Raw genomic sequence first — 72089 nt, 5'->3', positions numbered from 1 at the left:
CATTTGTTCTAGTCTTAGTTTTATTGTACTAAAAAAATCTAATTTCTATTGAAAAATATTATAGATTAACTTGTTTATAGATCGATATGGATATTGTGTGTGTCTGCATATTTTAAAACTACTAGTGTTAATATGTGTTGCTCGTATTTTCTCATGTTTTAAATTATGGTCTAATATGAATGAAAATTTTATTAATTATATAATGAAATTAAAAAAGAATGCAGTTGCCCCAAAGTTGTACTAATAAATTTCTTTTGAAATAAAGTATACTATTTTCTCAATAAGAAAAAAAAAAAAAATTAAAGTACGATGATGAGTAACAAAATAAGTCAACAAAATAAGTGATATGAAAGGGTATAAACATATAATAAATTTCAAACAAATAATGTCTCATTATTACAAATAGAATTAATTTCATAAACTTTTAAGGTAAACCATGAATTCTTTGTGCCTATTAATATAAAATATGCTATTAATTAAAAATGTTGTATTCACATGAAAATAAATGAGCCAATTTATTTATAAATATAACAAAATGTCACTATCTATTAGTAATAGATCGAGATAGATTTCTATCATTAATAGATAGTGACATTTTATTATATTTGAGCAATTTTATCATGCAAACCAATTATCTTAATGGAGGAGAATTTAAATGATAAAAACATTCGTAGATAATTAAAATAAAAACCGAATATGTTAAAAGAAAATTCAAATAAAAGAATCCTCCTTTTTCTAGGGAGTTATTTTCATAAATCACATTTTCTTAAAAAAAAAATCAAAATCAATTTGTTCATGATCATGCTTGTAAATGTGCTTATGTCATTGTTGGTATGTACTACAAATATAAATAATAAAATTTCAAAAAAGAGGGAGGAAAACCTGTCATAGGAAATGGAGCTATTGTGAGAGAACTTTTTTTTTTCCTGTTTAAATTTACATATTTTTATTTATCTTTAATGATGATAAGTATTTGTATTGAAATAAGTTCAGTACACAAATGTTTGAATTGAGGTTCTTAAGAAATTAGGAGTAGATTAGATTATGTTTGTTTCATGGTCTGAAAATTTGTGATTGAAAACAGAAAATTTTGAAGATAATAAAAACAATATTTTTATTTTTACTATATTGAAAAATAGAAAAAAAAAAGAAGATATATATGGTAAATTTTCAAAGTAATTAGAAAGATAGTGTAGTTTTGAAAATAATTAGAAAAATATTGTAGTCTTTGGTAACTTGACTTGGAGGGAATATGATAATATAATGGCAACACTCGACCTCTTTGTTTTTTTCTTTTCAAATGGTTGAATGTTCAACACTCGACTTTTTTTTTTTTTTTTTTTAATTTTATACTCTTTCTTTTTTTAATTGAAAAAATAGTTTTTTTTATTTTATTTTATGCTCTTTCTTTTCTTTTTCTTTTTTAATAGAAAAAAAACGTATTCTATAAAAATTTATCGTTTCATTTCTTAATAATAAAAAATTTACCGTTGTATTTCTTAATAATAAAAACAAATTTGTTGTTGTTCATAATTGAAAAATAATCAAATGTCCGTATCAATATAATAATTTAATGTTTCTCATTTATTTAAAAATAATAAAAAAAATCATTGTGTTCCACAAGGCGAACATCGTCGATTTCGAGTTGGTTATCGTCGTCGACCTTGAACTCTAGGTTGTTCTAGTTCCTCTTGATCCTCTAGTGGCTCTGGTATATCTGCAGCCACTGCAAAGTATATATATTCATTATGCTCTCCATTGTCGTGTCCATGTCCATGCATGTATGAAGACAATGGACCGACCTCTGAATCATAATATCTTGAACCAAATGCTGGCATCATCATCAGCGGACTAGCATAACCAGTCTGGCTCTACGTCTGCGTCATAGGAGGCAATTCATCCACATTATGGTCAGCCGCATCAGACTCATCTTCTTCTACTAGAGTAGTCCCCTACACCTAGGAACTAGTGGAGGAGCAATAGGTACATCATACATGTAATGTATCTCCTCCATGTAGTCCTCATTATTACTACATATAGTAAAGACCTAGTTTAGATCATTTACGACATCACAAAGCAATCTATGTGAATTATAAAACAATTAGACAATATTTAGAATAAATTTAAATTAAAAATAACTAGACAATATTTAATTATGTACCAGATGATCCACAGCCGCTCTTGGACGAATATTGTAGCACCTTATATTTTATTAGACCCATTGATTTAATCTTGAGTTGCTTCCCTATAAAATTGCCCAATTGGAACCCCATTACAATAAATTTTCCACAATAGTGTCATTGCACTACCAAATGTGCAACTTTTTCAGACCAATCAGCAGTTCTCGGGTCAATTTCATGTAGTAGGGGTTCAGTATTGCATTCTGATGGGACATACTATTGGAAACCAAATTGTCTAATTACCTTGTCAGAAATATGCCACTCATCAATGTGAAAACATATGAGAGAACTTATTATTCGCCATATGTCTTGACCTTTTGTATGAAAATTGGGCAAAGTTTCCATGATAACTTTGTAAGACTCCCAAATAATTTGAAACGTAAAATATTATATTAAAAATATTAAAGACAAGTACATTCAAAATATGTATAAAAAATTCAATTGGGTTCAGTATTCATGTACCTAATCAGGTTGGAGCAGATCAAACATGTATCTATATTGACTAACTGTAACTGACCTAGTGACACAAAATTGGTCTCTCCACCTATACTATTAAATTAATATTTTAGATTTTAAATTAACTAAATTAGTCATATAAAATTATTTGTTAAATTAAATTAAATTAACATACTGAGAACCGTAGGCTCGTCCAATTAATTGATGATTGACATGTCGGAGCTGGTGAACCATTATTGGAAATCGTTCCCCAGTTCATAATTGCACTTATCAGAGACCCAACAATTTAAAAAACGTCAGGTTTTATTGCTTTGCATAGCTATCTATACAACCATGCCAAACACGCTCCACCAAGTGCACGAGTATCATCCTGCTTCATGAAGGTTGGCTAACAATGATAGGAGCTCAAATGCACAAAGTGACTTGATTTGTCAGAAAATAGACTTCCACCCATTATCTGTAGTATGTATGCTCACGTAGATCTCATGATAGCTTCCTTGTCTGCATCATTATCAATCTCCCGAAATTGTATCCCTAACCATATTAAACTTAATCTTGATCCTCTAATTTTATCATCAGGTGGGGTCACACCAAGTTACATTTGACAAATATGGAGCCAATCATCATGCATTACTCCGATAATAGGCTCGCCGTCAACAGGTAACCCAAATAATACTTCTATATCCTGTAAGGTGATAGTGCACTCTCTAGTAGGCATATGAAATGTATGTGTCTCTGGCCTCCATCTCTCAATCAATGCAATGATGAGATGCCAATATTACTAAATGAATCCTAATCTGGCTACTCTATAAAATCCAAATGTATAAAGTAGTGGTAGTATTCTACAGTGGAGTGAGATAGTGCAATGAACAACCGTCTTTCGACGTCCACAATATATCTTGCCCGTGGTACGATCTTCCCATACAACTGATGATCAATGAATAGATAGATCGTGTAAAGCATAAGGATCAAATGGTCCTAGGTTTAAAATCATGCTCTAAAAGAAAAAGATTATTTATTTCTCGAGTAAAACATACAAATAACATAGAGCTTAATAAATTATAATAAAAATATTAATTACATGATAACAATATTAATTACGGGATTAAAAATATTAACAATAAAAATCCCTTACAGTTTGGGGTCTGTCTTTATAACGAATGACACTTCCTTCGATTGTGACCTAATAGGTTACAAAATCCACACCGTACTTGAGCATTTAGTTCTGTCCAGTCCATCTTATTATGGTATCGTGAACTCTTTGGTCTACCAGGTTTTCTCAACAATGATGGATCAACATGTAAGATAGGCATATTAGGATGTGTGATCTAGTTTCGTGCGGTATAGGTTGAAATTGAGGAGAGTAGTATGCAGTGTATGTTGATGGTTTATAGAAGTCATCAATGAAATCTTCGTAGTTCATGTTAAATCTTGAGCAAATTGCCATAAGATATGAGCATGGAAGGTCAAATGCTTGCCACTTGTTACTGTTCGGACCCATTTTCTCAATATTTAAATATTTCCTCCTTTAGTATTGAGACTATGACATTCGGTTTTCACATGAAACATACTTTCATATCGATCGTATGACTGTACTTCATATTTATTAGATCTTGTAGCCTATTTCAATTTTTTTTCATATGTGTACCTAAATATTTACTCACTTAGTATTACAAATATATTCGAAACAAATTATTGATTACTAAAAAAAAATATTACCAGATGTATTTATCTCGATGCTCCAAAGCAACTCTTATTTATTTTCTTCTTTTTTCAAAATAGTTTATGCATTTGAAAATTGTTATTTGAGCAAGAGCATTTATCGGTAACATTCAAGCTCATTTGAGGACTCCATTGATGCACTATAATAGATTTGTTGTCATCCACTCAAACTCATCAACTTCGATTTATTCCTTTGATGTTCTCAATGGCGTTATTAAAGTCCCAAATGTGGAATTGACATCTGGCATGATAAACATAGTTCTTTAATGTATTGAATTTGTATTTTTTGTTGAAGTTGCTGACAATATGTCATAAGTAGAATCGATGGTGACATTTTGGTCCTATCCAACCCTTTTCTGGGTTGTTCATTGCTAAGATAATGCTAGCATGTCGATCCAAAATTAAACATACCTCTTGGTGTGTAACAATTCTTCTCAAATGTTTCAAAAACCACCCCCAAGAGTCCACAAACTTCTCATCTATAATAACAAATGCAAGAAGAAGAAGATACCCATTTGAATCAACTGATGTAGCAATTAGTAACTTTCTTTGATATTTACCATACAAGTGGGTACCATCTATTTAAATAACCAGTTGATATCTATTAAAGGCTTCTTTATAAAGACTAAATGCCCAAAATATAGAAGTAAGGATGACGTCCTTCAATTGGCATTTCCTTTACTCTCCACTCCACATACATTCCAGAATTGGTCTGCTTAACCATATACAGCCACCTGGGCAACAATTTGTATGACTCGTCTCAATCATCAAACACTTTAACCAACGTCTTTCTTTTACCCTCTCACACCCTATGGTAAGGAACATGATATCCAAATTTTGTTTTTCTGTCGGACTGTAGTTGTACCATGCTGATGGACGGGTTTTATCTTACGGAATCACAAAACTCTAGGAAAATCATACAAGTGGGTACCATCTATTTAAATAACTAGCCGATATCTATTAAAGGCTTCTCTATAAAGACCAAATGCCCAAAATATAGAAGTAAGGATGACGTCCTTCAGTTGGCATTTTCTTTACTCTCCATTCCACATACATTCTAGAATTGGTCTGCTTAACCATATACAGCCACTTGGGCAACAATTTGTATGACTCGTCTCAATCATCAAACACTTTAGCCAACGTCTTTCTTTTACCCTCTCACACCCTATGGTAAGGAACATATATCCAAATTTTGTTTTTCTGTCGAACTGTAGTTGTACCATGCTGATGGACGGGTTTTATCTTACGGAATCACAAAACTCTAGGGAAATCATCAAAGAATCTAATTGCACGTGACTTTGAATAAGTTCTGAGTAAAAACATGTATGTTGCTCAACATACTTAGTGATTTCAAATAAGCCATACGAGTTTTTTTTTTGTTACACGAAGTCTCCATTTGAAACCTTCTTCCCACTTCTTATACCAAATTGCCCAATCGTCAGTGTTGATTCCATGAACTCATATGGTGAGTGACACTTAATAGCAAAACACTTGATGGCATGTTATAGATTTTCTTTGTCTTGACAAATCATCCCCTTATACAATTGGGTATTGTCAACATCCATAGGGCTACAATTCAATCGTGTTCTCAAATGTTATCTATTACATTCATATACAAATCAATGGATGTATTTGAAGGTAACTCATGTTCACGACCATCAAAGTCTAACTCCTCAAATTCATCGTCAGTTTCTGTTCTAAAATCCTTGTATTGATTGTTAACCACCATATCTTCATCATTACATACTGGTGCAACTGATTCCGATGAGGGTCAATACATTGAGTCAGATCTTCAAACTGACTAAAGGGTTATGCATTTAAGTTTATATCCAACCCTACCCTACTCACTAATAGCTCTAAAAAAGAGTTATAATTCCTAGCTTAATTTAAACTCGTTAATGGACTTTACATGTTAGTTATCCTATTTTGTAGGTATCAAGCAACCAAGAGGTAGAACCAAGCGTTTGGTGCCAAACAAGGATAATTTGAAGAAATTTGGAGTCAATTTGAGCATCCGGACTTTAAAGGATATGAAGTGACCATAACCCTAATAAGCCATGCGATTTTTTCTTTCTCGCTTAATTTCTTAATCAATCCATGAGCATAATGTAATTAGCTAAGTAAATTGTCTTTATAACGAGCTTAGTTAATTTAGGGATTAACGACATGTTGATTCTCATTAGGGAGTTTGTTTGATATGTTCCTACATTTGATTAGGCTTAAGGAATAGTTAATTCAAAGCATGTTTTCATAATTAACCGATGATTAGATTCATATGAAACCCTACAATCTCTAAACCAACAAAGGTGATCTTGTGTTTGATCTCTCTCTCTCTTGATCTATCTTACTTTTCTATATTTCGTTTTCCTGCCAATCAAATCTGAAACCCCGTTTTTCCTGCTTTCCACAGTTGAATTTAGCTTAAGAGAAGATTAAATCCTGGCCTCCTTGTGGCTCGATCCCATACTTGCCGCTTATGCTACTTGTTAGTATAAGAAGTAGGATTTGGTCATTTATAAATATATTTTTGTTTTGGTTTGGAGTCAAATTGACAACATCAATTTTCGATACCGAATAAATGGTGCTGTTTCCAGGGAAGCCAAGCCATCTAATGTCTGTTAGTTGAATTTGACTTGTAAACTTTAAAATCTCCAAAAATATTTTTTTCTTGTGTCTACTTGTTTTCTCATGGTAGACAATTTGAACATAGTGCGAAGCAAGCGACTCATTGAAGAGAACAAGAGGTAAAATAATTTTGTGAGCTTAAAAATCAAGTCTCATAAATAACCTCTCTTGTTCAAGATTTTCCTAGGCAATTACAGATTTCACGTGGTCCTGAGCATCATTATTATCCCCCCGGGAGATGCCTAGCCAAACTCCGTTATCGATGCATGCCTCTTCCTTCAGTTCAGGTACTTCTTTAGAAGAATTCTCGAGTTTCCAGCAGGATAGCTTCTATTCCGGATCCAAAGCTAGAACTGAATATCAAAATTTAAGTGACCCCGTTGCTCAGATTACTTAATCAATTGGGAGACTTGGATGGAACCATCTTCTGATCATATTGAATTAAGCAGTAAAATGACTAGCATCGATCGTCAAGTTGAGCAGCTGGTTCTTCAGAGCACTAGGCAAGGTAAGACTTTGAGTTCTTTAATGTATGAACTTGCTGATAGTTCTTTTCAGTGAATGAAAGATTCTATTGAGTCTCACCTGGAGACTCAAGCCTCCATGCTTGTTGAGGTTAGTCTTGTTCCTCAGCTTGCAAATTCCATGCTTACACTAGAGAACTGTACAGAGCATCTCATCGTTCATACCACTGAGGCTGAGTTCGTGGATGAATTTTATCCTTTCAACAGTGATGATAATGTTTATTCCTCGCCATGTAAAAAACAAGTCGATGCGCATAAGTATGAGCTTGTGCCTCATTTCGAGGAGTCTTGGGTAAAAGAGTTAGGCTACTAATCCTCGATCTGTTTTTTCTCCTGTAATTTCTTAGATTTTTCTATTATTGCTCATCTTTTCCTTATGAGTCAGAGTCAATTTTTGGTCTTTTCTTTACTTCGACTCTTTAAGGTCATTTGAGTCTTTTGATTTTTTTTTGTTTTTTTTTTTTACCTTTTTTTCCTAAAATTAAAAATTACAAATTCGACCTATCTAGCAAAAGGTGAAGAACCTTATAGTCTTACTTGGCTATATCGACTCATCTAAGAAGGGACCAGAGAAATACGAAAATTTATTTATACTTTGATAGAGGATGGGTCACATCGAGCAATCGACGTTAAAAATTTGCCCTTCCTGAAGGGAGTCAGGTGAACAAAATTACTTGCTTTCTTTTATTGTTTCCTCAGTTTAACTTTTTTTTTCTTTTGTAGGTTCCTCTCCTTAGCCCCTAAAAAAAGAGAGAAGAATCAAATTAAGTTGCCCTTCTACACACCTCAAAGACCATGCACGAAAACACCTACAAGGGAGGTTTTATGTTCCCTTGTCTTTATTTTCATTAGGCTTAGATTAGAGATACATTGGGGACAATGTATCATTTTAGGTTTAGGGTGGTGGTTATATGTGCATATCTGACATGTCCTTGAGCACTTGAGCTCAGACTTTGTGGTTGAGTTGCTGATATGATTTTTGTGATGCATGTATTGTGATAATAACTTTTTGTGGTAGGTTTTAGATAACTCTCTATTTGCTCTATTTAGGATTCACAAAATGTATACATGATTTTGGGAAAAATTAAAAAAAAAATCTTGATTTCCCTGATATTTTGAACACATAGTCGTCTTATTTGTGGTTTTGAATGCTTAAGATTGGGTTATTTTGTCCATATGCTTGTTGTCACCCCGAAAGGTCTAGATGATAGTTGTTAAGTAACTGAAGCTCAGCTTAGTAATGCATGCTTAAGTTTTTGCCAAACTCTTGTTTTGTAAAGTAAAGATATGTTGTAAACTAAATAAAAGGTAAGCATGTTACAAAATAAAAGTAACTTTGTAAGATATTTTTTGAAGGGGATTACTCCTCTTTCTTAGGAGTGTCATTAACTTGGGGAAATTATGACACTCGTAGTTTCCCTCCGAGCTAAAGTACCCTGAAGAAATGAGTAAGCTTCGGCACCTTTAAAGAATACGTTGCTCGTAGTTGGATGTCTTTCATGTAACACGTGTAGACAAGTCAAAACGAAAGTGGCATAGTCTGGATGAGGGTCCATCCTTTGTGTAAACTAAGGAAAAAAAAAAAGAGGAAAAAAAAGTAGAATAAAAGTTTGGTTTCCTTAAATTTTACATTGCCACCTTGGGTCTAGGAAGCTTAATACTTGATCCTCCAAAACAAAGTAGGAGGGAAACGAGTTGAGGAACAAATAAAATCTTCCGTAGCTAGTAAATACCTAAATAGGATTGGCTAAGCATACACACACTTAGGGGATAGAGAATTAGTTTTAAATTTCTTAATTTAGTGCATGAATTTGAATGACCCTATCTTTGTGAAGAGTTTGTTATCTTTAGCATTAAGATTCGAGTCACTCATTTGCATCACATGATTCATGTCTATATTTTTTTACCTTGCTCGGGATGAGCAAGAATTAAGTTGGGAGGTGTTTAATAGCTCTAAAAAAGATTATAATTCCTACCTTAATTTAGGCTCATTAATGGATTTTACATGTTAATTATCCTTTTTGTAGGTATCGAGCAACCAAGAGGTAGGACCGAGTATTTGGTTCCAAACGGGGATAATTTAAAGCAATTTGGAGTCAATTTGAGCATTCAGACTTCAAAGGAGAAGAAATGACCATAATGTTCCTGAGATGAGCATTGCAACGCTCATCAATTCTTCAGCCCAATGCTAGCCCAACGTTGAAAGGCAAATTGCTGATGTGCAGTGCAGCGTTGCAATGCCCTATCTCTAGTGTTGTAGTGTTATGAGTTTTGATGAAGATTCTAGCGAACGTGCGCGCCTCTTGTGAAACCAAGTGTCAAGTCAATGCCGTGCTTCTACCTCAACGCTCGAGCCATCCACGTAGCAGTGTTGCAACGCTATCCTTAGCGTTGCGACATTACGACTGAAGTATAAATAGTTCTTTCCAAATTAGGTAAAAAGGAGAAGAGAGTTAGGCCGATTTAGAGAGCATCTGCTCGGTTTTGGCCAAGCCAAAACTCATGAGATTTCCTTTTATTTTAAGTTGTAATTGTTTATTTTAGCATTGTGAATCAATTTGATGAACGATTAAAGGCCACGATGTCGGTTTTTTAGGTTTGTAATATTTTCTTGAATTCTTTGAGGTTTGGTATGAATCTTTCTTGGACTTTTTTTGTTTCTTTATGATTTCCTTTCTTTTATTCAATTTCGTGAACAAGCATATAGGATTGATGAATTGATGACACAAATTTTTTGTATGTTTGTCTTTGCTATGTGTATTTTTTATGTCCATAATTGTATTGAAAGCATGCTCAATTCAGTAGCAATAGATTTTGATTTGAATTATGGCATGATTCATAGGTTATCTAGGATCACCTAATTGATTAAAAAACCTAAAGATAGGAAATGCATTAAAGATAGAATTGACCATTCTCGCTTAATGTCTTAATCAATCCATGAATGTAAAGCAAGTAGCAAGTAGCAAGTAAATTGTCTTTGTTACGAGCTTAGTTAATATAGGGATTAATAACATGTTGATTCTCATTAGGGAGTTTGTATGGGTTGTCCCTACATTCGATTAGGCTTAAGAAATACTTAATTTCAAGCCTATTTTCATAATTAATCGATGATTAGATTCATATAAAACCCTACGATCTCTAAACCGATGAAGGTAATCTTGAGTTCGATCTCTCTCTCTCAATCTAGCTTAATTTTCCACATTTTAGTTTCCACATTTAGTTTTCCTGCCAATCAAAACGAAAACCTCATTTTTACTGCTTTCCACAGTTGAATTTAGGATTAAATCCTGGCCTCCCTATGGTTCGAACTCGTACTTACCACTTATGCTACTTGTTAGTATAAGAAGTAAGTTTTGGTGATTTATAAATATATTTTTGTTTCATTTTGGAGTCGAATTAATGACATTGATTTCCAATACCGAATAATCACATTAACATATAAATGATATCAAATCTCTCTTCATTTAGATTCTTCCTATCTTCATCTGACATCTCTTTCGACCTCTTAAATTTGCAAAAAAAATTATGTCAAACTTTATGACACCCTCGAAACTTTTTGGCTCCATTGATCTCATGACACCTGAACTAAAACCTCTTATAACACTTATTGAGAATTTATGCGAGATATAAATAAATGTGGAATAAACTAAATTATATCTCAAACTCCCACTTCATAAGTTAGAGCTAAATAAGTAATTGATCATAAAATAGCAAATAAACAGGATAAGGGAAAAAGAGAACGACACCAAAAATATTATGATTCACCCAAACTCGGAACTACGTCTAGTCTTTTGCAAATGCAGGTTTACTATGATGGAGATTGCAAAGGACCCTTGAATTGGCTTACAAATCTCTCCATAAATAGCCCAACACGAACTATTTGATTCCAAGTATCTAATATCTTGAAATAAATAATAAGAGAAATCCTAAACCCAATAAAAATACACACTGCCCACACATCAAAATGGTGAAGAATAAAAAGAGATACGTGCTCTCAGCTTTTTTCTTCTTCACTTGAAGAGGGAGCTCATAGCCCTTCTACAATTTTTTCTTCTTCCATAAACACACAAATATATAGTTAACTTTCTGCCTTAAAAATGTTGTGTTGTTTCCCTAATGTGCCAAGCCCAATAATCCTTGAAGACAAAATTTAGCCGCACACAAGTATATTTTTTGGGCTAACTAGATAAATAGCAAAATTTAAGTTTTCATTTGGATAAATAGCAAAAAACTTTTTTAAAATTGTAAAATTAGAAAATAGAATATAAAATTGAAAAATAATGATTAACAATTGTCAAAACTACCCCTAATGGAATTCTAAAGGTCTGAGAGTTTCAAAATCGTTTGAAAACAACAAATACGCTCTATCTATAACTATCACACACTAAACAATGTATTCTGACAAAGTGTCTAATCCACCCTCACACCTCACACAGTAATCAATAAATTTCAAAAACTCACATTCATTTAAACCAAAATCCCAACCAAACATTTTGTCCTATAAATCATTCAATGCAAATGTAGGTGTGAGGGTTCTCGAAAACTTCAAAAATCGTTCGATGAAAGAAAGATCTTCTCTTAAAAAATCGTTCAAGAGAAGAAATACCTTCTCGGTAGCTTCAAACGCTTGACCTTCGACATTGAAGCCCCTTCTCGATAGATTTAAGCAGCAACTTCAAAGGACTTTTGCACGACATTGAATATTTCTCCACAAGTATTGAATCTTAACACTTGCTTCTAGTCCTTTTAAGCCCTTATTTTACTGATTCATACACTTTCGACATTGAAGCCCTTTCTTTACTGATTCGAGTGAGGGAGGAAGGTCAAGTTTGGAATCTGCTTAAATTTTCTAATTTCATACAACATTGCGATTCTCAAACTTTCTTCTTATCCATGCATTGCAATCTGGTCTAACTCTTGTTTGCACGTTGAAGAGATGAAAAAAAAAAATGTTGAATGAAACAGTTTATATATAATATATAAATATTCCATTATATTTTTAGAAATAAACAAAGATTTAATATTGGTTTTTTAGATATCAGAACATGGTTTTATTGTTAATATTTAGATTCAAATCTTTTGGGATATAAAATAACACCATCTTCTTAGAGCTTGTAGATAGAACGATTAATGAAAATGATATAAAATCTCGTCCTTTGGTTGTTTTTATAAAACTGATAAGTCTATGATTAATCAATCATTTCAAGTTATAAAAAAAGAGAAAGTCGAAGGAAGAAGCAGAGCTAGCAAAAGATTAAGAGCAGCTAGAATAACTAGTGGAAAAAAACAACAACCAAAGGGTCCATAGTTCTCAACAATGATGACGAGGTATGTTTTTATTTTTATTTTCAAGTAGTTGTGAACATCAAATTTTGATCATGTATGTAAAGCAGGGGAAAATTGAGAGAATGGCAGGGGGATCAGACATAAAACGTGCAACTTCAATAACTAGACAAAACCAAAAAAGTAAGGGATAAAAGACGTAATAAAAGAAGAAGACCAATAGGAACTACATGAGGGAAAGGTATGATAATGTAGATTTTGTGGAATCATCTATTAATTACAGTGTATTTATTAAAGTATTTACATAGTATAATTAATAAATAATGAAACAAGATGAATAAGATAGTAATGAGTATGAAGAGGATGAAAGAGACATGTGAAAACGTGCAAGATGAAAGTAAAGACAATGAAGAAGACAAGTCACAAAGTCATGGGGAAACAACACTATTGGGAAAAAGATCATCTAGTGGACTATCAGACAAGAGGATGGAAACAAAGAAAGAAAAAAAGGTAATCATCTATGGAATAGATCTATATGATGTATTTTTACTTAAATATTTATTGATAGTTGTAAATATTAGGTAATAACTATGTCAGATAAAGGAAAAAACATTATAATGAATAATTAATACTAATTGAACGAATATTCTAATCGATCATGATACAAATAAAGTAAAATAGTCTCATAAATAGACAAAGAGCCATTAAATTTAAAGGGTAAAAGTGGAAAGAAATGTGAAGGAAACTAAGCCAAACTAGAGTCGAAAATTTTTCTTTAAAGTGGATATTAATGAAATATAGGATTTGAAATAAGTCATTTTCTATTGTTTCTTTTAAGTTATGTTTAGATGTTGCTAAGATTTTTTCCCTTTGAATTATCCTTAAGAAAATGTTTTTTTTTTTTTTTTTTTTTTTTGCATTGATTTATTAGGAGCATTTGAGGTACAATCTTGAAGGTTATTTCTTCATGATAATAATTATTACCTTACAAAATGAAACTTTATTGGCAACATTTAAAGCATTCTATTTGTGTAGAGCTAAAAATGGAATACATCAAACATGAAAATATGAAATTGAACTTATAGAAAAATAAAGGGATTAATCACATTAAATCATACACATTGGAATCCATTGAATTTATTTAAGAATTTGAAAAAGAAAAAAGAACTATGCGAGAAAAGATCACTTTAGTAAAAATGTGGAGATTTTTGTACGGATCATAATCTTCATTGTTATCCAATTACAACGAGGTCAAATCTTCGACCTCCACAAAAGCTACGAGGAATGAAAGAGAATTTAAAAAAAAAAAAAAAAAACTCTTTTTATCTAAAGGAATGAGATATGCTATAACTTAACTCATAAATGTTCTATTTATAGGGATCAAGTTAAAACAACCCTAATTAAATTATATATAGACTATTTGAATCACATTCAAATTTTTAGTTCTCCTAATATATGTTTTTCTATTAGAATCTATTCAAATTTTATTTCAATTAAATTGTTTCCTAATTGTTTGTATGTGCTATGAAGGGGATTTTATAGACCTACAAGTTATAAACTCCAAGGATTCATAATTAATTAGGATAATTTGTGTTCATGGATCTAATCATTACAATTTGTTTATGAGTCAACCATAATTAAGTTCCTCTTAGGCCAGTAAGAGGGTGGAGTCTCATTGTTTATCTACTCACCCTATATGAGGAATAAGTGATTATCATCTTCTAATATTATGTTTCCAGCTTCATATTTGGTCAAATCCTCAAAATGGTTTGTTTTTTTAATTAGATACAATGGCCACTCTCACATAAATTTTTTTTAAAAAATGAGCCCTTACGGGCATAATTTCATAATTCAATCAAAATTAACATTTTGTTACGCATATGATTATCCTGCGAAATATGAATCTTCTCAATTAACGAATTTATAAAGATAATTAAATATTTCATTGTTCAAGCTTCCCATTATATAGGATACCACCATCTACAACTCTCCAACTCTTCGCATGAATGATTCAGATAAAATCATTTATAATAATTACAAAATGGGTCGTATTTATAGTATTAACAGCTTAAGACACCAAATCTTATCCATATACTATGGACCGTTAGATTATTTATTGAACAAGATTCATCCATATATCAACTCATATTGTTCGAGATTACACTAATAACCATAAATTTTTATTGTAATAAATAATATAATATTACAAATAAAATTACTTAAAAATTTGGACTATTTTCAAATATAGGAAAATAAACCAAAATATTTATAAATACAACAAATTTTTCACTGTCTAATTGCAATAAACTCGATAGACTACTATCAATGTCTATCAGATAGACACAGATAGTAATCTATCGCGGTCTATAATGGATAAACTGTGATATTTTACTATTATTTTAAATATTTTTACAAGTTTTGTCATTTAAAATAATTTTCCTTTCTTTTAATATATTCGATTTTTATTTTAATTATCTAAGGAATGTTTTCATCATTTAAAATTTTAATTAATTGCATATTTTATTTAAGTTATTCTATTTTAATAGCCACAAAAAAAAATCATGGTTTACATATAAGGTTTATGAAATTAATTTTATTTGTAATAATGTCATTAATTGTTTGAAATTTACTATATGTTTATTCCCTTTCATACGACTTTTTTTGTTGTCTTATTTTGTTACTCATGATACTTTAATTTTTTTTTTTATTGAGAAAATAATATACTTTATTTCAAAATAAATTTACTAGTACAACTTTGGCTCAACTGCATTTTTTTATTTCATTATATAATTAATAAAATTTTCATTCATATTAAACCATAGTTTAAAACATGAAAAAAATACGTGCAACACACAAATTTTTTCATTCATATTAAACTATAGTTTAAAACATGAAAAAATACGTGCAACACTCAAATTAACTCTAATAGTTTTAAAAAATACGCACACACAACTTCCCTATCGATCAATGAACAAGTTAATCTATTACTTTTTTTATTCAATAAAACTTAGATTTTTTAGTACATAAAACTGAACCCAAAATGTCTCTAATTTGTTCCAAATTGGAATTTAATCATTAATATTTTAACTTATTTAAATTCAAATCCTTAACACATCATTAAGTATTATAAAAAATTCAATTATGCATCGACACTTTTATGATTCCATTTCGTATAAAAAAATTTATTTAAGGTCACATAGCTTTGGAATAAGAGCATTTGAAATATTGACCTCTTGATTGAATGTATATATCTTATCCATTTGACTTATCTTTAGGTTTAGATTCAAATGATATGTACTAGTTACATGGAATGGAGCGTGAAGCCATATATGTTGCAACATTTATTACCAATGGCATCATTTATTCAGTAAAATATTCGACATTCCAAACAGTCATATAACATTAAAAAGAGAGAAAAAAATAAAAAAGTGGTGACACATAGTTATTGATGTGAAGAAAAAGGAAGCTTAGTTGGAGAGGCCATAAAACTTGATAAGGTGGTTCTCGTTCTTCAAATCAGTGAATACAAGGGTCCCATAGGTTCTGCTTACCGTTCCCTCAAGAGCCGTTAATTGAAGGTCGTAGTTGGTTCCCGCCACAATTTGTAGTTTTCCATTAATCACTTTTTGGAATTTCAGTTGAGTTTTGGCTTGTTTATTGTGTTCATTCACTGCGAACTTCCCTAGACTCTGGATGTGTGGATCATCAATATTCTTTATTGGTTCATAGCTACCAACCAAATCTAACCGTGACCTTATCGTTGCGACCGACGACAACAATACAACAAAAAAGAGAAGAGAAGCCATGAAAAATGGAGACTTAACCATGGTGATCAAGTTTAAACCCAATGAATATTTGATGGGTTATTTTTAGAGGAGAAGGTTGGTGGGTATTTATAGGAATAGATAAATGCATATAAATGAAAAGAGGTTACAAGTTTGCTCTAAAAAAAGGTTGCAAATATGAGGATAAATGCACATGAATGGGAGAAAGTTACCAACCATGGATTGATTAATTTGGCAATAAAATTAATAATAAGATTTAATTAAGGTAAAGTAGACTAAAAATAAAAAATTCTAGAATGATTTTCGCCGTTTCATAAAATCTTTGAAAATTTTTACACATAAAAAAAATGTCAAATTTATTTACAAAAATGGTAAAAAAAAAATACATTGATAAACTTCTATGGCGTATATCACTTCTATTTGTTTTTATCGCTAATAGAATACCCATCTCTATTCGTCTTTATAAAAAAAATGATAATTTTTTTTAAAATCCTCGTTTTTTTTAGGAGTTATTGTCATAATATCACATATTCTAGAAAAATAAAAATAATTTCTCAATTTGTTCATGATCATGCGTGTCTATCCACTATTGAATAAATGTACAAATGTCATTGTCCGTATGTAGTACCATGCATGATTTTACTCTCCATCCAACTAATTCATGTGACATAAAAAAAATAAATAAAAAAAATAATAATACTTATATATATATATTTAGGAAATGGAGTTATTGGTAGAAAACTTTCCTTTTCTGTTTAAATTTACTTATTTTTATTAATACTTAATGATGGAAAGTATTTGTATTGAAATAAGTTCAATACACAAATGTTTGAATGGAGGTTCCCAAGAAATTAGGGGTAGATTAGATTATTTAAAATTAGGTTAAAAAAAATCTTTCTAAGACAAAAATAATTTAAAGTTATCAATAGTGAGTTGTGATTTATTTGATGGAAACCTCTTTTCGGTTTTTTCTTTAAAATATTGTATCCCCTGTTTTCTAAATTTTGGTAACTGAATTAAAAAACAATGGAACAATCTCATTTTGTTTTTCAATGATAGGTCATTTTTTGGGATTGTTATTCAAGAAAGTTTTTGAAAATAAGTGTACCAAATTTTCCTTAAAGAATGTACCAAACATATTTTCAAGAATTTTATTGTATTTTCTATTTTCAAAAACATAAAAACAAAAACGGATCACGAACCAAATAGGACATTATATTTTTAGCCTTATTTTATTGAATAAATATCCATACTGATTCAAAATCACTTTAAGCATAACACATTGATATAGTAGTTTATACTTGAAATGCATTTTCAATGAGTATTGATATGGTATTAAAACATCAGTCTTATAATTTATATGAATTTTGAAAGAGGGTTGATAATCTACTGGTATACTAATGATGCATTTGAAATTGCATATTTGAATGAGTGTTGATGTACCACTAATGCACTAATAATATACTAGAAATGCATTGTCCATATATACTTATATACTATTGATACACCAATATCATACTTGAAATGAATTTTGAATAAGTGTTGATATATTATTGATACACCAATATTATACTTGAAATTATATTTAGAATGAGAATGTTGATATATTGTTGGTGTGCTAATGTCGTTATATTTTAAATAAATTTTAAATGAATGTTAACATACTACTAATATATAAATGAGATACTTCAAATATATTTAGAATGGGTATAAATACAATTGAAATACCAATAATGATATACTTCAAATGAATATGGAATGATTGCTAATAAACTACCCTTACAGAAATGCTTGAAATTGCATTATTTTGGATGAGTGATATATTACTAATATAATAATGAAATTATTATGAATATTATACTAAAATAGATGTCCATTGCTTAGTGTCCCAAAGACCATGTGTCACTATTCATGTTATCCATATGACATGTAGTTATTCATGCTTGATGTCGTCTACATCCTACTTGCCACTTTGCCTATAAATAGTGACATTTGGTGGATTTTAAGAACACACTTACATTGGTGAGAATTCCACTTCCACTAATTTTCATATTATCCAATTACATGATTCTGGTTATTTTATGTTTTAGTTATTTTATTTTATAATTTTAGTTTTTATTTATTTATTATTATTATATAATAAAATTATATTATATTTTTTATATTTGTATTCTCGTTGTGCTCCTCAATTTTTATAATAGAAATATGTTTAAAATGAAATGCATTTTTAATGAGTAGTATAATATAGTGTTGATACACCAATGTAATACTTAAATAAATTTTGAACTAAGTGTTGGTGAACTACTTGTATACAAATATAATTATTAAATTGCATTTCAAATGAGTGGGAAGGAAATGAAATATTCACCCCACAAGTGAAAAAAAAAAAATGATTTCTATATAAATTAGAAATTGAGTTGATACCAACTTTGGGAGTTCTTGTAACGACCCGACCCTTTAGGACTTAAGTTAGGCCGTTACTAAACACATGCATACATGAAACTTAAAATGACACCCTTTTATAGGAAAATAAATGATCAATAAATAAGGTAAATTCAAAAGACCTCCATTAAATTCATATATTAAAAACAAATGATAGGGTACCCATAAATCATAAGGGATAATAAATAGGTCTAAAAACAAATCTTAACAGTAAATTTCAAACATCAAGACTGAAAGTTGAAAAACGTGAAAAGAAATCTAAATATCATGAGTAGAAGTTTAAAACTAGTCTCAATGGCTCGATCACGAATTCCGCTTGTCATTCGCCGGCGCGTCCCTTCTCTTACCTGAAACATAAACATGAGTAAGGGTGAGTATAAAATACTCAGTAAGTAACCCCACTACCGGGTTCAGGATAAGCATTTATGTCCAATAAATGCAACATGAACTAAAACTCTCTACTAGTGGGCCTAAAGATTTCCCTTACATGGCTCACTCTTTTTTCCTTTCCCTTAAAGTGCACCTCTTTCGTACACCACAGGTCTTCTTTATGAATATACGGATGTGTACCTCTTTTGTATACATGGTTATGCATACACCTCTTTCGTATACACATAACCCACTGAATGTGTACCTCTTACGTACACATGGTTATGTGTACACCTCTTTCGTATACATATAACCTACTAAGTTGTGTACCTCTTACGTACACCCCAGATCCTCTCTATGAATGTAGGGATGTATACCTCTCTCGTACACATGGTCATGTATACACCTCTTTTGTATACACATAACCCACTAGGTGTGTACCTCTCACGTATGCCCCAATACCCTCTAGGTATGTATCACTTTTATACACACAGCCCTAGTACATTTCTTTCATGTACTAGTACTCTCAGACGTGCATCACTTTCATGCAGTCAACTAATCTGGAAAGGAAAAGAGGTCGCATCTAACTTCACATTACATATAACTTTAACTTACTTATGAGTCCTCTAAAATCTCCTCATCAAAATCATATTAATTGACCTCAACGTACGTAATTAATCTAGTGTTAATGGAACTACTCTAGTACATCACTTTCATATACTAAACTATGTAAACAATCAAGTATTTGAGATTTCATAATATATCGTACAGTCTATACATTCTCATAATAAATCACATAACTATATAAATCAGCAAATGTCTAATCCTCATCTAACTTTAAGACATTCCAGTAGGAGTACCACTTAACTCATAATTTAGGGATCATGCTCAATCGTTCTTTTGATATACCTCATAAAATTCTAAATCATGCTCATACATTAACATGCTTCAGACATATTATCATATGCTCATATATCTTTTCTAAACAGTTCATTCAATCTCAGAACAATCAGAATTATCCTTGTAAATAGTCTTAAAATCCTCAAAATAAATCGTAAATTTATCGTCCGGTACAAAGGCGGTTCCAGTAGTAAGATTACTTACCTCAAAAGTAAATCCAAATTAGTTCAAGTAAGCTTATCCCCCTCCTGCCAAGCATAGCCTTGAAGCGATACCTATAATAAATCCAATATTTAAATTAATCCCTTGAGTCCTTTCCAATTAACCAATTTACTTAAGGTCTCCAGTTTTAACTTTACTGAAATTGTGTCTTAGTCCAAGTTTAATTTTCAAAATTCACAAAGACTTACCAACCTTAGCAAGTTTTCTGCCGAAATTGGTCTTAAACTTCAAACTTGATTGGTCCCCTCAAAATCCTTCCATATCTTGAATCAAAAATCCCAATATTATGGGTTAATCAAATTAGACCAAAATCTTAGTGGGTAACCATAAATTTATGTCAAAATTTGATAGACATTCAAGCTACTTTTAAGAAAACCCATAAAAATACCTATTAACTTACCCAAGAATCTAAAGAATCCGATGAGAGCAGTGACGAAAGAAAACCCACTCGACAGACCCGTGGCGGCAGCTCGACAACGACAGCAGCTGTGGCACGTAGGTCTGCAAGGCTGGACAGATGAGCGGCGCCTGGGTCGAGGTTGGGCGACGCGTGACTATGAGATGGGCGACGCGCGGCTGAAGAGCGGTGGCTCCTCCGGATCTGACAGCTTCATATTCGAACGGGGAGAACACGGGGGGAGGGGGTCTCGGTTTCATGCGTGAAGAAGGGGAAGAAAGGAGTTTTTAATTTAAAATAAATAAATAAGGAAAATGATTATTTTAATGAGAGAAATATTTCATTATATTTTATCCTTCCCTTCGATACACATATATTAAAGCTCTTCCCTTTTTCTCTTTAAATTTCAAAACCAAAATCAAACCAACTTCCCAAAATTTTAAAATTTAAAAAAAAATGGCATTAACTAAAAATTAACTTTATATTAAATTAATATGACATAAATCCAAACTTTTCCTTTTAACAAAACTGAATTTCGAAATGAGCAGAATGTCCTCGGATTTTACGAAAATATAAAAAAATTGAATTATAAAAAAATCGGGACGTTACATCTTGAACGTGAGTTATTAGACATGTTTAGTTTTCTTTTAACACATTTTTATTATGGTTGAGATTTGTGCCCTAAAGTCTCATAATTAATGAGTTATTTAATAATTTTATTTGTAATAATAAATTATCTATTACAGTAAAAACTCAGGGTTATTAAGTATAATCTTGAACAGTATGTGGTTGACATATGGCTAAATCATGTTCAATAAATAAATTAAATATTCTATAGTATATAGACAAGGTTTGGTGCTTTATCCTGCTGATCACACCAAGTGTATGGTTCATTTTGTAAATGGAATTATTCTATATAATGGGATTATACTCTTTATGATTTTGTTAATCAAAGAGATTAATATTTCATATAAAACGATCATATTCAACTCGATCTAAATTTTAAATGAGTAATGAACTCTTACTTGAGAGTGTTCATCCTTTGATCTGCATGGGTGAGAATGGTCCTAGTAGCTAATTTAATAAGCCTAACATTTTGGGGACTTGATCAAATAGGGAGTTGGGAATGTAATTTCACGAGATGAAATTTACTCCTTCCCACATAAGGTAAGAAGATGAGTAGTTTTCTTAAATGTTGATTTCAGGATTTGAACAATAGGGTCAAACCCTCTTATTGGCATGAGAGATACTTGGTTTATAATCAGATCATAAGCATATTATTCATTAAAGAATAAGTGGTACTTAAGGTGTAATATTTAATTACCAGAGTAAAGTAAACATTTAAACCAACTATAATTACGAACAACTCATAAAGGATCAACTTGCTTGTATTGATTATATCCATGGACACAACTTGTTCTACGGTACATAAAAGTGTTATTGTAACGACCCGAACTTTTTAACTCACATTATTAGGCATTACTACATGTTTGTATAAGCTTGAAATAAACATTTTTCAAATTGAGCAATAGAATCTAATCTTTTTCATAAAATATAGAATTTCAACCAGATAAATGTTCATAAACCGCAAAAGAAAGTCTTTACTTAGGTACCCCTAAAACAAGTTAAAATAAATTAAGTAAATGACTAATTAAAAACAATCAAAGAATTTAAATGTTTGTTTTAAACTAAAACATGAAAGACATGAAAGAAAACATATGTGGAAGCGTCAGTCTAGTCCTCTAGACTCGGTCATGGATTCTTCTTATCATTCGTCGTCTTGTCCTTCCATTACTAGGCCCACTAGGTGAACTTGTTAGTCTTCTTATCCGGGCATAAGTGTACATAACATAACATAGCCACAAACATGAGCATAGACAAACTCGAAGGTCCACAAATCATAACATAGATAGTGATCCTGAGGGAATACAAACCATAGCATAAGTAGTGATCCTGAAGGAATACAAATTATGGAATAGGTGGTGACCTTGAGGAACACCGAATCATTCATAAGTATTGAACTCGAAGGTTCACAAGCCTAAGATATACTCAACCTGATAGGGAAGCTAACAGTCACCATCTACTCTAGCATGCATTAGACAACCAATAGGCCGCATTCCATAAATCATAATCATAATATCATAGCCATCATATCCAACATGTAAAATGCAAAAATAAGATCTTGTATCATGTTCATAATAACATAGCTCATAGATTACCAGAATGTCCACATCGTCCTTGCATCATTGAAACATAGTAAATCATTCCATAACATTCAATAGCATGTTTTCTCGATATATGCTCAATCTTCACATCAACAATTTAGTCAAGGCACTTGCCTCATAGGCAAACCGGTAGTAAGATACTTATTTTAAAATTAGAGCCCAAATAAGTTCAAGAAAGCTTATTTCCCCTTTTCCTAATAAGATCTTGAATCAGACTCTAAAATTATAAATCGAGTTTAATTCAAACTTTGGGCCAAATTCCAATTCACAAAATTAACCAAAAAGTTTCAAATAAATGCTTACCCAAAGTATGGCTTGATCTAAAATCACCTTAAAGCTTCAAAATCAACACGACTCAATAACTCTAGCACCAAAATCAAACCTTAATTTTGACGGACGATGGCTTGAACCTTCGACGCAATCTTCAAAATCACAATTAAATCAATAATTAAGTTGATACTTAGTGGGTAACCAAAAATTATTAATAAAGGCTCTAAAACTCACCAAAATCTTGCCTATACCTATCTCGAACCAATTGGACAGCTTAAACTCCTTCCAAAAACTCCAATCCAACCTTAAGACACCAAGACCAAAATATTTTAGGCCAAGAACTTGTTAGGTATTCAAGAATTTCAAAAAAGGCCTATCAAAATACCAAGATCTTACCACAAACAAATATATTCCAGTAAGAGGAAGTGATGGTGGTGTCGACTGACGATCGGAGGAAAGCAGTGGAGTCAACGATGACCAACCAGATATGTGGCATCTGGGCTTGAGGTGGTGGTTCAAGAAACTAAAGCCACGGATCTACAGCGTTGCACTTGGAGGTGCATTCTGGGAGTTGGCGAATGAACGGGCCGAGCAACAGTGGCACTGGAGATTCTCGGTGATGACTGCTGACGTGGGTCAGACGATTTCCGGCAAAAGAGAGAGAGAGCTTCTGTGGTGGGCATGCTTGTAGTGTGAGGAAGAAGAAGATGAATCTTTTTTCTTTTGGCATGCTTCATGAGAGTAATATATATATATATATATATATTACCTTTTCCTCAACCACATCAACTAAAATCACTCAATTATTTATATCTATATATATTTCTCTTTTTCCAAATTCTCATAAATCCACCATTAAAACAAATCCAAAATCCAAAATTCCCATATCTTGTTGAAGGTTTACTAGTTTCATCGGATAGTTTACTCAACACAATCTTACTCCGGGGTTTATGCTCCCTTATGTGGTCCTTTTCTAAAAAGGTAGCATTTGTCGACACAAACACTTTATTATCCTTAGGATCGTAGAAATAACCACCTCTCGTTCTTTTAGGGTAACCTACAAATAGACACAATTTTGAACAAGGTTCCAAATTCTTAGGATTTGCCTCAAGCACATGTGTTGGGCAACCCCAGATGCTAAAACGACATAAACTACATTTACAATCATTTCATAATTCCAAAGGTGTTCCAGTAATACTTTCGAAAGACGGTTCAAAATGTAAGCTGTAGTTTGTACTGCATCACCCTAAAATGAGTTCGATAGAGAAACATAACTCATCATAGACTAAACCATGTCCAACAAGGTTCAATTTCTTTTTTCTGATACACCATTCTGCTGAGGTGTACCGGGTGCTGAGAGTTGGGATACAATTCCATGTTCTATCAAATAGTCTTGAAATTTTATATCCAAATACTCTCCCCGATCAGATCGAAATGTTTTAATAGTTTTATTTAATGAGTTTTCAACTTCAACCTTGTACTCCTTGAACTTTTCAAGGGCTTCAAACTTATGTTGCATTAAATAAACATACCCATATCTAGAATAATCATTAGTAAAAGTGATGAAATATTCAAACCTTCCTCTTGCCTTAATATTCATTGGACCACAGAGGTCTAAATGTACAAGTTCTAAGAGTTCTTTGGCCCTGTGACCTTTTTTAGTAAAAGATCTTTTAGTCATTTTGCCTTCAAGGTATGACTCACACACAGGTAAAGAATTTTCTTCTAACTCGCTTGGAAGTCCATTTTTAACCAGTCTCTCAATCCTATTGAGATTTATGTGTCTTAATCTCATATGCCAAAGATAGGCATTTTCCTTAGGAGAAATTTTAAGTCTTTTATTATGAGTTACCGTAGTTTTAAACAGTTTAGTATTTAGGAGGTTTTTAATTGCTAACGGTCTTAGCACATATAAATTTCTTCGAGATTAGCACAACAAATATATACTCCATTCTTGTAAACAAACACTTTATTTACAAAAAAAATTTAAAGAGTAATGTTGTTCTAGAAGATATTTTGCAGAAATCAGGTTCCTTTTCAAGCCTGGAACTACATATACATATCTGTTGGGTTGTATGTCCTAAAACTCGCAGTTTGTAATGTTAAACATATTCTATTATCAATAAAGATGTTATTGACATTTATTCAATAAAACTGTTGTTGAATATGTGAATTGCACTTGTAAAGTCTAAATCCAATAAACTAAAGATTCATGGTTATTATATGAATACATAAACTTTATGTGGATACATAAGAGTGGATCAAGTTCAGTAAATAGCCAAAATCGTCTATAGTATACGAATAAGACTGGGTACCTTAATCTAGTAACACTTTCGGATGTGGCCCACTCTGTAGTTGTTACAATTTGTTGTAAAGTGCTACAACGAAGTGATCTTGATTCATTCATGTATTTACATGAGGAGTGGGGTGTCCTATACAATGAGTTTGCATAAGATCGGACCAAGAATTAAGTCACTCTTACTTTATAATGTTGTTTACTGTTTAAGACTGACTATTTCAAAGCGATGACCTAGGTAACTTGACCTTAATCCTCGGCTGACTATGAACTCCTGCTTATTTAGGATTATCCTTAAATTTTCATGAGTGAGGGTTGGCTCAACAGTGCCGGCTCAATAAACCTCACATTTCAGGGATAAGACTAGGTAGATAGCTGGCGACATGAGTGCAAGAAGAAATTCACTCCTACCCGTTTTTGGAGATAGTAGAGAGGTTGTTCCCTTAAGTGCTGAATCCAGGTCTTGAACAAGGGGACTCACCCTCTAATTGCCCGAGAGGGACTCGATTTAGTGATTCAATCGCAAACCAATTGTTCATTAGAGGATCAATGGAACTTAAGGAGTAAGATGTAATCTCGAGGGTAAAACAACTTTTGACCCAGTCATTTTTACGAATAACCTGTGAAGGGTTGACTTACTAATCATGGTTATATCGAGTGGACATAATATATCTACAATGATGGGAGTGTAATAGGTCCATGAGGTCCATGATTTGTAGGTCCACGAGGTCCCCCTACTAGCTCATATCAGAATAAACCTTAGAACAGTTTGACGAGCGAATTTGAAGTGTTCAAATTTGATTTTTGGAGCAAAGTGGTAAATATATACGATATATTTAACCTAATGTTTAATTGTGAATTAAACATAAAGAGAGAGAAAATATGAGATATTTAAATAAGATTTAAATATCAATATTATGAATAGTGATTCACATTCATTGGGATTATTGTTGGATTTAATATTAAATTAAGTTAATTAAATTATTTAATTAATCATTTAATATTAATTTAATTTTTAAAATTTATTATTAGAATTAATTTTGAAATTAAATGGAATTGGCCAAAATTGCATTAAAAGTCAAATTGTTGACTATGTTAAAAATGAATGAAAGTCAAATTGTTGACTTTTGACTTTTGAAAGCCAAAAAGGTCAAATTTTTTGACTTTGGACTTTGAGAGTTAAACTTTGACCAAGTTAGTGGAAAGATTCAACATTTGTGAGTGAGAAATGTCAACTTTTGCATTGCTAAGTGTTGTCTTCCTTTCAAGACACTTACCCCACTAAATTCCACTTTGAGTTAGTGGATTTTTTAGTGTCAAATTTCATAAAACTCAAAGTTGCATGTTTGCATGAAATGGTCTTTAAAAGGGAGTGTTTAATGATTCTTAAGAACTATTAGTCATAGTGGAATTTGATGAGATTATGTGATAATCTCATAACATTTTTCTCTCAAAGTATTAGCTTTTTTTCTCTCCAAATTAGTCACTCACCGGATCCCACCATCCCGTTCTAAGATTGAAGAATAATCGGGAAGACTCTCATGATGGTCTACGAACTGTTCGTGAGGAGATTGGAACTAATTTGGAGAAGATTCAAAGTCTACAAAGGTTGTATTCTTTTTCCACTTTTACTTGTTCTATAGCATACTTATCTTTGTAAACTATCAAGCACAGATATTTCATGTGAGGCAAAGAATCCGTATCAGACACGTATCGGATACCGATACTTCTAGATATTTTCCAGATATGTATCTGACACGCGATTTGACGTATCTATTTCTACGCATACTTTTTTTTTTAAAAAAAAAGACAAGCAACTCATCTAATCTTTTCCAATCTAAAACTAGGCAACCTATTTAAAAAGTTCACTGCTCGTGTCCAAAACTAAAAGGAAAAAAAATAACGCACCAAACCCTAGACTAGAATCATCTAATCTCCATCTTCACATTTGAGTCCCCACAAAGTCCACCAAAATATAAACCATTTGGATATCTTCAACAATTCAATGAAGAAATTCTTCGTTTATCTTCATACTTCTCTCTCTAATCTTTTTCTTTTTCTTCTTTCCAATATGAAACTTTTCTATTGCATTTTATTAACTATTGTACTTCAACATCTTCGATGTTGCTTTTTTTGTATTGTATTGCAATGTTTGTATTCTATTTTGTGCTATTTTTGTTAACTTGTATGCTAAATTTATCTATATCCTAGATTTTTTTAAAAGAAAAAGAAAATTTATCTTCAAAGTATCAGTATCCTCGTTTTTTAGAAATATATATATAAAAAATTATGCATCCTTAGATGTATTCGTATCTTAGTTTTTTAGAAATTGAAGAATAGTTGTATCCAATCGTATCCGTATCGTGTAGTCGTATCTATATCTGTGCTTCATAGTTTGTAATTAACCTAATTATGGTACTTTAGATTCGTTTTTCTTCCACTACGCATGTGTCCGTTCCATCAATTGGTATCAGAGGATGCTTCAAGTACTCAATTTTTGGTTAATTTTGGCATATGGTGGGTATTGGTTCATGAGATAAATAGTTGTGGATTAAAATGGATAATTTCGGTTTTGACATCTATTTTTCCTCTTGGATTATAATAATTATTGTAATTGCCCTATGTTTTATTGGCTTTAACGTGCCTGATGCGTTATTTTATGATGTGGAATTATGGATGAAATGCAATGATGAAATTGCGTTGAGCATTCAAGTTTTCTCAATGGAATCCAAGTGTAAACCCCACTGAGTTCCTGATAAGTCCAGGGTCGAACTTCGGAACTTGGGAAAATAGGTAGCGGTGGTAATTTTTAGAAACTTTGCGGTAACCGGTAACTCAAATAGTTGTTTAGTTTTATTGATTGTGGTAATGAAAAATAAATAAATGCGGTGGATTTGAGGAAAGTTTAGTTGTGTGATAAATGCACTGAGAACGGGTTGAGAAGGTTTTTAGTTAGCGTTACTTGGGAATGCATCAGACTATGCGATCATGCTACAACCATGCACGGCAAGTCATTTTCCAATGCAAATGCAGTGCTTCTAAGTCTAGGACACATGTGTTGAATGCAAAAGTATCCATAGAGCTTATTCCTAAGTCTCTACTCTTTTCCTATGCGATGATGCAAGATGCACAAAGGCAAGGTGACCGTACATAATCATATCCTATCTCTAGGATGCATGTGACACGTTAGTAGCAAACAGTGTTTATTCCTAAGCTCCTACCTCTTGATTATACGTTCAAATTTGACTCTCCCGAGCCTAGATTCTAACCTGACTTTTCCAAGCCTAGATCCTGTCCTTAAACTACCCTCTCGGGTATCTCTAATGGACGAATGAAGCAACATAATACAAGATAATCGCATAGAATGAAGATCCCCAGTTATGCTAGTTAAGTGCTTCTCAACCCATTCAACAGATTTAGCTACTCATGCGTAAATAACAGAGAGTGAATAGATATAGAGAAGTAGATTCCATTTCTATAAATGAGTTTGAGTACAAAATAACAATGGAAGATAAAGGTAAAGAGCCTAGTAGCAATCCCTTGTTGACTGAGGCTTTTACACTAGCAATCTCTATTCGGTTCAAAAGATATTTCTGCTTCCGCAGGAGTTGGCCCTCTCTCTGATCTTGAAGCTTTCGACGCTCTCCCAAGCTTACCGGAACGATCTATCAGTACAACTTCCTTCTCTTGCTTTCACCTTAGAATAAAAGAAAATCTAAGAACAAGGCTAAACTATCTAAGGAAAAATTCTCTAACTCTCCGAACTCCTTTTCTGAAGGATGCCGTTGGTATTTATAGCGCTTCGGGGTGAAGGGCGGTTTCTCTCTTATGATTGCACAGATGGGATGGCTTTAATTCCCTGACTGATACGTCGAATATTTGTCACCGAAAAGCTGAATGTACTCGTTATTGTTAGCAGCTGTCAACTTAATTCGAACCGTCATCAGCTTTCTGTCTCATCGTGATTAATTATGCCTTTCACCTAGATGCACCCACCAAGTTGCGCTGACTCTATACGGCAATCCTTCTTGAGCAGATGTTTTCGAACACAAATCACTGCAAACCCTTGTGGTAATGCTGCGCTTGTCCGTTGATTTCTTTTGATCGCTCTTTTCGCCTTGCGTCAATGCATATTCTGCATAAAAATACAAAAATCAACTGTTTCTATGCGATGAATGCATGCGATCGCAATGTTATGAATTTAATGCTTTTTGGACACGATCTAATTATATTTTATCAATGCAAGCCAACATTATTTAAGAACTTAGCACTATGATAACGTGCATTTTTGCCCGTTATCAGTGCCTTGAAGGGTCTGTAAATTTTCTAGAGTAATTAGAGTCGAAATTAGGCTATAATTGTTTGGTTCTGGCAAAGAGGACAGCTCCAATTTGGTGAAAAATTGATCACAAACCCGAATAAAGCTTAATGACCTGGTTCACGACCCGACCCGAAAGACGCTCGACCCTCGAGGAGTGGCTGACGCGTATGGCTGTCTCAAACCCGCTCTAGACTCGGAGACCCACCTATTGACCCAACCCCGTGGATACCCAAGCACGCTCCCAGCTCCGCCCTCGCTCGGCCAATGTTCGCTCCAGTTGACGCCCCAACGCGCATGACCTAAGTGCGCCAGCCCAGTTCAATCTAGCCTAGCTTCTTTGCTATGACCCATGACCTGTGCCCTCGTCCAACCCGTCGACCCGAGCTCAACCCGCGTGCCTAGTGGTGGCTCAGCCGGTCCAGATGGTCTGGACCGGTCTGGTTCGATTTGTTTGACATGTTTTGACCGATTTTGGGCGGGTTTTGGGAGGTTTTGTAGTTTTGAAGGCCGATTCAAGCCTATTTCAAGCGGTTTAGGCTAGTTCAAAGTGTTTAGAGGTGATTCGGGGTTGGTTTCTACTTATTATTGTAATAAGTGTAGCTTTTAGCTAGCTTAGGATGGCAAAATTATAGTGTGTTTATTTAATTATGCATTATGAATGTAGGAATTAAATAATTTATCTATTGTATGTATATTGTATGCCATGTAGATTTAAAATCTCACCATAGGATAAGCATGTAGCATGCATTGTAACTATATTATAAGTGTTATAATGTATAGTATGCATGTGTAAGATTCCATGGCTTTTAATATAAGTTGTTATATTAATGTATGGAATGAATGTTTATATAATTGTTATATAAAAGCATGTTACGGATGCAAAGTATGTCTATTATTTTATAAGTTGTTATAAAATTGGATTGGACATTAAAATCCATAACAAAGATAAAAACATGCTCACGTAGGTTAACCATCTGTTTTAATAGTTAAAATAGGTCGACATCTTGTAAAATACGGTTACAAACTCAACCAGTATATAATCCTGTCTAAGGCTGAGGGTACTTAAGTTGACGGTTTATGGAATACCTCCTACCTGGAGATTATGGTCGAATAATTGAGCGTTGTTAATCGATTTTATAAGCACACATGAGCGGTGTAAGGTGTTAAAATTGATTTTTCACCTAGACATCGTAGGTTAAATCCAATTATAATCGTTATACTTGGATAAACCACATAGATTTAGGTTGTTTAATTAGCCAGAAAATTCCTAAGTAAATATTTATCCAAAAAAAAAATAGAACACTTTGGGGGAGATTAATAACATATAGGATATGTTGTCCTTAGCTTTCACGTCCCAAAAAGTTCACACCATAAGATCCATGCAATGCTTCGTGTCACCCTAGAATTGACCTCCATTTGAAAAGTGTTTCCATGGGTCAATATAAAGGTGAATAGGGGAAGCAGTTCATAGTAAGTGGGTGAAGAATTGTGTCAACGTGTCTTACGGTCTCTTCCATTAGTTTGGACCATGAGATTCCTATGTTGCGCCTGCTTATCCCCTCGAAGGGTTGTAACATAGGATTAGAAATAACTCAAACTCCATAATTGGATGATTTCTTAGGTCATTTCCCAACTTTGACTCTCCAATTCGGTGGCATCGTTCGGGCCCCTAATCTCTGAGATCTGAAAATGGAAGGTTACACTTACAAAATTACTAAGTGTTAGTAAGTTCTTGAACGAAGACGGTGGTTAAATGACAATCGGAATATGAGTTATTCTAGAGATAGTATTTAGTCAGTCAAGAATGTCTTGCTTTAGTGAAGGAGTATTTGACTGCCGCTAGGTAGCACTTATTCTTACTCAATATAGTATCGTTGCAAATAAAATAATGAAATTTGGGTACATTATTACTTTGCTAAAATTTGACTGGGTTTAGAAGCAATTCACAATTAGAATTTGTTTATACTTTCAGCATGTTAAAATTTTGAAATTTACTCGCTTCCGACTCTTTTAACGGTAAATCAATATGGGAATCGAATATACTAGCCGTTGATGATTTAAACTACGTTTTAACAGAGGAGCGAAAAAAGGAAAGAGAGGGATGGGGTTTCTCTCGCTTTTGGCATAGCGGGCCCCCAGCGGGAGGCCCGCACGACGGGCNATGGGGTTTCTCTCGCTTTTGGCATAGCGGGCCCCCAGCGGGAGGCCCGCACGACGGGCTATTAGCTCAGTGGTAGAGCGCACCCTTGATAATTGTGTCGTTGTGCCTGGGCTGTGAGGGCTCTCAGCCACATGGATAGTTCATATCGTATTATCATACCGTTTTCTCGTTTGAGTTCTTTACAAGTACGTACAATTACAGCTCTGATCACTTCTGATCTTTCTAAAGGTGTATTTGGGACGGCTTTCTTGATTACAGCAACAATAACGTCACCAATATGAGTATATCGTCGATTACTAGCTCGAGGTGGATTTATTCAATCACATAGTTTGGGCTCCTAGAATATAGCGCCCTTGGGGCTTTCTATTTGATTGTATCGAAAGGCCCAATGAATTGGAATTTCCCTATTGAGCTAGGTCATTTCGAGGCAAGCAGATCATTTATGATGAAGAGGATGAGCTTCAAGAGAATGATTCGGAGTTCTTGCAGAGTGGAACCGTGCAGTACCAGACACGATCTCGATCTTCCAAAGAACAAGGCTTTTTTCGAATAAGCCAATTCCCTGCAGATCCACTCTTTTTCCTATTCAAAGATCAGCCTTTTGTCTCTGTGTTTTCACATCGAGAATTCTTTGCAGTACAAGTAGCTAAGAGGGCTTCTTACTTCCCAAACTGATCTTCCTACATCTATAATATAAACTGGGCTAGCTCTTCCCCAGGAGCTGACCCGAGAACTCTAATAGCTCTATCTTAGTGAGTGTTGGCTAAGAAGCTCTTTTCGGCAACAGAATAGTACTCCTATTCATTCCTATTCTTTCCTCGCTGCTTTTCGATAGCGTAATTTCGTACCACACGGAGCGGGAAAGACTCTCTCTTGCGCTATTTTATCCTAACCCTAACCTATTATGCTTCTTCCACCCAATTTTTCTACAGACCAGAAAGCACAACAAAGTAAAATATGATTTACTTGTCATTGAGACATGCTTGGTGGAAAATGATAAGTTAGCATGGATATTGGATTCAAGAGTAGCTAATCACGACTGTATTTTTACTCAAGAAACTAGTTCTTGGAGACAACTTACAGAAGGCGAAGCAACCTTTAAGGTAGGGACCGGGGAGGTCATTTCGGCTAAAGCAGCGGGAGATATAAAGTTATTTATTGGAGATAAATACATTTTACTTGAAATTTTTTATTACATTCCCTTTATGAAAAGGAATTTAATTTCTATCTCATGTTTGCTAGAACAAAATTACAAAGTTTCTTTTGAATATAATGAAATGTTCATTATCTCAAAAGGTAATACAGTTTATTCTGCAGATCTAGAGAATAACTTATACATGTTAAAACTAACTGAGGTAAAAGTCGTTTTGAATATTGAGATGTTTAAAATAGTTGAAACTCATCATAAGAAAAGAAAATTTTCTCCAAATACCTATCTTTGGAACCTAAGACTAGGTCACTTTAATCATAATAGGATTGGGAGATTGGTTAAGAGTAGACTTCTAAACCAGTTAGAAAATAGCTTTTTACCGCCATGTGAATCTTGTCTTGAGGGTAAGATGACCAAAAGATCTTAGCGCCAAAGAACCTTTAGAGCTAGTACATCCAGACCTTTGTGGTCCAATGAATGTTAAAGCTGAAGGAAATTGGACACGAGGATTTCCATGAGCAGTGGAAGGATCTTTCCAAATTTCAATCATATATGAACATTACAATTACAATCACGAACGGAAACATACAGTTATGCGCAAAACAGAAATCACAGCATGTTTTACAATAGATCAAGGACAATAATCAACAAACCTTTGTAGACTCATCTTCAGGATCCTTGATCACGAACGCTCGATCACAGCAACACAACAAAACACGAACGTTCGTCCAACATGACTGCTACACTGCACGATCACAGCAAACTCGAACAAAGCAATCGCCAAGGTCACGAACACCCCGAACACCGCGAATGGCCTCCACAAAACCTCGACTGTGTCGAGTTGAGTATGACACCATCAAGAAGGTTACCTTGGTATTATCGGTGTGAGATTCTAGAGGGTAGGTTCTGTGTGGACTTGGTTAGAGGCAGAAAATCGAAGGAAGAACAATCATATAAATGATTAAGCAAATGGGAAATGAAGCAGCCTATCGTATAAGTCGATGCCCAATCATTTAGGAAAAGCTATGTGATCGCCTAACAAAAGCTATGCGATCGTTTAGCTCATCGTCTAGTTGAGTGTCTATCGTGTAAGAACACTCCACGATCATGTAGCTAACTCCAAGCTGTCGTTTAGTAAATCTGATTTACTTGACAACTATTCATGAGTACTTTCCGAGAATGGAAATCTTAAACTCATAAAATGCAAAAAAAATTTCTTACTAAAATTAGGAAAACATTTTTCCTTTTATCTCACGGTTATCATGAAAACACCAATAACTTCCCACTCAATTGGTTATTAGAGAAAAAAAAAGATAATATCCAATAATTAATATTATTATAAATATAAATGATAACTAACTTATCATACTATATTTATAACCTATAATTTTCATATTTCATCTCATGAAACATACAAACCATAGCTCTTTTTCTATTCCATGGCACTTAATGTAAATCTCATTCACATTAATCCTACACTTGATGTATCTCATACACCAAACCGATCGTATCATATATAATCAAATTACCTTTTGTCAATTTGAACTTTTCAAATCAACATCAAGAACTGATCCTCAGCTTAAAAATCTATTGAGCTACCAAGGGGACCTTATGAAACTGTAGCTCGAAGCTCCAACGGTACGTGAATAACTAACTAAACTCTTTAGTCACGAGATCCACCATCCGTTAACTATCAGGCATTCCACTAAAGATCGACAATTGAACACTTCTTACCACAGATATATTATGTGTCCATCTTAACCAATCAACAGTGCGACAACCCTTAACAGATCGCTCATAAGTACAGCTCGGCCAATAACTGTTATGCCCTTGTAGTTACATCTAACCCCTTAAGTACCATTGATCCCTCTAATGAACATAATTCATAGTCCTACTATGACTGAGTCCTCTCTTCCAAAGAGAAGCTGTGGCCACTATGTTGAAGCCCCAAAATCAGCCCTTAAGAGAGTAATCTATTTACTTACCCCTGCTTGGGGAAAGGAATGAATTCCATTTTATGTATTGAGTTCCCAGCTCCCAAACCAGACAAGTCCCCAAAAAGGTAGGTATGTTGAGTTGGCAATCTGGCCACTCTCACCCATACTAATCAAAGGACCGCCTTCAAAGGTAAGAGTTTCTAAAACACTCAGGATTAAGGTCGTGTCACCTATAGTTGTTTAGGTGAGATGTAAGTCTCCAATATCAACAATGTTATATACAGAGTCTAGTCATCTCGTGGTCCGGTCTTATACAAACTCTTTATATAGGATAGCCTCGCTCGCATGTCTCCACATGAATGGTCAAGATCTACCATTTGTAGTAGTTTACAACACTTGCAAACCTCTACAAAGCGAGCCGCATCCGTAATGTCACAAGGATCAGGTATCCCACCTTAATCCTTATATTACAAACCTATTTAGATTATCAATTAAGGCATGATCCACTTGTATATCTCATATACATGCTTAAGTTTACATAAGATAACCATGGAACTTTGTTTATTGGATATGAGTAAAAGTCAGAATGAAATAACATTTATTTTATTCATAAACAATGTGTATAATTATAAACAACGAGACTCTGGGAGAATTAAGATACCAATCAGAACAAAAGCGAGATGAAGGTATGAATCATCAAGCTTCATCGATGATTATTCAAGGTATGGCTACATTTACCTAATGCATCATAAGTGCGATACAATTGAAAAGTTCAAGGAATATAAGGCAGGGGTTGAGAACCAATTAGGTAAAAGGATCAAAACACTTCGATCAAGTCGAGGTGGTGAGTACATGGACTTAAAATTCTAGGAATATTTGATAGAACATGGAATTCAGTCACAACTCACAGCACCTAGCACACCTCAACAAAATGGTATTGCAGAAAGGAGAAATAGAACCCTATTAGGCATGGTTCATTCTATGATGAGTTATGCTTAGTTGCCAAGTTCTTTTTGGGGTCACGCAGTAGGAACTGCGATGTATATATTGAACATGGTTCCCTCGAAAGTGTTTCAAAAACATCTTACAAGTTATGTAGAGGACATAAATGTAGTTTACGTCACTTCTGGATTTAGGGATGCTCAACTCATGTGTTGGTGTAAAATCCAAAGAAGCTGGAATGTCGTTCAAAGGTATGTCTATTTGTAGGCTATCCCAAAGAGACAAAAGGCGGTTTCTTTTATGATCCTCAGGAAGATAAAGTATTTGTGTCGACAAATGCAACATTCTTGAAGGAAGACCACATTAAAAATCATCAACCTCGCAGTAAGCTAGTATTAAGTGAGATAACTAGAGAAACTACAGATAGATCAACAAGAGTTGTTGATCGAGCAAGTCCTTCAACAAGAGTTGTTGATGGAACTGGTATTTCACATTCTTCTCAAGAGTTGAGAATGCCTCGACGTAGTGGAAGGATTGTGGAACAGCCTGGCCGGTACGTGGGTTTAATTGAAACCCAGGTCATCATACTTGATGATGACTTAGAGGATCCATTGACTTTTAAACAAGCAAAGGGTTATGTAGATAAAGACTAGTGGATAAAAGCCATGCACCTCGAAATGGAGTCAATGTACTTCAATTCAGTCTGGGATCTTGTAGATCAAACAGAAGGGGGTAAAACCCATTGGTTGTAAATGAATCTACAAGAGAAAACGAGACCAAGCTAGTAAGGTATAGATCTACAAAGTTAGACTTGTAGCAAAAGGGTTTTCCCAAAGAGAGGGAATGGACTATGAAGAAACCTTCTCTCCAGTTGTCATGAACAAATCTATTAGGATACTCTTATCCATTGCCAGTTTTTAGGATTATGAAATCTGCCAAATGGATGTCAAGACAACTTTATTGAATGGCTATCTTGAAGAGAGTATCTATATGTCTCAACCAGAGGGTTTTATTGCACAAGGTCAGGAGCAAAAGTTTTGAAAGCTTAATAGATCCATTTATGGGCTAAAACAAGTATCTTGATCCTGCGATCAAATCTTATGGCTTTGAACAGAATGTTGATGAACCTTGTGTTTACAAGAAGATTGTCAACAAAACTGTAGCTTTTCTGATTTTATATGTTGATGATATCCTTTAATTAGGAATGAAGTAGATTTTCTAGCTGACATTAAGACATGGCTAGCCATGCAATTCCAAATGAAGGATTTAGGAGAAGTACAGTATGTTCTTGGGATCCTAATCATTCGAGACCGCTAGAACATAACGATAGCCTTGTCTCATACATCTTATTTAGACAAGTTGTTGTCTCGACATAAAATACAAGATTCTAAGAAATGGATATTGACGTTTATTCAATAAAACTGTTGTTGAATATGTGAATTGCACTTGTAAAGTCTAAATCCAATAAACTAAAGATCCATGGCTATTATATGAATACATAAACTTTATATGGAAACATAAGAGTATATCAAGCTCAGTAAATAGCCAAAATGACCTATAGTATATGAATAAGGTTGGGTACATTATTCTGGTAACATTATCGGATGCGGCTCACTCTGTAGTTGTTACAACTTTTTTGTAAAGTGCTACAAACGAAGTGATCTTATTCATTCATGTATTGACATGAAGAGTGGGAACGTCCTATGCAAGAGTTTGCATAAGATTGGATCAAGAATTAATTCATTCTTACTTTATAACGTTGTTTACTTTTTAAGACGGACTATTTCAAAGCGATGACCTAGGTAACTTGACCTTAATCCTGAGTAACTGTAAACTTCTGTTTATTTGAGATTATCCTTAGATTTGCATAGGTGAGGGTTGCTCAATAGTGCCCAAGTCTCCCATCTCAGAGGTAAGACCAAGTAGATAGTTAGGGACATAGGGTGCAAGACAGAATTCACTCCTACCCACTTTTAGAGATAGTAGAGAGGTTATTCCCTTAATTGTTGACTTTTAGTATTGAACAAGGGGCCTTACCCTCTCATTGGCTCGAGAAGGACTCGATTTAATGATTGGATCACAAACCAATTGTTCATTAGAGGATCAGTGGAACTTAAGGAGCAAGACGTAATCTCGGGGGAAAAACAGCTTTTGACCCGGCCATTATTACGAACAACTGAAGGGTTGACTTACTAATCATGGTTATATCGAGTGCACATAATATAACTACAGTGAGGGGAGTGCAACTACTGGGCTTTTAGTGGAGTGACCAATTAGTTAACGAATGGTAGTTAATTAGATTAAAGAGTTTAGCCAGTTAATCACGGATCATTGGAGCCCATGATCTATAGATCCATGAGGTCCCCATACTAGCTCATATCGGACTAAAGCTTAGAACAATGTGACGAACGAATTTGAAGTGTTCAAATTCGATTTTTAGAGCAAAGTGATAAATATATACGATATATTTAATCTAATGTTTAATTGTGAATTAAACATAAAGAGAGAGAAAATAGAAGATATTTAAATAAGATTTAATTATTAAGATTGTGAATAGTGATTCATATTCATTGGGATTAATGTTGGATTTAATATTAAATTAAATTAACTAAATTGTTTAACTAATTATTTAATGTTAATTTAATTTTTAAAATTTATTAACAGAATTAATTTTGAAATTAAATGGAATGGTCAAATTTATATTAAAAGTCAAATTGTTGACTAGGTTAAAAATGCAATGAAAGTCAAATTGTTGACTTTTGACTTTTGAAAGTGAAAAAAAATCAAATTTGTTGACTTTGGACTTTGAGAGTCAAACTTTGACCAAGTTATTGGAAAGATCTAACATATGTGAGTGGGAAATGTCAAATTTTGGATTGTTAAGTATTGTCTTTCTTTGAAGACACTTGCCCTACTAAATCCCACTTTGAGTTAGTGGATATTTTAGCATCAAATTTTCATCAAACTCAAAGTTACATATTTATGTAATGGTCTTTAAAAGCGATTGTTTAATGATTTTTAAGAACTCTTGGCCATATTGGAATATGATGAGATTATGTGATAATCTCATAACATTTTTCTCTCAAAGTTTTAAAATTTTTCCTCTCCAAATTTCTCACCGAATCTCACCATCCCGATCTAAGCCTGAAAAATAGTCAGGAAGACTCTCGTGGTGGTCTACGAACCATTCGTGAGGAGATTGGAGCTAATTTGGAGAAGATTCAAAGTCTACAAATGTTGTATTATTTTCCTCCTTTTATTTATGTCAATTGCATGCTTATCTTTGTAATTAACCTAATTAGAGTACTTTAGATTCGTTTTTATTTCGCTGTGCATGTGTTCGTTCCATCAAATAAAATATAATATTTCTATAAGCAGAGTCGAAGCTTTCCCACTACCATAAGCGACGTGTCCAGTTCCAACACACATCGCCATCTCCTCAGCCGCCAGTTGCCGCTAGAAACTAATTCCCTAAAATGAAGAACAAACATTGTTATTGGCGCTTGAATCTATTAACCAAGTTGAATCATCATTCTCCACTAAACAAGTCTCCAAAATAATATTTATCTTGCTTGGTCTTCTTCTATTCTGCCAAATATTTGGGACAATTTCTCTTCTAGTGACCCTTATGATTTCAATGGAAACAGATTCTCTTTACAGCATTGGCCTTCTTGCCCTTCTAAGCAGTAGTTGGTGGGTAGCTTTCCTCTTTCCACCTTTCTTCTTCTTCCACTTCTTGGTGCTGGAAGAAGAAGGCACAGACTTAGTTCCAAAGGTCGAACCACTGTAGAACTTCTTAAAGGATGAAGCAACATTTGCCTCACCCTTCTATTCCTTTGATTTCATCAAGGATTTGAATGTCTATAGCTCGTTGAGCAAGGTGGTCAGGTTATATTCAATCCTATTCATCACAGCATTGCTACAGAACTGCAAAAAACTTTCAAATAAAGATTCTAATATGAAGCTAACCTGAATGGCTTCATCTATGACTGAACCATTCATCTTTGCCACGTTGAAGTGGACCATCATGTTGAGAACATGTTCTCTAACAGATGCCTCTTCTTGCATACGAGCATTGAAGATATTTTTCAGAGTGTCATGCCTGAGTTATGCGGACGGTTGTCCGAACATTCTCCGCAGGAACTCTATAATCTCATGGTCAGTGATCATGGACTTGTGCTTCTTGGTCAAGACTTTAGAAAGGTTTTCCAAGATATACGCCCGGGCCTTCTCATTTGCCTGTATCCAATGCTCATATGCCTCCTGAACATTTCAAGGAGCATTTTGAGCAGGAATAGAAGGACAATCCTCCATAAGGAAAAATCTCAAGTCATCAATGATTAATATTATGTTGATTGTGTTTTTCCATGTTGTGTAATTTTCGCCGATAAGTTTGTCGGCGATGAGTAAGTTTAGTGTTGCGGAATCATAATGAATTTGCTTGAACATACAAAATTATTTATATTAGAATTCAAGCATTACCCATTTGAAAAACCAATCAAATTTAGGAAAATAATTTAATGCAACCTATGTGACATCTATTTTGCAATGATATTGCAATGAGGCAAGGGTAAAAGCCACCGTAGGGTGATTAGGTACCTCTTCACTAAAATGAGACCATCTTAACCAATATACATAACAACTTCTTGTTACTGTAAATATCAGTCACCATTGCTCGGTCCAAAAACTATTAACTTGCTTAACATTTTCTTGTAACTGTAACCTCTCATTTAGATTCTAGAGTTCCGCCCTAATGAGCCAAACATAGAAAAAAAATCGATTGGAGAAAAAACTAAAGCAATCCTATCCATTTCTAGAGTTTGAGTAAAGAGTCATGCAAATGCCATCCGTAGGAGAACACAAACAAAGGTGCCTCGAGGCCGAGCATGAAAATTTACTACTAACTAATGAGAGAGACCGTGGGATGTGTTAACACACGTCTTACTCTCACTTACTATAAACACTCTCTCCATTCACCTTGGTATTGACCTATACAAACACCACCCATAGGGAGACACAAGCAAAGGTGCCTCGAGGCCAAGTATAGATCTCACAGTGTGAATTTACAAGGAAAAACATGAAAAAGAAAAATGAAGTATCATATACCCTATTTTCCTCCCACTGAGTGTTTTACGTAGGGTTAATTTAACTTAGAAAAATATGGCTATTTTTACTAAGTGATTGTTTGAATTTGCCCAACAGTAACATTACTTTGGATAGTTAAACAACTTTGATTAACGTTCATTAAACACTTTAATAAACCTTAATCAATAATTGCATGCTTGTAGCAAATCTATCACCTTTTCAGGCCAGTTCTCAAGTAGGGGTGTTCCATTTCTGTCAACTTAAATATCTCAGTCTAGACAGAACTAGGCTTAGACAAAAGGTCTCATATAGATACATTTGCTATAAATTTAATCTTTTAATTAAAACCAATTTAATCTTATTAAACTTATTTCTAATCTTATTAGAAATGTGATCTTAGATCTATATGAATCATGTTTTAAAACTATTTTTTAAAAAAATTATTTTAACTTAAGGTTTGCATGCAATTCTGAATTATTAAGTTTAATTCATTTCATTTAATTATAACTTTCATAAAAGAAATTAAATAAATTAAAACTAATTGTTGTATGTTAAAGCAATTTAGGCAAATTATAACAATGATAAAACAACCTAGTGACATGTTTCATGTAATTCCATTTCATTACTTAACATACATAACATTTATATACTAAAGTAATGAAATAATGATTAACATACAACCATCCATACATTCAATATATATGATAATACTTATAATATAAATGATGTATGGTTATGTTATTAATGCATGCAAACATATATTACAATATTTATGTTATATGATGCATGAGCATGCTATAAAATTAAATCATGTAACTATATATTATAACATTTATAATATAAATTATGCATGAATAATGCATAACCTATGGTGGGATTTTATTATATGACATACATTATGACATATAAATATATAAAAAAAAATCATACATCATATGCATAATTTAAAACAATTATTTGACCGAGACTGGACTCCTAAACAATTAATTAAATTAATATAACACTTATATGAATTTAATTAATTAAAAACAACTAACTATTACAAAAATAATAGCCAACCGGGTACAAGCGAACAGGGTCTTGAACCGCACGAACTGGGCCGTCTAGAACCCGAACCAGCCATGAACGGCTTGAACTAAGCGAACCGGGCATGGACTAGTCGAGCCACGAATTGAATCGTGTGCGAGCTGATTCATTCTTTCAGTCTCAGAGTGTTGCAACGTTGTGACCTAGCGTTGCAACGTTACGGAAAGAACATTCCATTCTGCCCTTCGCAGTATTGCAATGCTACTGTACAATAGTTATTGTACAGTTGCAAATTCCTTCAAATTTTCCCGATTTTAGCCTCATTTTCTCCAGACAAACATGAAATGATCATGAACGACTCAAGACTTTCAAAATATAGACTCTATCGCAATTAATACTAAAAAACAGAGGGCCCTTGCAAACCAAAATTTGTAAAATTAAAGTGATAGATCTAAGATATAATCCCGTAAACATCCAATATTTGCAAACATTCATAATCATTCATCATATGATACATACAAAATGCAACCCACCAATAGATCTGTAAAATCAATTCTAGAACAATAAAAATTGGGACAAAAAACCACCGCTCTGATACCAATTGAAGAAACTGTGAAGTTCCATAGCGGAAGCGGGGATCAGCCTAATTTTTATTTTTATAAAAAAATTATAGAATATACAATTATGCATTAATGAAGAATTTATAACATGCACCTTTGAAAAAGAAAAGAGAAAGGATTGGGAGAAATACGTACCCTTGAAAAAATCAATTTCTTCACGAAATTCCTCCTTAAATAGTCACGCTCCAAAATGGCTACCACAACAAGTGAGACCTCTCTATTCTCTTTTGGGATGAAAATTTCTCAGGAGTGTGTGGGCTCTGAGACTTTGGAAGAGGGAGAGAGTTTGAGAGAGAGAGAGAAGAGTTCTGTTGTAGGGAGTCTTTTGTATGTTTTTCTGGAGAGAAAAAACTGAGATCTTTTGTGAAGAAGATGAAGATCACCTAAAAAACAAAACCACTCCCACTCCCATATTTGATGAGAGAAAATTAAAGGGAGGGAATTAACTCCCTCCCTTTAATATTGAAATTTAGAATTAAATTAATAAATTTAATTTAATAAATAATATATATATATATAAAATTATATGTTACATCAAATATAACACATAATGTATAGTTTATATTGTATCAAATTCAATATATCTATAGTTTTATTTCTCTCATACGTGTATGGTATTTAATATAAATCACATTTATAATAAATTTAATTATGTGAATCTCATTCATATAATTAATATTTGAATATGTTCAAATATTTATTTTCTCTCAATTAAACTTTATGTTATAATGTATCAAATACACTATATTAATTATATCATATATAATTAAGTTAAAGTAATTATATCACATATAATTAATTCTCTCAATTAATTTGAATAATTCAAACTAATCCAAAATTAATTCTCAATAATCTCAGTTGAGTTATAGAAGGGACCTTATAGACCTATAGATTGAAGCTCCAATGGTACTTTTATAATTAACTAAACTTCTTCAATCAAATTATTCAACATCCATTAACTACCGATCACTCCGCTAAAGACCGGCAGCTGCACTCTTCGCACTACAGATATATTTCTGTGACCATTGGATATAACCAGTCAATAGTGCGATGACCCTTTACAAATTGTTCGTAAGTACAATTGGCTAAAATTACCGTTTTGTCCCTGTAGTTACATCTAACTCCTTAAGTACCATTGATCCTTCTAATGAACAATAAGTCATAGTCCAACTATGACCATACCCTTCTAATGAACAATAAGTCATAGTTTAACTATAACCATACCTTTCTCGGGTCAATAGAAGGTGTGGCGCCACATTGTTCAAACCCTGGAATCAGCCTTTAAAATAACAATTTATCTATTTACCCAAATGTCAGGGAATGAGTGAATTTCGTTTTGTGTAGCTGTGTTCCTAACACCCCAATCAGACGAATCCCAAAAATGGTAGACTTATTGAGTCGGCGATCTGGCCAATCTCACCCATACTATCAAAGGGCTGCCTTCATAGGCAGGAGTTCACAAATTCACTTAGGATTCGGGTCATGTCACTTATGGTTATCCTGATAAAATGTAAGTTTCTATTATGAATAGTGTTATATAATGAGACTAGTCATTTCGTGGTTTGGTCTTATACAAACCCTTTTGTATAGAATATACCTGCTCATATGTCTCCACATGAATGATCAAGATCAGATCATTTGTAGCACTTTATAACAATTGTAACACCTACAAAATGGGTCGTATTCGTAGCGTTACTAGGATAAGGTATCTAGCCTTATCCATCTACTACAGACCATTTAGGTTATCACTTAAACATGATCCACCTGTATGTCTCTACATACATGTTTAAGCTACAAAAGATAACCTTGGATGTTAGTTTATTGGTTTGTAGGTTAATGCTACTAAATGTCAAATAAAACATCTCATATTTTATTAAATAAATAAAATGTTTGTACAATATAATTACAAACTATAAGACTCATGAGATTTAAGGTATCAACCCAAAAAAAAAAAAGTGTGCTGAAATTTAACGAGTACCTAACGCTGTCTGGAGGCTTTTTAAAAAACTAGATATAAAACGAGGGTCTCTATCAGACACGATAGATACTGGCACCCCATGCAATCTCACCACCTCTTTCATACATAACTGCGCTCACCTATTCAGTGAATACGTAGACTTTCCTGGAATAAATTGCACTAATTTAGTGAGTCTACCCATTACAACCCATATCATTGTATAACCTTTTGCTATTTTTGATAAGCCTACAATAAAATCCATAGAGACTTTCTCCCATTTCCACTCTTGTACACTCAGGGGTTGCAACAAGCCTGTCGACTTCTGTCTCGGGACCTTCACCTATTGACACACCAAACATTTACTGACAAACTCAATTATTTCCTTTTTCATATCATACCACCAGTAATATCGTTTCAAATCCCGATACATCTTGGTGCTGCTAAGATATATTGAAAATGGGGAATTATGAGCTTCTGTCAATAAGTCATTCTTAAGGTTATTGTCTGTCGGTACACATAAGCTTCCCTGGTAATGAAGGTCATGCTCTACGATACCAAGAACTCGCTATCTCGACCTAGCTCTACCTAACAAAATTTCTCAACAAGGTAAGAATCACCCTAGTATGTAATAATAATTATTTGTCTCAAGGTCAGTTGTACTATCAACTGTGACAACTGTGAAGTGACTTCCCCCATTGCTACTGTAATTTCAACTCGTTCAAAATCATTGCATAAATGAATCTGTCTAGTAATTAAAGCTGCCGAATGAGTTGTTTTTCTACTCAAAGCATCTGCTACAACATTCGCCTTGTCTAGTTAATACAAAATCTTATAGTCATCATCTTTCACTAATTCTAGTCATCTCTGTTGTCTCATATTCAAAATCTTAGATGCTCAATTAAACATTTTATGTTAAATTAAAATTTATCCCTGTTCTTCATGATTTGTGTCTATTTGGTTCAGAATTTAAAAATTATCTAAAAGGTCACTTAACTTTCAATTTTGTGTTTAATAGATTCTTGATTTTTCAATTTTGTCTTATTTGAATTTTTAAAAAATTAATTGAACTTTTAGATATAAATATTAATTTTGTGTTTAATGGAGAATTCTAAACATTCAATTATGTGTCTAGTAGATACATTAGATAAGTCGTAGCCCTATTAGATACAAAATTTTATAATTCAAAGATCTATTAGAAATAAAATTGAAAGTTGATAAAATTTTTGAAAAACTTTTTTAAAGTTCAATGACTTGTTAGACACAAAATTGAAAATTCATGGACCTATAAGATACTTTTGATAGTTGAGAGACCAAATAGATATATATAAATCTCAAAGTTCATAGAATAAATTTGTAATTTAATCTAAATTTTAATTGTATCTAATTAAGACATAATCAATTTTGTATTCAATAGATGGGTAAATTTGAAACATTCTCAAATAGGTTAAAAAACACATTAGACAAAAAATTAACAATTTATAGACATATTAGACGCAAAATAGAATATTTAAGGACTTATTATACATTAGGTTTAATGACTTATAAAATACGAAATTGAAAGATTTTTTCTTTAAAAAAGATACATAAAATTAAAAGTCGAGGAACTTATTATACTATTTTTAAAATTTAGGAAACAATCCTATAGATACAAACTTAAAAGTTCAATGACTAAACTTATAATAACTGGATCGTAAATAAATGTCCCCTCTAGCATAAAATCTTGATCTACCATAGTTAGCACGGAAGATGAATATTAATTTTGTGAAACAAACAAAGGAAAGCTCTATATAATGCAATATTTGTTTAGCATGAAAGGCGTCACTAACAAATAATTCTCCTTAAGAAAACTTGTTCAAGGAGGCCGCTGCATTTTAATAATCGTTGAATATAGATTAAAAAATATGTATGTTCACTATTAATCACTATATATAAATTCGAAATACGGTTTCTTTCTACTAAATTCAAATATTTCTCCCAAATCTAGTGATTGACCAATAATCATTTCAATGTGATTTTCCTAAATAAATAACTAATTAAAAAATTAATCACTTTTGCACTTGGGATGGAAATCATTAATAATTTATTTAGAAAATATTCCTACGTTTTAAATTTTCAATACTACCCTTTAAAAAATAAAAAATAAAAAATAAAAACTCCCTCTCTTACTGAGTATATGGACATAAATAACTTTGTACTTTTTTATTACTCCTGAATTTTTAAAGGAGAAGGAAAGGGTTTTATATATATATATATGTGTGTATTGAATGAAAGAATAAAATTAAATTAAATTAAAACTAAATAAAATAAAATTTTATTTTACTTCAAAAAAAACTCTCTTCTTCTTTACCCTCCCCCCAATCTTCTTCTTCCTTCTTCTTCGTCCAGACCCCAACTGCCGCATGCATCCAAGAAGCCCAGTCGTTCGCCCCGTCGAGCCGTCCGTCACCCCTCACCACGACCCAACCTCACCATGCCATCCGTCCTCGCCGAGGAGCCTAGCAGCCCTTTTCTAGTCGCGACACCTGAGGTTATGTTTCCTTCGAGATTCACCAGAGGTTGTGTTTCCTTCGAGATCCAATAGAGGTTTGTGTTTCCTACAAGATTCACTAGAGGTGGTGAGCTCCTTCGGAACTGGAACTTCACTAGAAGTTTTTGTTTCCTTTGGAATTTATCAAAGGTTTATCAAAGGTTGTGAGTACTCATAGATGAGTCTCATCTCAGTATTTGGGTAAGGATGCACCAAATAACAAGCGAAATCCGTGATCAAGCTGCTAAGACCAATCATATGCTTCCACTCATGTTTTCAAGATTTTTCTATGTTTTAGATTTTTTACTTTGACATTTAGATCTCACAGTTTTGGTATTTGCATTTTAGACTTTTAAGAAAGTTTTCTAGATTCGTTTTGCAATTATTTGGTTTTAATTAAATTATTTAATTTACCTTATTTATTTGGTTTTTATCAAACTATGAAAAGATGTCATTTTGAATTTCATGTATGTATGCATGTCTATAATAACGACCTAGCTTAAGTCCTATAGAATCGGATCGTTACATTAGTATAATCAATTCCTTTGAAGTTAAGTTAAGAAAGAAGCAATTTGAAAGCAATTCATATATATGTTTTCATTACTCACAATTTTACTTGACCAATTGTTACATCAATTTTCTCAACAACCAAACATAATTCACAACTTTATATTATAGAATTCCTCCAAATCTCACAAAATCCAAAATTAAGATCTCCACTTAAAACTCAACAAAACAATCAATCACAAAATACAAAAATACATATAAATATAACACCTATATACTAACGATAAGGACACTATTTAACTCTTTTTTAAAAAGTTAAGGGTGCAAAAATACAACTTTCAAGAGTTCAACAATAACTTTAAAATAAAGTACTAATAGTTTTCATGCTTTTCAAATTAAAAGGTCGTTCATGAATCTTTGAAAGATCATGAATACTTTTTCTAGGAAAAAAAAAAAAAAAAAAAGAAACCTGATTTCGGTCAAATGGTAAAGATATTCTTATAATTGTTTTGAATGTTCAAGTATATTAATGAAACATTTGGAAGTTCATATTTTTTAAACAAAGCACAAATTTTAGATATATTTTCTATAATTTAGGCTTTCTAGTGTAAGCCATGCTCGAACACAGTGCCGATTTAAAACAATAAAATTTTATTTATATACCGTGCACAACCAAGTGTCTTTTAATATACATGTTGAAACCATTAAAATACATAGAAAAGGCGAAAAATATATATATAAAAAGCCCATTATTAGTGTTGTAAAGCATTTAATCAAAGTCATCATTTGGAGAGCTGACTGAGCTATATAATTGACATCCAAATTGGACAGAAAAGAGGAGAAAACAAAACAAAAACAAAAAAAAATACAACACATTCATATAAGAATCTCCCTCTTTCTCATGGTCCTTTTGGTTCAAGGGCAGCAATTTCTCTAACAACATGAGCTTTGTCAGCCTCAAATTGCTCATCCTCTGTGATAAAACCAAAGTAGAGTTGTAGAAGAAAGAACAAAACCAAGATAATTAATGGACATTGTAAAATGGTGCAAAGATTATGGTGTACCTTTATCAGTTTTGAAATCAGCAAACAGCCTTAGAAGCTTGCTTCGGTTTGTGACGAGAATGCCAACAATGTCGGCGGGTTTGTTTTGATTTGCAACAAAAAGCTGTTGATTTAAACACGCTTAATGGCAAAACCCCAAATCACCATAAGGTTAATTAGAAAGACCAAGTTGAGACTATTACCTTGAAAACATGAAATGCTTCTAGCTGTATGCTCTTGCTCGACTCCTGCAAAGCAAAGAATTTAACATCTTAGAACATAATAAGCACATTTCCAATGGGTCAATGAAAACTATGGCCGAATTTCCATCAATGATAATGATGGGATAAGAAATTTAGACAACTGGGGTGGAAGGATCGAATATCTGACTTCGGGATTATCAGTTGATAGAACACCACTATGCCACTTAAGCTACACTCATAGTAGGATAAGAAATTAATGACACAGTTTATGAAGAAATCTGAAACACAAGATCTTACCCTGAGAAGATTCATGAGGATTCTCAAATTTTCTCTAGAACTCACATAGCGTGTCATCACAGCTGAATTTGACCTATCCAGCAGTATATCCCCCAACAGCTGAACAAATGTAGAAATTTAATTGAGAAATAACTGTGGTTAGAGTTGCACATAGTTCAACAAAGATAAAAGTGGTAAAACACAACCTTCACATATTGGTATGTGCTGAAAATTATGAAATGTGCAGAGGGTTCAGAACAAAAATTACCGCCCTACTAATACGTACACGATAACTGCGTTAAAGAACTTACGTTATGGTTTTCTAAAGTTAATATTGAAATAAATCCAAAATGATACACATCACCAATTGGAAAACCATGTTGAGATGGGGGCGAGATGATCAAGCACACTATAGAGCAGATATGCAAGAGACAGCAGGAACAAAGGCAATAATTTTAACAAGTCAAAACTCAAAAAAGTATTATACCAATTGGCATTGAACTCAATTAATTGCTTGCTTACAGATATATCATTTATTTCATAGATATCCATATCCCCATTTCAATATAAGTGTTCCACTTAGAAGGATTTTAGAGTTCTAAGTAACATACCTTCACTGCTTGCCGTCTAGTAATGTAATTAGTTGACTCAAGCAACTTCGAATTGTACTCCGCAAAAAACTGAACCAGTAAAAAAGACGTTCAAGAGGCAAAATATTAAAACCAGTGGCACTGGTTGGATGTATAAGATGTGGGGACTGCAGTTTATAAGAAGAAAACACAAACATCCAGAATATAATATAGCAAAAGATGACATAACCGAGTACCAAATTCCAGAGAAAAATTGAGCAGCAATAGATACCCAAGACCAAAAAAATGCAGTAAAGAAAAGAGGTGATATAGATTTTAGATGTCAACCCACCAAACGATCATAACTATGAAATAGAGTATCATTTTCTAATAAATTACACATTGAAATGAAGAAACCATAAATGGAAACAGAATGACTGGACCAGAAGAGTAAAGTTTGATAGGCTTCGTCAAAGAAAAGACGATTACCCAGTCATAATTCTTGGAAAGAAATTCAGCTACCGTAGATTTATGCCTCGTCAACAATTCCTGCAACGAAGTACAATATAGCATCACTATAATGTTTCTAGCAGAGATGCAACATACCTAAAAGAATGCATTACAAAGAAATAATATAAAACAAAGCAAAGCTCAACCATGACGTTTTTTTCCTTGACAAAAAGAATCAATGCTTTTATTGCCAACCAACATGTATCAATTGAGTACACACTCCACTTTTGCCCTCTTTCTCTTATTTTACTTCGTTTATTTATCTTTGACACGGAAGCACGTAAGAGTACGAGGACTCCATACTAAAAGAATGAATAAAAAATTTTAAACAGAAAAGAAAAAGAAAAGATGACATAAGGGCACAAGAGTGAGATGAAAGGAGAAGCAAGAAAAGAGAAGTGTCGTTCGACCTTAAAAGTTGCAGCAGCATCTGCAGCGATGTCAAAATTTGGAAGTTGAATATAATCAAAAAACTTCTTCATGTGCTGCGATTCCAAAACATACCTACAAAGAATCAGAAAACCTCTCATAACTTTAGGAGAATCCACAGTAATAGCTCAGATGAAAATGAAATAACCTAAAAATTTCTTTCAGAAACAAATTGACATTACGTTAACAAAAAATGGGAGGAAACTTGAAAATGTACTTTTGAAGTCTAAAATGACAAAACTTCTAAGTTCTAATAAATTATCACTGATATTAGACTAGGTTGATCAGTATATAAGTACATATAACAATCATGATATTGCATACTTCTGATTGTCTCCATAATTTCATTCAATATGATTGGCCCATTCACAAATTTTCAGAAGGCTATAGAAACTACAGCATGTCAGTTTAGAGAGCAAAGGCTGATTTGAGACTGCACTACTAAGTTTCTTCTATGAAGCGGGGTAACTGACATTTCATTTTAATTATACACGAACCACCCACATATGCAATTTCTCACATATGATAAGAAAGATCCATCAGTTCATAATCATAACAGACAAATACTGCCTATTACTACTTACAAGTGGAAACAAGTCAACGATAATAGAATGTCCTGGCACAAAAGTACTCAAATTGATCGATAGTAACAAGTGAACTTACTTAGCAACACTTTGGTGACGTATGCATTCCCGTAGCATGGCGCCATAGTGTAAAGCCATCTCTGTATTTTCATAACTATAAAAAGTAAAAAGTAAAAGGGGGAGAGACCATTATGGGATAGTACATAATACATAAATCATTTCATGAAAGCTATAAAAGTAAAATAGAGGAGCATAAAATAAATTAATATAGGAAAATACACAAAAAGCTTCACAATGAATGATGCAAAAGGGCCTCTATTCATGCTATCATTTAATAAAGAGGGGAAAATATATTCAAGGTTCTGTTCAAAATGGAAGAGAATGTAATCTTTACAAAACTCAACGTTCTCAGAGAATCATGTACTCATTCAATCAGTAGTAGTATTCAAGGGTTCTTAATAATCAAGTATTTCTTGGACGCGGTGCAGTAAGGTAAAGTAATCAACTAGAAGACAACTAAACATACAATGATCGACAACACTAAGAGAAGAAACCAAATTGAACAGGGAGAGAAAAAGAAAAGCAAGGTACCCATCTTTGGTTTTTGAATAATGAATGTATAGCCAAAAAAAAAAAACCAATCCACCAGTTCCATTAGATACCAAAATAATGGAATTCAAGATTGCTTTCAAGTTTCAAGTTATAACACATCTATGAGCAACTCTCGGAGTACAACCAGTAAACCAATGAAGATTCCAATCTGTAATATGTAACATTTTATGACTAATGAGACCACCGAATAAATAAACAACTAGCCATAGTACCAGCTGGTTTTTTTCCCCCTTTTGAAGTGCAAAATACAAAAAGAAATGCAAGTTAAAAGGATATAGTCTTTCAGGCAGCTTGACTTCTTAGTTATTTAAAAAATCAAATAAAATGATTAAATTTTTAAGACAAAATATTGACAAGGGCTGCAATGTGCGCCTGAACTAAGTTGTCCTGCTCAATAGAGCAAGGCACCGTAAAACAAAGGTTGCCGTATTCAGATAATTCTAGCCGATCAAATCCCTTGCTCACATAAACTTTTGTGTAATTTCATGTGAGAGAGTCAGAGACAGAGCCTTTTCCACATGGTATAGCGATGGCTTTAGGATAAAACCAAATCAAAAGACCAAATAGGCATGAATGACAGCAGTCATTGTCTAGTTCAAATTTCAGATGTTAAGCAAATACAATTTTTAATCCGAGTAAGTCATGATTAAAAAAAAAAAGTATTCAAGGAAAGCAGTTTGAAAGAGGGAAAAGAAGTATTCCGCCCCACAATAAAGAATCATGACAGGAAAAAAATATATATCATCAATTGGTTACCCTGCTACTAAGACATCCATCAGATCAATGTTTGCTTCCAAATAATCAGATGCAATCAATCTGGACTGGACCTGTTGCCTCTGTAGATTTGCAACTACTTGAGTAGCATCTTTCCGTGTCTACAAAATGTTACACATGTCACAATAAGTAACAAGTGCAAACTCAAGATGGTAGAACAAGGAACTACAAACACAAAACATACAAAATGTTCAAATGGCAATTTCATAAGGAAACCTAAATAAGCTATTTTCTTTTAGGCTCCCATCCTGCTCACCTCCAAATACATCAATGTGGAATCTCAAAAGAGTATCAACAGAGAACCACAACAGTAAAACAAGCAAAAGAATTCAACTGATGATTTCACATGGAAAGCCTAAAAAAGCAATAGGCCCCATAACACTTACCTCCAAGTTCAATTTAGGAAGACATTTAATGAGAAGCCGAAGTGTATTCTCTCTGAAAAACTCCTGGGTTAGCTGTGCACATGCTTCTGCAACTGGTTCGGATTCACTGTTTCCATAAAGTATTGATTTCAACTCCCTAACGTTTTTACTTAATTCTAACATCTGCTGAAAAATGCATAGTGGACAGATACAGTTAGAAAACATCAAATTTGAAGAACAAAAATCTACAAAGTGATGTTTCGTTTTCAAAAGAAATATATCCACACATATAAAGTGATTGAATTGTGGAAGAACCACAACCAGAATACATTTAACTGTCAGAGATTTATCCCAGCATTATATAAAAAACAACGTTCCACGGTACACTAGATAGCAGACCACATATGCTTCAGTTTAAATTTGATTCCTTTTTATACAAACAACTTTTGATTGAGAACAAATGAAATAATATAAGGGCATATAAAAAACCAAGCGCACAAAGTTTAATTAGACAGTTAGCATTAATATAAAATCAAATTTCAATGGAAACAAAACTCTATAACGCCGTCCTATGTATGATGCATCCAGATGATTAAATAACTGTTGAAATATGAAAGAATAAGAAATATCATAAATTATTATCCAGAAAGCACCCTACAAGAAAATAATAATGAAATAGTAATAAATTAAGCGTCATAATAAAGGTGTTGTTAAGACACATCATATCACTTTTTCACTTCTAATATTAGACCCTTCTCAACTGCCTTTGATTTTTTATAACCATCTTGTTGGATGTACACTTTTGAACTTTTACCAAAAGTACTTTTTTTTCCTTTTTTCCTTTTTAATTTGTGAGATCCTCCTTCACACCTCCATCTACAAGGTGAACAGCTTAGCTTACAGCACAGCGTGTTCGCCACCACACCGGCTGGCTAGTGCATTGGCCTTACCGTAATAGGGACGAGAAGTACTAGCCCCAGCAACATATAGCACCAAGACCAGCAGTTGCATTTGACCGAGTTGAAGCAACAGATCCTTGATTGAAAGGATGTTAGGCTGGTTCCTCATGTGCCTAAGAAGCCGAGGAAATCTCAATTGATGCTTCTTGGGGCTTCTTTGGCAACTGTGAAGTCACCGGATGTATTTATTCTGAATTTTTTTTATGATAGAAACAACTTTCATTGAGGAAAAAAAATGAAAGAAATACAAGGACATAGAAAAAACCAAGCCCGCAAAACCCCACTAGAGAAAGGGGGACCAAGAAAGTAAGATGTTGCCTAAAGAATAATTACAAAAGTCTTCAAAATCGAAGCCCAATGGGAAACATGAAATTTTATCAATGATCAAACATCAAAAGGGTCCCTTCTCCACCCCTCTAAACACTATGTTATTTCTCTCACTCCACAACACCCACAACAGAGCACACACCTCAACTAACCACAAAAACCGGCCATTCTCCCAAAAAGGCAGATGGAGAAGGAACTCTCCAATTGAACTACTGACATCCCTTTGACGAGCCAACATAACATCAAACTCCTAAAAGAAGCGGTCCCACACTAACCTCGCAAACTCACGCCTCCAAAGCAAGTGATCCAAATCTTCATCTGCCTTCCGACGGAGAATACAACATAATGACCCAACTAACAAAGGTAGCTTTCGTGAAAGCCCTTAAGGGTCGAGACTCCTAGAGTGCAACTTTCGCAATATCTTATGGCTCAACTTTCTGTTCAACGCTACATTGTTGGATATAAAGAATCCATAGACTAAAAAAAAGCTTCTGGATAAGAGTAAAGGAAGCCAAACTCCATACTCTATAGTAGCTAGACTAAAGACAAAAGCAACCCCTAAATGAAGTTAAGAGAAGACAAAAACTCTAACTCTTCTTCCTTTTTGAAAAACAAAACAACTCTTCTTCGTTAAGATTTCACTGGAAGCTAAAGAAAAGAGAAGAGCGAGGGATGAGAAAGGAAGAATGAGTGAAGACTGAAGCAATCAAATAAAATTTCCAATAAAACAAGCGAATAAACAAACAAACAAAAACCAGATCTAATGAGAAGAGTCTTGAAAAGATACATTCTTCTAAATCAAATACAGACCCCGTCATCCAAAGAAAAGACGTAAAGTTCAGATTTTTTTAAATTAAAAAAAAATAAAAATAAAAAGATGTAGGTGATGAGAGATGGTTTCTAGGATAGTCATCAAAAGCTTAAGCACAATCAGTCCTAAACAAAAGAAACAACGATTTATAAAGACCCACTATGTTTTAGCTGATTAGATTGTCAAAACCCAAGGCATGACTAAGACACAATTCTCCAGTAGTCCCACCCGCTTCACCAAATGAGAGCCAATCCCCTCCCCCTCCCCCATCGAAAAATAAACGAAAGCAACAAGAGAAAAGTCACCCTCCCCATAGAAAATCAAGCTACCTTCCACGAGGCAGTACTTCCAAAACTTCCTCACCCCATGATCCCAAAAGAGATCCGTCCAGGATAAATGTAATTACAATTTTTAACCAAACAGAAACATCTTTCATTTTACTGTAAACCACTATTTAGTCTTGCATGATGGGAAGAAATCAGGCTACTAATAGTTCAATAGCTTTAATCCAGACACCCTATTATAACAAAATGGCTCAATCATTTTATAAATCTATTTAAAAAAATGGCTATAGACTTCACAAAAAAAAAAAAAAAAAAAATCAACAATTCACAGATGTTCCCAGTCTCTCATCTGAATCAAAAAGGAACCCAGAAGGCAAAAAGGGCAAAAAATTCACAAAAAATCGATACGATCCCAAGTAAGAAGTACCCGAAAAAAGAAAAGGGGGATCAGACCTTTTCCTCCCGCTTGGTCTCCTTAGTATCAGGGTTCCGGTCTGTATAGATAAGAAGATCGCGGGTCTGACGAACAATATCGACGGGTGTTCGTGGCTTGGGCTTGAAGAGGCTCTTCATCTTGGTGGAATTCTGGGAATCCAACAAGGAAGCGACTTGTGGTGGTGGTTGGGATTGAGATTGGTGTAGCTGATTTTGATTTTGAGAGAGCCTCTGCACCACCGACGAGGCTCCCCGTGAAGGAGCGGGCTTCGAGACACAGCTTCCTATTTTGGCTAATTATGTGTATCAAAAACTACAGTAGAAATTGAGGAATGGCATATCCAAGCCCAAGGGTTTTGTGCTGCTCTATGTCGTCCTTCTATCATGGACCAGATCTTTGGGATTTACACAGATGGTGCTCTAAGATCAGAGGTTCACAATTTCACCACTTTCTTCCCATCTTCACCTCTTTTTTTTCCTTTTTATTTTTTTCATTTTTTCTATCTCATGTTCTTATGAGGATTAGGATTTTTTTTTTTTTTTTTTTGACCCGCCTTAAATTTGAGACTGATTTGAACTGTGTCTCAATAACCATAAATAGGTTAAACATTTTGGTCCTATGTTTTTGTATTCCTTCAATTTTAGGTCACCGTACTCTTTCATATTTGTTCAATTTTAATCTATGTATTTATATTTGAAAGTTTATTTCTTTGGATTGATTGTTTAAAAAAAATTATTACAAAAAAAAAATTATTGTTTATTTAAATTTTTTTAATAAAAACGATTTAAAATACACTTTGAAAGTGTTTTAAAAAACTATTTTGAGTGATTACCAAACACTCCATATTTTCGAAAATGATTGTTTTTTAAAATTAAACACTTGAAAATTTAACAAAGACACCCTCTTAATCTTTGGCTCTCTACTACTAGTTTTTTTTTTTAAAATATATATTATCTATTAACATTTTTACTATGAGATAATGTTTTGCCACTAATTTCATAAATTGGTGTTAAATAACTCAACTTCAATAATAAATTCTATTGAAATCTATATATAAATTTGAAGAGTTCTATCTTTTTCTATTTCTCTATTTTGCACATTTCTAGAAGAACTTTATGTAGACCTCAAACACAAATTTCCTAATTCCAAGATATTAATTTCAAATTTCATAACTCAATTTCAGTGTCACAAACGTCTTCTAAATTTTGAAAAATACATTTACATTTTGTATTTTTCTTACATGAAAATATTATTATTATTTAACCACAAACGTCTTCTAAATTTTGAAAATACATTTACATTTTGTATTTTTCTTACATGAAAATATTATTATTATTTAACCATAATAGCTTTGAGACACTAAATTCAAGAATTTAAAGTACAAATACTTAAAATTAACATATAAAATTTTGAGGACTAAAATTAAATCAACTCCAATAAAACATGTTAAATTACAAGTTTACTTTTAAGCTTTGAAATACTGTAACAAATTTACTCACAAATAATCATTTCTCTATAACTTACCTCTTTTTAATAAGGATTGGCAATTGGATGGGAAGGGACGGGGTCGAGGATGTACTCCCATCTCCGTCTCTGTTGGGATTTGTAATTCCCATCCCTGCCCATTTCTATTTTGGGAGTCAGGTCGAGGTCGAGGAATCCCCATTTGGAGATTGGATCCCCGCAAGAAAAAATTCCTTTTCTTTTTAATTTTTATTTTTTGTTAAAAAATCAATTAAATTTTTATATTTATATTGAAGATTGTAAAATTTTAGTAACAAGTTAGTATCATTATTATTTCATTCATATAAATTAATAATAAAAAGTATTTTAGCATTTCTTTATTTTAAATTTAATTTTTAAAAAGTTAAAATTAAATATATATTATGAAATGAAATTAAAAAAAAAAAAGTAAAAAAAAACATACAGAAATGGTAGCTTTTAAGCTACTGTTTTGAGTATATATATATAAGTAAATAATAAATATAAAAAAAAAATAATAAAATAAATATAAATATATATATATATATATATATATAATATTAAAAATAATAAAAAAATTATTCGGAGCGGGTCAGGGTCGTGGATGGAGTGGAGATGCCCTCCCCTAAAGGGAATCGGATCTGAGATTTCCATGAGCCACGGAACAAGACTATTTCAAATTACAATCATGAATGAACATATATTTACAGTCGACTTTAATACAAAAACGGTTATACAATTATTACAGAGAAATTACAGTATGAATAAACTCAATAAACAGAGATCAAACTCTACGCACATATGAGAATGAGTCTCTACACTCCATTGAGCTACTCTGATCGAACAACAGCGCGCACGAACACTCGATCTACACGCACGAACACAGCACAACACTTTTGTGCTCGTCCTCAACGATCTCCTCAGCCACGAACTCCTCCACAACACAAAAGAACACCGCGCTCGTCCTCAGCGACACGAACGGCCTCTACAGCATCACGAACGACCTCCAGAAAATCTCGACAGTGTCGAGTTGAGTCTGACACCACCACCAAGCGACCTTGGTATTCTCGGTGTGAAAATCTAGAGGTGGGCTCTGTTCGGACTTGGTATGGGACAGACCAACGGAGGAAACAACGATCGCGTACACGACTGGGTAAGTGGCAGAGACCTATCGTATAGGTCGATGCCCAATCGTTTAGATAAAGCTATGCGATCATCTAGAAAAGCTATGCAATCGTTTAGCCTATCGTTTAGCTTGGTCTGTCGCCTACAGACACTACACGATCGTTTACCTTGGGCCCACGATCGTTTAGTAAATATTGCACGATCGTTTAGCTCACACCTATACAATTGTTTAGCTCGCCCAGCTATCGTTTAGTAAATCTGAATTTATTTGACGACTTCGTGAGTTTCTTTTTCGCCAGAGAAAACTTAAAAACCTTTTCAAACTTTTGTAAAAAACTTCTTTTCAAAATAGGAAACCACTTTCCTTTTAAACTCACGGTTACCATGATCCAATAACCACTCACTACTTTGGTTATTTAAAAGAAAAGGTATTAATTATCTAATAATTAATATTATATAAATGATAACCAACTTATCATACTATATTTATAACCTATAGTTTTAATATTTCATCTCATGAAACATATAAACCATAGTTCTTTTTCTATTCTATGGTACTTAATGTAAATCTCATTTACATCAATCCTCCACTAGATGTATCTTATACATCATACCGATTATATCGTATATAATCAAAATACCTCTTGTCAATTTGAACATTTCAAATCAACTCCAAGAACTGATCATTAACAGAATCCAAGCTACCAAGGGGACCTCATGGACCTGTAGCTCCGAAGCTCCAATGGTACGTGAATAACTGACTAAACTCTTTAGCCACAGGATCCACCATTCGTTAACTATCAGGCACTCCACTAAAGACCGACAACTGAACTCTCCTTACTACAGATATATTATGTGTCCATCTTAACCAATCAGCAGTGCGATAACCCTTCACAAATCTCTCGTAAGTACAGCTGGGCCAATAATTGTTATGCCCCTGTAGTTACATCTGTCTCCTTATATACCATTGATTCCTCTAATGAACATAAGTCATAGTCTTACTATGACTAAGTCTTCTCTTTCAAAGACAAGCGTGGCCATTATGTTCAAGCCCCGGAATCAGCCCTTAAGGGAGCAATCTCTCTACTTATCCCTGCTTCGGGAAAGGAGTGAATTCCATATTGTGAGTCGAGTTTCCAGCTCCCAGATCAAACAAGTCCCTAAAAAGGTAGGCATGTAGGGTTGGCAATCTGGCCATTCTCACCCATACTAATCAAAGGACCGCCTTCAAAGGCAGGAGTTCTCAAAACATTCAGGATTGAGGTCGTGTCACCTATGGTCATTTAGGTGAGATGCAAGTCTCCAGTATCAACGGCATTATATATAGAGTCTAGTCATCCCGTGGTCCAGGTCTTATACAAACTCTTTGTATAGGACACCCCCACTCCACGTCTCCACATGAATGTTCAGGATCTACCATCTGTAGTAGTTTACAACACTTGCAAACATCTACAAAGCGGGTCGTATTCGTAATGTTATCAGGATCAAGTATCCCACCTTAATCCTTATACTACAGACCGATTTAGGTTATCACTTAACGCATGGTCTACTTGTATATCACATATACATGCTTAAGTTTACATAAGATAACCAAGGAGCTTTGTTTATTGGATATGAGTAAATGCCAGAATTAAATAACACTTATTTTATTCATTGAACAATGTGTATCTTTACAAAACAACGAGACTCTGGGAGAATTAGGACACCAATCCCAACAATCTCCCACTTGTCCTAATGACTCGGGAGATTAATGTACAATACAATATAAAACTGTGCAATATACAATAAACTAGGGCATACACAAGCATGTACACCCTCGTTCTCCAAAGATACTTGAAGATCGTTTTGACCATCATTCAGTGATCAAATCCTCCATTGCTTTCTTAAAAGACAACGAATCCTCAACCCCATCATTCATAATGACATTATGGGCTTCAGTCAAACCTATGTAGCGATCCGTTGGGTTCATAACCCTCCCACTACATTGAGGCAGTCTCAACTCTTGAGCTAGTTGACTAAACGTCCCGACCTCAACAACTCTTATTGATCTGTCGATCTGTTCAACAACTCTTGTTGAACCCTCAGTAATCTCGGTCTCACTTGAGAACTCATGTAAAATGAGCTTACTTCGTGGCTTATCTTCCCTCATGTGATCTTCTTCCAAGAAGGAAGCATTAGTGGAAACAAACACTTTGTTCTCACTTGGATCATAGAAGTATCCTCCTCTCGTTTCCTTGGAGTAGTCTACAAAGAAGCAAACCTTCAAACGTGGTTTCAACTTCTTTAGGTTAGTCGCTGGCACATGTGTCGGACAGCTCCAAATTCTGAAGTAGCATAAACTACCTTTACGGCCCTCTATAACTCAAAAGTTGTTTCAAAAACACTTTTTAAGGGAACGTTGTTCGGGATATAGCATGCAATCTGCACTACATAACCCCAAAACGAGTTTGAAAGATGAGCATAACTCATCATAGATCGAACCATGTCCAACAAAGTCTTGTTTCTCCTTTCTGATACACCATTCTACTGAAGTGTACCAAGGGCCGAGAGTTGGGAAGCAATCCCATGTTTTATCATATAGTTCTGGAATTGGAGGTCCATATACTCTCCACAACGATCGGATCGTAGTGTTTTTATCTTCTTACCTAACAAGTTTTCAACTTCAGCCTTATACTCCTTGAACTTGTCAAGGGCTTCAAACTTACGTTGTATTAGGAAGAGATACCCAAACCTTGAATAATCATCTATGAAAGAGATGAAATATTTATAGCTGGACCACAGATGTCTGAATGTACAAGCTCTAAGGCTTTCCTGGCTCTGTAACCTTTCCCAGTAAAAGGTCTTTTGGTCATCTTGCCTTCGAGGCATGATTCACATACCGGCAAGGAGTTTTCTTCTAAACTCTTTAGAAGTCCACTTTTCACCAACTTCTCAATCCTATTGAGGTTAATGTGACCTAACCTTAGATGCCAAAGATGGGCCTTTTCCTTTGGAGAAACCTTTGGTCTTTTAGCTGTTGTTGCCGTACTGAACATTTCAGTGTTAAACAAGGCTTTTATGACTGATGGCCTTAGTACATATAAGTTATTTTCCATTGAGCCATAACCAATCTCCATTCCATTCTTCAAAATTAACACTTTATTCTCAGAAAAGGAGACAGTATAGCCTTGTTCAATGAGACAAGAAACTGAGATTAAGTTCCTCTTAATATGAGGAACTACAAAAACATTATCCAGTAATAGATAACGTTTCTTGTCAACAAATAACTTCAACCTGCCTACAGCAATAGCTGAAACAACCTCACCAATACCAACTCAAAGAGTCATCTCTCCTTGTGGCAACATTTGCCAGGAACTGAATCCTTGGAAAGAGGAATTGATATGATTGGTAGCAATTGAATCGAGGATTCAGGCAGAATCATCATCCTCTACCAGACATGTCTCTAAGACCAATAAATTATATTTACTGTCTTGTCTCCCCTTTTGGAGAGTAGTGGGATGGAGTTCGTTTGCCACGATATTCGTTTCACATGATTCTTTCCACTGTAAGTAATCGGACATTTTTAAAAGCTTTAAACGAAAAAACTAACGAGTTGCTGAAAAGAAAAACACATTGACCTATGTTAGGTTTTAAGCAAATACTCGTTGTAAAACAAAACAATATCCAATAAGATTTTAGCGAAACTAACATGAACCCCGTGTGACATCTAGTTTCGCAATGACACTTCAAAGGTTTAGGACAAAAGTCGTCTAAGGGAGGTCAGTTATCCCTCCTCTGAATTGAGAAGATCTCAACCAGTCATTAATACCAGAATAACACTTGCTCCTATAATGACTAGCCATCATTGATTTGGCCAAGAGATCATTAACTTACTTAACAATCTCCCGTAAGTGTGACCAGCCATTTTAATCCCTAAAGGTCCATCCCAAAAGGCCAATCCGAAGGGAAAAAATCTGATTGGGGTAAAACCTAAAGTGACCCTATACATTTCTAGAGTTCACCTTGATATTGACCAACTGCACAAAACCCATCCTAAGGGGGCCGCTTCCAGGGCGTACAGAATGATCTCACGATGTGAACCAATGACAAAGACCATAGGACGTGTTAACACACACCCTTCACCCACTTACTATAAATACTTTCTCCGTCCACCTTGATATTGACTCGTGCAAACACCATCCTAAGGGGGATGCATCCTGGGCATCTCAAGGCCAAGCATGAATCTCAAGGTGTGAACATACAGGGAGAAACGTGAGTGGAATCATAGACATATCTTATACGCCTCTTCCTCCCACCGAGTATTTTATAACCTAGGGTTTAGCTTACTTAGAAACAATATGGCTAAGGATTTTAACTAAGTGACTTTTAGGTTAGTGAAACAACTTTTGATCATCATCCGTTAAACTCTTTAACAGAGTCTTTGACAAAATATCGCATGCTTGTTGAAAATCTATCTAATTCACCTTTCTAGGTAGGTTCCCAAGTAGGGGTGTTACGTTTCCGTCAACTTAAGAACCCCAGCCTAGCCAGAACCCGCCTTAGACAAAAGGTCCCTTATAGATAGGTTTACAACAAATTTAATCTTGTATTCAACCAATTTAATCCTATTAAACCGATTTTAAAAGATTAATCTAGGTTACTAAACTCTTTAGAACCCCTTGAACTTAGATCTATCTCAATCCAATTTTAAAACCCTTTTAAAAAAACTTGAGTTCATCCTAAGTCCGCATGTGCCTCTGAATTATTGATTTTAGGTCTAATTTTCTTTATAACACTTATAAACGGAAATAACCACCATAATGCGAAGCTAACACATGCAAGGCATTCATAATGCTTATAAACGGCCTAAGTGTCATGCTCAATGCATTGTCCATTCATTGCTACTTCTTGTATATAACACTTTTACATAACAACAATGAAACAAGCAAAACATGCTTCCATTCACCCTTAGACTATAACATTTATGATAAAAGGATGATGCATGATAATGCTCATTGCATGCAAAATATAACTTTTATATTTCATGATGCATGCACATGCTTTCAAGTAATTTCTTCATGCTAGATTATAACAATTATAATACATGATGCATGAATAATTGCACAACCTAAGGTGGGTTTTTAACTATATGACAAACACTTTGACATATAAGTACCATACATCACATGTATAAGCAATAAGAGTTGATGAACCGGGTAAAATTACCTTAAAATACAAAAAGAAAAGCTAACTATTACAAAGACAAGGAGTCTCCATTTCAAACAGGCGAACCGGGTCTTGAATCGCTTGGCAAAGCATCGCTTCTCTAACCATCCATCGTGTACTAAGCACCCCGCAATCGTCTACACCATAAAACAAACATTTCGTTTAACACTTACCAGCGCTCCCAGAGTTAAACGATCGTTTAGTGGGGACCACAAGGCCGGAGTCAAAGATCTGCACCTATAAATACCCCATTGACATCAAAGAAAAATATGCTACTTGATATGGGGCTAAGTGCTGCTAGATTGTAGAGAGAAGGCTGAGCTGAGTGCTTAAGAGAAGAAATCTGAAAAGAAAATGAGATAAGGCCGAGAGGTGAATCTCAGATCCAACCTGCCAAACACCCGATTGGAAGCTTTGTGCAAAGATCCCTACTACCGGTAGAGCAAGCCTGAGAGGAAAGCTCTTCCTACCATCAAATCCATCCTGTCCGGCAAGCAGATCTCCATCGAATCTGTGTCAAGACATTGGCACTATTTGTATCTGTTCTATCTCTCTTTCATTGTGTAATTCATGTTTTCTTTATCTCTTCATTCACACACCATGTATCAAACGCTTAGTAGAAATATTAAATGTTTCGATAAATTCCATTTACCATTTTCTGTCTATTTTCGTTCACCCACCAATCAATTTCTCCATGATATCTTCTTAATTCTCTGATGAGCAATATGAATCACTAATAACTTAATCTGTATTAAAGATATAAAATACGTTTAGCTAAAGCATGCTAGACAACATCTTCACCTGTGAGAGCAGAAGTGAAGGTATCATTCTGATCTATTGAGAGAAGGTCAGGAGAATGCGTTAACTAAAGCGGAACGGTATTTGTACCTTCAATCCAATTCAGAACTTGTGTTGTTTATATTATTTGTCTTTCTCTTTCTATTCTGTTCATAAGACTTGTCGCCGCATCCCATGTCTTTGCATAACTTTCACAACCAGCCTTAATTCCAACATCTTATACATGTAGTCTGTATCTTGTATCATTTAGTTTAGTTTTACTATCTTTTTATGTTTTTTTTATCGCATCTTTACTGCTTTCCTTTATTTTATTGCAATTTATATACTTGTACAAACACACTTTTAAAGATTGAAAACCTGGTCGCATGTATCATGAACGTACCACAATAACCTAAACTAGTCCCCATGTTCGACCTCGGATCACACCAAGAAACTTGTGGTGGAATTACACTTGGTTCTATTGTAAGAAAACTTGTGACAATGCATGGCATACTACATGAACATCCATAATTAACGCATAATTAGACGTGGTATCGCATCATTATGAGCAATTTATATCATCCATCCAAACTCGTTACAAGTTTATGGCGTCGTTGTCGGGGACTGGTTAACGGTTAATGTTGAATATTTTAATGTTATGTGCAGGACATATCTCTTTATACTGACTGTTCAACGCGGAGAGCAGTCTGACGACTTAGGAGTGCTGAGTGATCTAGTAACTCTAAGTGGACCCAAAGATCAAGGTATTCTTCGCGCAGAGTTCATCAGGGCTGAATTAATTGGTGAAAAAATATGGCTGATGAGAATATGGCACCTGCTAGAAACCAGAAGGGAGATTCGCCAGTGCAAGATCCTGTTTTTCTTGCTACTGACCAGAACATCCCTATGAGGGAATATGCAATTTTTCACCAGGGATTTCAAGACCAGTAGTTAAGGGGAATGCAAGCTTTGAAATAAAACCTATCATGCTTCAAATGATTCAGAATGTGGAACAATTCAGAGGATTATAGGGAGAAGACCCACACGCACATTTGACTAATTTTGTAAACATGTGTAGCGCATTCTCCATGCCTGGTGTAACTCAAGAAAGTCTTAAACTGTATCTATTCCCGTACACATTGCGGGAGGAAGCAAAGAGGTGGGCTCAAGCAGTAGAGCCAGGCGAAATTCATGGATGGGAGCAGTTGGTTGATAGGTTCATGAATAGATTCTTCCCTCCGTCTATCAACGCAAAGAGGCGGAGGGAGGTTTTAAATTTCAAGCAAAAGGGTTATGAAACCCTGAGCATCGCTTGGGTGCGATTCCGGCAATTAGTAAAGAACTGTCCGCATATCGGGATTCCTAATAGTATTTTGATGGAAACCTTTTACAATGGCTTGGACTCATCAACGCAAGCAGTTGCCGACTCCTCCCCAGAGGGAGAATTAATGAATAAGTCATATACGGAAGCAAAGAACATATTGGATCGCATATCGTGACATTCTGACGAATGGATTGATATTAGGCTTGAGGTAAGATGTCTGGAGCTAGAAAAGTAGAAAGGGTCGATGTGCCAACAGACACAATGAGCGCATTGATTGAGCAAATGACCACAATGACATCGCTCCTCCAGATGGTGGTTAATCAGTAGAGAACTCTTTCCCAAGGAACAACACAAGTTAATGCGGTGACTCATACGATCGCTATGGATTGTACTCAATGGGAAGAGGTAATCCTGTAGACATCTGCCCATGGAATCAACAACCCATATATGCTATGTATGATGAATCATGGGGCAACAACCACAACTCTGGTTGGGGGGGTCACCCAATTTTTGGTTTGGATGAGAATCTCAACCAGGAAGGCCATAGTTTCTATGAATTTAGTTATCAAGAGGATCGAGGCAACCCTCCGGTCTTCACTAATCCGAACTGCAGCCAAGTAATTCTCAAGGTATACCACACTCTGACCAACTGTTCGCATATGATACCTCTTGTAGTACCTCCTCTTTGGAGACATCATTAAAGCATTATATTGAAAAGAGCGAGGCAATGAGGTAATTGCAAGCTGACTCTCTCAAAGAATTAGAAGATCAGATAGATCAGCTTACGAGAGAATCAAAGAAGAAAAAGCCTGGTACGCAACATGGAAACTCAGGAGTGTTGGGAGCAAGAGGTAAAGAACAATGCCATGCAGTGACACTATAGAGTGGCAGAACAACAGCCCCCATTATGCTGAAGGTACCGGATGCGGTAATAACACCAGCAGATTTAACTGTTGATGATGACCAGTTACTGAATAATGGAAGTGACACTAGTTCAGAAGTAAGATTATCTACAAAAAATGAAGCCTCTCAAGACTTGAATTCTCCATCAACGCAACCTCCAACCAATGACACACAGTAAGCACAGGACCTCACCAAGTAGCAAAGTAAGCAAGAAACACAGCGGGATCCTCCACCTTTCCTGTCCAGGCTGAAAAAGAAAGATGATAGCAAGCAGTTTCAAAGGTTTCTAGATGTTCTTCGCCAGCTACACATTAATATCCCCTTTGATAGAAGCATTAGAGTAGATGCAGAGTTATGTGAAATTTCTCAAGGATATTCTCGCAAACAAGAGAAAGATTGGGGAAAATGAAACAGTTGCACCAACATATGAGTGTAGCGCTTTGTTTCAAAACAATCTCCCTACTAAAATGAAGGATCCTGAGGCTTTTACATTACCTTGCACCATAGGAGGGAAGATGGTCGGAAACACGCTGTGTGATTTAGAGGCAAGCATAAATTTGATGCCCTTGTCAATTTTTAAGAAGCTGGACATCAACGAAGCAAGGCCGACCACGATCACATTATAACTGTCCGATAGATCAATAAAGCTTCTAGAGGGCAAGATAGAAGATGTTCTCGTGCAAGTGGACAAGTTTATCTTCCCAGCAGACTTTGTTATACTGGATTATGAGGTCGATAGAGAAATTCCTATCATCCTGGGACCCCATTTCTCGCCACAGGGCGGCCGTTAATCGATGTGCAAAAAGGAGAGTTGACCATCCGGGTCGATGATCAAGAAGTAAAATTCAACGCACTAAATGCGTTGAAGTACCGAGGAGACATAGAGAACTGCCAATATATCGAGGAGCTGCAGGAAGAACAGTGGCACAAACCCTTGAAGGAAACGAAGGAGGAGGATTTTGAAGTCGACGCAATGTTGGAGGAGGAATGCGCCGCAATTCATACAAAATCTAATTTTGAACCGCTCAAGTTATCTGAACGGACATCGCAGTGCATCAAGCCATCTTTAGAAGAGCCACTTGTGTTAGAGTTAAAGTCGTTGCCAGTACACCTAAAGTATGCTTACTTAGGAAGTAACAACTCGTTACCGATTATCATTATCATTTTCACATCACTAAGTAAGGAGAAAGAAGATGCTCTCATACGGATCCTAAGAAATAACAAAAAGCCTTAGGATGGACCTTGGCAGACATTCGAGGAATCAGTCCCTCGTATTGCATGCAAAAGATCCGCCTGGAAGAAGGAAAGAATGGATCAATAGAAAGGCAACACCGTTTGAACCCTGCCATGAAGGAGGTTGTAAAGAGGGAAATAGTAAAGTTGCTGAACGCATGTGTTATCTACCTGATATCTGATAGCAGTTGGATGAGCCCAGTGCAATGTGTTCCAAAGAAAGAGGGATGACAGTCATCACTAATGACAAGAATGAATTGGTTCCCACAAGGACTACTATGGGGTAGAGAATCTGCATGGATTATCGCAAGCTGAATTTGGCCACTAAAAAGGATCACTTTCCACTCCCGTTTATCAATCATATGTTAAACAGACTTGCGGGGAATGAATTTTTCTACTTTCTTGATGGCTATTCAGGGTATAACCAAATAGCAATTACGCCGGAGGATCAAGACAAGACAACCTTCACGTGCCCATTTGGTACGTTTACATTCCGACGCATGCCATTTGGACTCTATAATGCACCAGGCACTTTTCAACGATGCATGATGGCAATATTCTCAAATTACTTGGAGGAGTCAGTCGAGGTATTCATGGATGATTTCTCAGTCTTCAGCAGTAATTATGACTCATGTTTTACTAACCTCGAAAAAGTCTTGAAGAGATGCGTGACAACAAATCTTGTTCTGAACTGGGAGAAATGCCACTTTATGGTGGAGGAAGGAATAGTTCTGGGTCACAAAATCTCCAAGGCAGGATTGGAAGTCGATCAGGCAAAAATCGACGCAATTTCCAAACCACCCCCACCTGTGAATGTAAAGACACTTAGGAGCTTTCTGGGACACACGGGATTTTATAGAAGATTTATTCATAAATTTTCCCATATCGCAAGACCATTAAGTGCACTTCTAGAAGCTGACCGCGAGTATAATTTTGATGACGACTACTCCAAAGCATTTAACACCTTGAAAGAGGCACTAATCTCCGCACCAATTTTGATTGCGCTCGATTGGACACAACCATTTGCATTAATGTGTGATGCCAGCGGATATGTCGTGGGCGCAGTTTTGAGTCAGCGCAAGGCTAAGGTCCTACATCCTATTTATTATGCGAGCAAAACACTGAACGACGCGCGGAAGAACTATACGACCACAGAAAAGGAAATGCTCATAGTAGTATTTGCACTAGAAAAGTTCCATCAATACTTAATCGGAACAAAGGTGGTGGTATATACGGATCATTCTGCGATTAAATATCTAATGACGAAGAACGATGCAAAACCGAGGTTGATACGGTGGGTATTGCTCCTGCAAGAGTTTGACCTAGAAATCAAAGACCGGAAGGGCACAGAGAACCAAGACGCAGATCATTTGTCAAGATTGGAAAATTGTGAGGTCCAAGGGACATAAAAAGATATTAAGGAAAGATTTCCCGATGAGCTGCTAATGGCAGTAGACATTAATGTTCCCTAGTATGCAGACATAGTAAACTTCATAGTTTGTGGTCGACTACTGGATGATTATACATACCAGCAGAAGAAGAAGTTAAGACATGCCGCCAAATTTTATTTCTGGGACGATCCATTCCTATACCGACAATGACCTAATCATATAATATGTCGATGCATTCTTGAATATGAAGCTAAGCACATTTTAGAACTCTGTCATGAGTCTCCATATGGAGGATATTTTAGGGGGGAGAGGACTGCAGCAAAAGTCTTACAGTGTGGCTACTTTTGGCCAACTCTGTTTAAGGATGCCCATGCCTATGTTATGCAATGCGACAGGTGTCAAAGGACGGGGAATATGTCTAAAAGAAATGAAATGCCATTGACATCAATCTTAGAAGTTGAATTATTTAATGTTTGGGGAATTGACTTCATGGGCCCGTTTCCACCATCCGAAGGTCATCAGTATATTTTGGTTGCGGTTGATTATGTATCAAAATGGGTTGAAGCCATCGCATGTGCCAAGAATGATGCAGCCACTGTGGTGAAGTTTCTGGAAAAAAAACATTTTTACTCGATATGGGACGCCACGGGCCTTAATCAGCGATGAGGGCTCTCACTTTATCAACCACATAATTGCTAACCTGTTGACTAAATTCAACGTCAGCCATCGAGTTGCAACTGCTTATCACCCACAGACTAATGGGCAGGCAAAAATTTCTAACAGAGAGATCAAAACTATCTTAGAGAAGGTAGTTAATACTGCCAGAAGGCATTGGTCACCCAAGCTTGATGAGGCACTATGGGCTTACATGACTGCCTATAAAACACCAATTGGCATGTCCCCGTACGCCCTGGTCTTCGAAAAAGCTTGTCATCTGCCGCTTGAGTTGGAACATAAGGCGACGTGGGCATGCAAGAAGCTGAAGTTTGATTTAGCTAGTGCGGGGAAAGTCCGGAAGCTGCAATTGAATCAGTTGGTCGAATGGCGATGTGATGCCTATAAAAATGCTAAGATATATAAGGAGAAAACAAAGAAATGGCACGATGACCGCATCAATGATCGGACATTCACCGAAGGTCAACAGGTATTGTTATTAAATGCATGTTTGCGACTATTCCCAGGAAAGTTGAAGTCTCGCTGGTCGGGGCCATTCCGAATCAAAACAATCTTTCCTCACGGCGCAGTGGAATTAACAACTTTAGACGGGAGCAGCGCATTCAAAGTCAATGGTCAGCGGATCAAACCCTACTATGGAGGCGATTTCAATCGACGCATGGATACCATTGACTTGGTCAAGCAGGATTAAACCACTTGCAGGAAAAGCGATTGCGGTAATTCTAAGAACTTCTTTCATTCAACCTTCCTATCTATGTTTACTTGCTTTCCTTACCGCTTTCTTTTACCGTTTTCTTACTTCCGTAATTAATGTGTAGTAGGATTAGTTTTTTATGTTTTGGCAATTTAATTTTGCATATGTTTCCATACTTTAAATGTAGTAGCACCGCTTTCTTTTTTACTTGCGTTTTTTATGAATTATGAAGAGAGGAAAATAAACTGGTATGTATGAGGGGATGGGTGTAGTAAGAGAAACCAAGAGAAGCGTCTAGTACACCCAAATACATTACGGTGAGGAGTGTGTTGCGCGCGTATATGTCCTTTGCCCAGCCTTAGTTAAATGCACTATGTTGAGGTATCCTCCAGAAATGTGTTTAGGTAAGGGGTGTGCTGCGAGGATGTATGCGTGTTTCCCGTCCTCGGCAAAAATGTATCTGTGTTTATTGAAAGCATGGTGTGAATTTTAAATCATGCACCTTTCTGAGTCAAATTTGTAAGATAATCAAATTCTTTGACTCTTGTACAGGTAATAGAAAATTTTTTGTAATGCGTTTATTTGTAATATATTTGTATACTTTGTTAATAGTCAATACAATCAGAGTATATATTCACTCTACTTTTTGCTTGTGCCTCATTCTTTATCTTCCTTTGTTAATTTTTTTGACATTCTTAGTCTTTTATTTTTATGGTCTTCATTGTGTTGCTATGATGTATTATATGTTTACACTTAGAAACATTTCCCATATTTAGTAAATTCTGACTAACACTTAGTTAACTCTTAGTTTAGCAGTACTTTACCTTTTATCTTTCAAAGTTTTGCTCAAACCTACTTTTTGAAATTTTCTTTTAAGTGTTTATCTAGTCTATCCAAACAACGCAATGAGGACCTTGCTCATCTTTAAATTTGGGGATGAGGAAGGTCTGAGCAGATAATATAAAAAATATGCAGCATTTAAGAAAATGCATCCATTTAAATATATATATATATATGTGTATATATATATATATAATAAGTTATGCAAAACTCCAATGTCAGCACAAGGGAAAATTTGAAAACTACTCCTAACCTAATAAGAGTTTAGTTGTGAAAGGAGCCTGCTCGTAGTTGGATGTTCGTATGACACCCGTAGGAGCAAGCTAAAA

The 72089-nt window shown here is 34.4% G+C and overlaps 1 protein-coding gene and 2 long non-coding RNA genes across 4 annotated transcripts; all 3 read right to left on the bottom strand.

The window, feature by feature from the left end:
- Window positions 1-19144: 19144 nt before the first annotated feature.
- On the bottom strand, window positions 19145-21140 carry LOC120083838. Its single transcript, XR_005483548.1, has 4 exons — window positions 20909-21140; window positions 20701-20771; window positions 20491-20561; window positions 19145-19364 (listed from the first exon to the last, which is right to left on the bottom strand). It is a non-coding gene; the product is annotated as an uncharacterized LOC120083838 (long non-coding RNA).
- A 1320-nt stretch (window positions 21141-22460) lies between these two features.
- LOC120083589 lies at window positions 22461-24112 on the bottom strand. Its single transcript, XR_005483463.1, has 3 exons — window positions 23797-24112; window positions 23635-23704; window positions 22461-23552 (listed from the first exon to the last, which is right to left on the bottom strand). It is a non-coding gene; the product is annotated as an uncharacterized LOC120083589 (long non-coding RNA).
- A 24521-nt stretch (window positions 24113-48633) lies between these two features.
- On the bottom strand, window positions 48634-56596 carry LOC120083100 (putative MO25-like protein At5g47540). 2 transcript variants are annotated; one of them, XM_039038654.1, is made up of 11 exons: window positions 56129-56596; window positions 53316-53477; window positions 52912-53030; window positions 51623-51697; window positions 50941-51034; window positions 50510-50569; window positions 50063-50131; window positions 49473-49571; window positions 49176-49220; window positions 48994-49096; window positions 48634-48902 (listed from the first exon to the last, which is right to left on the bottom strand). In XM_039038654.1, the coding sequence occupies exons 1-11, from the start codon at window positions 56246-56248 to the stop codon at window positions 48829-48831; spliced, it is 1020 nt and encodes a 339-aa protein (XP_038894582.1). In that variant the 5' UTR covers window positions 56249-56596; the 3' UTR covers window positions 48634-48828. The 2 variants fall into 2 exon arrangements, with proteins under 2 accessions (XP_038894582.1, XP_038894581.1); XM_039038653.1 differs by having other exon boundaries at window positions 53316-53480; window positions 56129-56594.
- Between the last annotated feature and the right edge of the window lie 15493 nt (window positions 56597-72089).

The sequence above is a fragment of the Benincasa hispida genome, chromosome 8 (genome assembly GCF_009727055.1).
Source record: "Benincasa hispida cultivar B227 chromosome 8, ASM972705v1, whole genome shotgun sequence".
Lineage (NCBI taxonomy): Eukaryota > Viridiplantae > Streptophyta > Magnoliopsida > Cucurbitales > Cucurbitaceae > Benincasa > Benincasa hispida.
The sequence above is the reverse complement of the archived record's forward strand: the minus strand, read 5'-3'. Positions and strand labels throughout refer to the sequence as shown.

What these genes read in the sequence shown, in the direction of transcription:
- LOC120083100 (XM_039038653.1), bottom strand. Translation starts at nt 56,248, where the DNA reads ATGAAGAGCCTCTTCAAGCCCAAGCCACGAACACCCGTCGATATTGTT. An exon ending in TTCCTAAATTGAACTTGGAG is followed by an intron (nt 53,031 to 53,315) that starts GTAAGTGTTATG and finishes AACATTTTGTAG; the next exon opens with ACACGGAAAGATGCTACTCA. An exon ending in TCCTCATGAATCTTCTCAGG is followed by an intron (nt 49,221 to 49,472) that starts GTAAGATCTTGT and finishes TTTGCTTTGCAG; the next exon opens with GAGTCGAGCAAGAGCATACA.